This window comes from Schistocerca americana, chromosome 2 (genome assembly GCF_021461395.2).
Source record: "Schistocerca americana isolate TAMUIC-IGC-003095 chromosome 2, iqSchAmer2.1, whole genome shotgun sequence".
Taxonomy (NCBI): domain Eukaryota; kingdom Metazoa; phylum Arthropoda; class Insecta; order Orthoptera; family Acrididae; genus Schistocerca; species Schistocerca americana.
Window position 1 is genome coordinate 870,954,944 of NC_060120.1, and position 70,683 is coordinate 871,025,626.

General features: G+C 41.7%; 1 protein-coding gene and 1 non-coding gene across 2 annotated transcripts; one reads left to right on the plus strand and one right to left on the minus strand.

Moving 5' to 3' along the window:
- Window positions 1-10,998: 10,998 nt before the first annotated feature.
- LOC124595793 (hemolymph lipopolysaccharide-binding protein-like) lies at window positions 10,999-36,009 on the minus strand. Its single transcript, XM_047134681.1, has 4 exons — window positions 35,852-36,009; window positions 35,641-35,776; window positions 24,797-25,051; window positions 10,999-11,493 (listed from the first exon to the last, which is right to left on the minus strand). Exons 1-4 carry the CDS (start codon window positions 36,005-36,007, stop codon window positions 11,321-11,323), a joined length of 720 nt encoding a protein of 239 aa, XP_046990637.1. The 5' UTR covers window positions 36,008-36,009; the 3' UTR covers window positions 10,999-11,320.
- Window positions 36,010-66,441: 30,432 nt separating this feature from the next.
- On the plus strand, window positions 66,442-66,516 carry Trnap-cgg. The gene has a single exon. It is a non-coding gene; the product is annotated as a tRNA-Pro (tRNA).
- The last annotated feature ends 4,167 nt before the right edge of the window (window positions 66,517-70,683 follow it).

The following is a 70,683-nucleotide window of genomic DNA, read 5'->3' on the forward strand; positions in this document are numbered from 1 at the left end:
GCTTACGCCCAGCAGCAGATGCATGGGCGGGCACAGTTGCCGCCTTTGTATATCCGCCTCCGAACCGTAAGACTATGGTGCAACGCGCTGTGGCGTACCTAACACGCCAACGATAGGAACAAACAAAGCCGCACTAAAAATAGGTGCAACACTGCAACTGTGTGCCCATAACGCCAGTGACAAAGACCACGAAAACAAACAAATGGTGCGAAGCTGTAAGGCGTGCCCAGAACACTGTCTATGTGCAGCCAGTAGCTCTTCCTCAACAAAGACACAGTAATAGGTGTGGCGTAAAGACAAAACACACATGAAGATCGAGTCTGTGTTACCACTGACTCGAAAGAGTGGTGGCATCCCCATGTAACGGAAACATCTACATCTTCATCTACATGGATACTCTGCAAATCACATTAAAGTGCCTGGCAGAGGGTTCATCTAACCACCTTCACAATTCTCTATTATTCCAGTCTCGTATAGCACACTGAAAGAACGAACATCTACATCTTTCCGTACGAGCTCTGATCTCCCTTATTTTGTCGTGCTGATCGCTCCTCCCTATGTAGGTCGGTGTCAACAAAATATTTCGCATTCGGAGGAGAAAGCTGGTGGTTGGAATTTCGTGAGAAGATTCCGTCACAAGGAAAGACACCTTTCTTTTAATGATGTCCAGCCCAAATCCTGTACCATTTCTGTGACACTCTCTCCCATATTTCACGATAATACAAAACGTGGTGCCTCTCTTTGAGCTTTTTCGATGCACTCCGTCAGTCCTATTTGGTAAGGATCCCACACCGCGCAGCAGTATTCTAAAAGAGGACGGACAAGCGTAGTGTAGTCTCCTTGGTAGGTCTGTTACATTTTATAAGTGTCCTGCCAATAAAACGCAGTCTTTAGTTAGTCTTCCCCACAACATTCCCCATGTGTTCCTTCCAACTTAAGTTGTTCGTAACTGTAATACCTAGATATTTAATTGATTTTACGGATTTAGATTAGACACATTTATCGTGTAAACGGAGTTTAACGAGTTCCTTTTAGCACTCATGTGGATGACCTCACACTTTTCGTTATTTAGGGTCAACTGCCACTTTTCGCATCATTCAGATATTTTTTCTAAATCGTTTTGCAGTTTGTTTTGATCTTCTGACGACTTTATTAGTCGATAAACGACAGCGTCATCTGAAAACAACCGAAGACGGCTGCTCAGATTGTCTCCCAAATCGTTTATATAGATAAGTAACAGCAAAGGGCCTATAACACTACCTTGGGGAATGCCAGAAATAACTTCTGTTTTACTCGATGACTTTCCGTCAGTTACTACCAACTGTGACCTCTCTGACAGGAAATCAGAATTCCAGTCACATCACTGAGACGATATTCCGTAAGCACGCAGTTTCACTACGAGCCGCTTGTGTGGTACAGTGTCAAAAGCCTTCTTGAAATCCAGAAATACGGAATCGATCCGAAATCCCTTGTCAATAGCACTCAACACTTGACAAGAATAAACAGCTAGTTGTGTTTCACAGGAACGATGTTTTCTAAACCCATGTTGACTGTGTGTCAATAGACCGGTTTCTTCGAGGCAATTCATAATGTCCTAACACAATAAGTGTTCCAAAACCCTGCTGCATATCGACGTTAACGATATGGGCCTGTAATATAATGGATTACTCCTACTACCTATCTTGAATATTAGTGTGACCTGTGTAACTTTCCAGTCTTTGGGTACGGATCTTTCGTCAAGCGAACGGTTGTATGTGATTGTTAAGTATGGAGCTAATGCATCAGCATACTCCGAAAGGAACCTAATTGGTAGACAATCTGGACCATAACACTTGCTTTTATTAAGTGATTTAAGTTGCACAACTACTCTGAGGATATTTGCTTCTACGTTACTCATGTTGGCAGCTGTTCTCGATTCGAATTCTGGAATATTTACTTCGTCTCCTTTTGTGAAGGCATTTCGGAAGGCTGTGTTTAGTATGCTTTGGAGCTCTGTCTTCGACAGTATCTCCATTGCTATCGCGCAGAGATGGCATTGATTGTTTCTTGCCGCTAACATACTTCACATAAGACCAGAATCTCTTTGCATTTTCTGATACGTTTCCAGACAAAGTTTCGTTGTGGAACTTGTTATAAGCATTTCGCATTGAAGTCCGTGATAAATTTACAGCTTCTGTAAAAGATAATCATTCTTGGGGATTTTGTGTCTGTTTAAATTTGGCATGTTTGTTTCATTGTTTCTGCAACAGTGTTCTAACCTGTTTTGTGTACCAAGGAGGATCAGCTTTGTCGTTAATTTATTTGGTATAAAACTCTTAATTGCTACCGATACTATTTCTTTGAATTTAAGCCACAGCTGGTCTACACTTCTATTATTAATTTGGAATGAGAGGAGATTGTCTCTCAGGAAGGCGTCAACTAAATTTTTATCTGATTTTTTGAATAGGTACATTTTTCGCTTATTTTTCAAGGATTTAGGGATTACGATATTCAATCTCACTACGACAATCCTTTGTTCTCTGATACCTGAATCGGTTTTGATGCTTGTTATTAACTCAGGATTATTTGTTGCTAATAGGCCAAGTGTGTTTTCGCAAACCTTTACTATTCGCGTGGGCTCATGAACTAACTGGTCGAAATAATTTTCAGAGAATGTTTTTAGCACAATTTCGGGTGATATTTTATGCGTACCTCCGGAATTCAACATGTATTTTCGCCAACACATCAAGGGTAAATTAAAGTCACCATCAACTATTATCGTATGAGTCGGGTACGTGTTTGAAGTCATACTCAAATTTCCTTTGAACCTTTCAGCAACTGTATCATCTGAATTGGGACGTCGGTAAAAGGATCCAAGTATTATTTGATTCTGGATGTCAACAATGACCTCTGAGCATACTAATTCACAGGAAGTATCTACTTCAATGTCGCTACAAGTTAAACTACTTCTAACAGCAACAAACATGCCACCGCCAACCGTGTTCAGCCTATCCTTTCGGAACACCGTTAGGTTCTTCACAAATATTTCGACTGAGCTTATATCCGGCTTTAGCCAGCTATCAGTGCCTATAACGATTTGAGCATCAGTGCTTTCTATTAGCGCTTGGAGCTCTGGTACTTTCCCAACACAGCTACGACAATTTACAACTGTTATATCAATGGTTCCTGCATCTACGTTCTTCCTGTGTTTAGCCTGCTCCCTTTGTGACTGAAGCCCTTTTTGTGTTTTCCCGAGACCCTCCAACCTAAAAAACCGCCCAGTCCACGCCACATAGCGCCTGCTACCAGTGTAGACACCTCCTGCGTATAGTGGGCACCTGACCCATTCAGCGGAACCCGAAACCCAACCACCCTTCGGTGCAGTCGAGGAATCTGCAGCGTACACGGTCGCAGAACCGTCTAGCCTCTGATTCAGACCCTCCCCTCAGCTATGTACCAGAGGTCTGAATCGGTCCTGTTGACTATGCTGCAAATGGTCAGCTCTGCTTTCATCCTGCAAGCAAGACTGGCAGCCTTTACTACTTCTGTTAACCGCTCGAAACCTGATGGAATCCCTTCTGATCCAAAGTGACACACATCATTGGTACCGATGTGGGCAACCCCCCTATGCTCTTCATGGCATCCGGGAGGACCCTCTCCATATCTGGAATGACTCCACCTGGTATACACACGGAGTGCACATTGGTTATCTTACCCTTCTTGTCAGCCAAGTACCCAAGGGGCCCCAGAACGCGCCTAACGTTGAAGCTCCCAGCTACCAATAAACACACCCTCTGTGACTGTCCGGATCTTGCAGGCTGAGTGGTTCCCTCTGAAGCACAACAGGCGACAGCATCTGGGTCAGCGACAGTGTCAGCCACAGACAGCACCTGAAACCTGTTTGTCAGACAGACCGGGGAGGCCTTATGTGCCGCCGCCTGGGAAGTCTTTCGCCGCCTGCTTTGCCCCGGGGCGACCTCCCACTAGACCACAGGTGAGGGGTCAGCCTCTGTGCGAGCAGTAACTGGGTTGACCACCGGTGAGGACCGATCGGAGAACTCGGACGTGCTGGACGTCTGTTGGATCCCCACGGCCGATAGACAACAGTGGTGCCCATCCACTGCAGCCTCAAGCTGTGTAACCGAAGCCATCACAGCCTGGAGCTGAGAGCAATATGTCACCAACTTGGCTCACATCCGCACACATCAATCGCAGTCCCAGTCCATACTAAAGACCATGGAAAACTAAAGTATGCAGATAAACAGACTATTGGCACGTGCTGCGCAACACTACTGTAGACCCTGACGAAAACGCAGGATCTGTGTCAAATAATACGCAGATATTGAAAAACGTAACTACCGAAGCACTCAGGTGAAACTAAATAATTCGCCCCTGATTAGGAACCTGTAATATGTCACAAAATCGGTTTACTTTCTGACGCGAACGAGGACGCAAAAACTGCTTTATTAGATATTAAATGTACACGCAGAAACTCGAGAATGTAAACTATTAAAGCACACACATGATATAATAAAATTCGCTCCTGTTTAGGAACTCGTAAATGTCATAAAAGCCATTACTTCCCTGTTACTGCGTCTGTCTCGGTCGGCTACTATTGCCTGACTGAAAGTCTGGAAAAGTGAGTTACACCGGCACTTCGACTTCAGAGTTAACCAGTATCGTGCAAGATCATATGTCGCTTCGTAGCCCCTTCAAGTTCAACATGTACATGTTAAAGAATATAAATAAAAACAAATTATCACATTTAATGTCTAATATGTACCCAACAGAAAGATGTTTTCTAGCACAGCTTTTTTCCTTTTGTTTCACATACAAGACTTATTCCACTAACGGCTTGATGTGGGACATGTGGTGAGTATCCATGGATTTCTTGCCCTTCAGTGTCTGCAGTTCATACGTGTTATGGTGGGCGATTCTTTTAATCCTCATACGGCCCTTTGTACACTAAGGAAAACGTTTGGTATTTCTGGTTTTGTTTATTCGAAAGCCGAAAAGATTTCACCGACACTTTTTTCTCTATAGGAAAACTGCATTCTCGCGCTCCTTACATTTCAACATATGTACAAGGCTCTGTTCGAGTATTTGTGAGGATTTTCCGTGAGCCGAATCCGCACGGTCCTAGCTTCAATCTCGCTCTCCATTTATGTTTCGGTGATTGGAACTCGGTATAGGACCGCCGTTCGTCTGAATCTCTGCACCTCCAGTTCGTGTCGCTCTGAATTTTGTTTCCCATAGTCCTGCCTCCCAGATGTTCCATAACGTTCATTCCTCCTGTCGTTGTTGATGCTATTGCGCGGTGCTCCACGAAAGTCACCGTTGTAATGGTTATATTGCCCTTTCCTTCGATCATGCGCTGCTTCTTTTTCAAAAATTAATCCAACTCTCGTTGTAGGCTTCTGAAGGTTTCAATATTCGATCCGTACTTTCCTACAACCGCTTGCTGGTAGCTGCTTGGCAGTTTCGCGAAACAGAACTTAATAATTTCATCATCACTAAGTGGCACATCAAGAAAATGATTCTTTTTAATTAAAGCCTCAAAGAGCTGCGTGGGACTCTTGTATCCTGACGCCTCCAGATTTGGACACAAAATGATTTCTTGTTTTATTCGGTCTTGTATTTCGCGCGATCAATACGTACCGAGAAACGCGTCGGTGAATTCTTGGTACTTTCGGCATGTACCCGCAACACCGCGCACTTTCTCAGCTGCCGTGTCCTCGATGTGCCCGCAGATAAATTTTTATTTTGCTCTCAATGGCCAAGATACTGGTAGCGTGTTAGAAAATTGTGACAGACAAACTTTTGGCTTAAGTGAGCCTCCATTTTCCCGGAAATTTTGGAATTTGAAGACCGATAAAGAGTGTTTGTAATCAAACTCTGATCCCTCTTGAACTTTTGTATTGGTTCTAGTATCTCACGCGCCCGTCTGTTCGACGCGAGTTGACATCAGCCGGTGCATGCGGTGACCACAGAGTCCTGCCTCATAATGATACTGGAACTGAGCGTTAGTTGTTCCGATCGGGCTGTCACTTTGCGTCGGTTTGTTCCCTGGGCTGCAGTGCGCGCATGGTAGTCCACTATCTTGCGCTGAGCCGGTGCACGGTGGACCGCCGTCCGGCACCACACTTCCATGTCCAGTCGTCGCTTTTGGACGCGATGTGCCAATTTGTACTTGGCGTTCCAGGCGTGCTACACGTTTTTCTACGCTTTCGCATCTTTGCGTGGTATCCGCAATGCGTTCTTCAACGCTTTCAATTCTTTGCGTCGTACTCTCAAGTACTTCGTTCCCCTGGGCTTTTATCACATCAGTTCCTACCACACTGACGTGTCCAATTCGTCCATCGATTCTTCCCCGGTTATTTGCAATTTTTGCCAATTTTTTGGCGCCAGCTGCTTCTACCATTGCTAACTCTGCATCCTTCTTGGCTTCGACGGCCCTTTTCTTCGCCTCGACAATCGTCTTACCGACCACTGCTATTTCACTCTTGACTTCCTTCACAACCGCAAGTACCTTACTCTCTACTTCATCCATTCTCCTTTCTAGGTTATGCTTTATGTCCTTTGCCACCTGCAAAATCCCTGATAATAAATCCTTCGGCTGACTATGCCCATATTCAAGAATTGATGGTGGTGGTGGTGGTTAGTGTTTAACGTCCCGTCGACAACGAGGTCATTAGAGACGGAGCGCAAGCTCGGGTTAGGGAAGGATTGGGAAGGAAATCGGCCGTGCCCTTTCAAAGGAACCATCCCGGCATTTGCCGGAAACGATTTAGGGAAATCACGGGAAACCTAAATCAGGATGGCTGGAGACGGGATTGAACCGTCGTCCTCCCGAATGCGAGTCCAGTGTGCTAACCACTGTGCCACCTCGCTCCGTCAAGAATTGGTGATTTTACTGTAGACACTTTAGCACTGTTACATTGGCGTGGCCGAATTTTCCTCAGTGTGTTCTCATCTGTGGTCTTATTTATATAAACAAGATCCTCCACATGTCTGTTCACTTCTACCTCCCTTTATTTATCACTCATTTCACCGCTAATATCCTCCTGCTCTCGGTCTGCCTCCGATTCGCGTCTATTGTCTGTGTACCACACCTCACGTTGTAAGGCGTATGCTTCGCCGGCGATGGGCGAAGCATGACAGAATCTCTGGCCAGAGAGTAGTTTATCGTTAGCTGTTGCTAGTCTGCGCTTGACCGCGCGAGTCGACAGTTGGATAGTTGCACTCTGTCTGTAGTAGTAGTCAGTCGACAGTAGTAGCGAGTGGACGGTTGTACTGAGCGGGCGTCGGCATGCGTCGACGGCGTGTTCTTCTTGCGACTCTGGTCAGGATTGTGGTGGACGATGAGTATTGTTGTAGAAGGTAATGAAGCAGCATTGCGCACATATAGTAATGTATGTTAATTGTAATTAATTTGTTCAAAAAATGTCCCAATAATAATTTTTTATAAAGTAACTCTTTTAAAGAAAAACATTCATTTCAATTTAAAGAATATTTGCTATGCATTTCCTCCAAGAATCAAAATTAAATATACGCCAGCATTGCACGAAGCTGTGTCGATAAATAAGAGCAGATATAGATGCAGTTTTTATTGAGGTAAGAGTTTTTGCTTTTTTATTCAGAATACAGGGCCGAAGGTCAGCGCTGCTGTCCTTATAAAATTTATCAGACATTATTATTTCTGTTAGGAAGTTACATTTCCTACAGGGTTCATTATTTAATTAATGTTATTCTGGGTTTTATGCTCAATCTTCATTCTTTAAATTTTGTGGCGAGGTTACGCATGGTTCCATTTACATTTTCATTTAACAAAATTTCCTGTGGGGAGGTTACAACGTCCCGTAGGAAAACTCAACATTTCTTCATCTGGCAACTACCCTGATCCTGTTCAAACGTGTGCAGTCTATTTATTTGAGATGCGTTCAACAACAGTCGCGCCCTGCTAAAAGTGAACATTCATTCATGGAACATCAACAACAACAAAAAATGTAACAGCGAAAACCCCATACAACACTTGACACAAAAATTGCTATAGTCCGCTCCTAGTACTAAAAAAAATGAATTTAACCCACAAATGTCGATAAGACAACCCCTCCAAAATAATTTCATCGCTCAAGCAATGCTGTCAATTTCAACGGAATGTGATGTGGTACAGAACCCAGAAACATCAACCACTTCACACAAAACGAAACAACATGAGACTACAAAATAAATGAACAAAATCAATGGCTATTACATGCCCACCGCAAAATGTTTCTAACGCGAACTCTAATTACAGCAAAGAAAATTAATTATGATGTTTCTCTTTAATCAGAAAAGTTATCGTTCTAGTTCTGACAGCGTCTCAGCAATTACAGGAAATAACCGAGGCAAGGGTCGCCGTATTAAGCGAGGTGCCGGGGAGGAGAAGAGTTTGTACCTCTTCAATTCTGACGAATTTGACATGAGAACGAGACATGACCTCGACCCGCTCCTTACCTACCACCTAATTAATTATGCGTACAATGGTAACGAAGGGAAATGATGGTGGACCCTGCTAGTTGGTAAAATAAGGAGTGTACACTCACGATAATTTAATAAAAATCGTAATCTACTCAGAATAAAAGAGAAATTTATCATAATAAACATCAGGAAATGGAATTTTGCATATATCTACAAAGTGATATGTAGCTTAAATATTGCAATGAGATTTATTATAAATCAGAACATAAAGGCACATGATTATCGACACAGACAGTAGGTTAAATGATAGGGTATTCTGTACTACTATGCGAATAAGAGTTGGCTCGAGAACAAGGGCTCCTACTCTCTGTGATGCAATAGCTTGACGATAATGACTGGAGATCCTAATCAAACAAATATTACTCTCTCGACTATATTGCAGTATCGCGATTAGTAGTGAGAGCTCACGTGAAACAAGCAAGGTGGACTTGTGGCAAAGCGAGCCCGCGTGCTACTGAGGACTTCAGTATAAAATTAATAGGATCTACAATGCCGGAGCCGCAAAATACTTTATCAATCCTGAAATTTGTAGCAGGTCATCGGTAGGCAGCTTTCTGATGATGTAGGCCCCGACTTCAAGTGTGCAGCAACTCTGTTTCAACCCCTAGCGTCGAAGGTTGTCCGAGAATTTTAAGTTCTGCCGAAAAAAGGTGCGACTAAGATCGGATCCCGAATACCTGCGTCCGAACAATGCAAGAGTGAAGCCAACATTGAACTCCCTACTATCCTCGAAAACCGAGAATCAGCATTCAGTTCTGATTCCAAAATTCACCCACACTGTCTCACAATACACGCGCCAATAGCGACCGTTGCCTCTAATTTCGAGCAGGGCTTTATGACGTGAACTAGCCCGAGTTTAAGTTGACCAATCACGCCTCTGCTATTCAGCTGAAGGCACTGAACTTGCCGTTTGACCGGTTATGAAAACAACATGCCTGGACCACCGGTCATCCGGCGCCAGACAGTCTCACCCAGCAGCGCAGGGTCCACAAGTATTCTGAGAATCAAGAGGACAATGCAGTCAGTCAGTGCCAGGAGTCTTCGTTTCAGACGCGCCAGAATGTTAAACACATAAACTGCAGCGACACTCACACGTCTCGCGAGTCGTTACGCCCTGTATAAAATGGGTGAAACTCGATTACGTCAGTCGTTCCGCCAGGCGCTTAAGCCCATTGTACGACCCTCTCAGTATTCAGATAAATGCAGATCCCAACCAGAAACGCAGTGTGCTGCATCCTCCGATGCTCTCCTCGCACTGACCACCCAGGGAAGTAACCCATCATGCATAGGAATCAAGTGAAAAGTATTTTGAGCTCTCAGCACTAATACTCTCATTACAATAACCTTATTCGGTCTGATACCACCGTGCAATGACGTAGAACATCAATAAAATTGTTGAAATTGAGAGGTGACATGCAAAAGAGGGCATGGAACCTCTTACCCTGTTCTAACCCACACTTAGATATCCAGTTTGACCCAACAGTGACTTGTTGACTTGAAAATGGCATCTCTAGGTTATGTATTGCTGCAGGAGTATGAAAAGAACGTCGAAATATGCAGTTAAATTTACTTAATCAAGATATACACTTACCTCTATCTTTAGACAATGTTATACTGCTTCAGACTCATTAAACAAACAGAACAAAATTGAAAAATTTACAGCTTAATACTTTAAAAATTCATAGAAATAAGAAAACGTGCTTCTCTGCTGCTGTTGTTCCCTGCAACTGCATGAATTGGCTGCCGCTATTAGTACCAGTGTTCAACAGCTAGACAGAAGCACCCGTAACAAAATTTGCGAGGTACCCGGTTTGACCCTCCTACCCAGTTTTGTTCGATTCTCTGCTACACGAGCTCATGTGATTACATCTGCAAGCACCGAGATGGACGAAGTAGCTCAGATCGCGACCGCCTCTCGTGCGCGATTGCTTTATTGTGTTAGCATTTGTAGAATTTTTACCATGTGTAAACAAATAGCTTTCTATCGCTATCTATACTTAGGTGAAAAAGATAAATATTTTGTTCCTGTGTGTGACAGACTGCATTAAACAAAATATTGCCGCTACATTCCACTTTAGAGACATTCAGTACCAAATTCAGAATTATTCTGACTGTAGAAATCTAATTTTTCTAATATTAGGCAAAGGGTATGATGAGTTGGAATAGACGCCATCTTCTTTACTATTTTCACACCGCAGATACTAATGATACTTGCTAGGAATCCAGTCTAACATCAATTCCCGTACGCATCTTTCAAACTGTGAGTGTTTGTAGTTATTGGCACACAGAATTATTACCAATGTATAAAAACAAAAATTCATGACAATGCATATTTCTATGGGTTATTGGAGGATTAATTATACTGGCTGCTAGCAAGAATGTGAGTTAAAGTACTTCCTGCCAACTCATCCACGGAACCGAACGCTTTAATAACATAAATTTGCCTTGTTTTGAAATTCTAAGTAGAGTTTGAATACGTAGATAATGAAAGAATAAACATGGGAATAAGACTTTTAATCTAACATAGGAGGTAAATACACCCAAATGTCAATTTAAACATGAGAGTTTTGATACAAATTATAGTGATAATGAATGCAAGTTCCACACACATTCTCATTGGCTCCTTACAGGAATAATTAATACCAACAGAAATACAAACCATTTTTATTTTATATTTTGCGTTGTAACGTCTTCCTATTGGTGACAAAAGAAGTCTGACTCGCTGTTTGTTTCCTCCATAATTTGCAGCCGGCCACAGTTGTCGAAGTTTCACCATTTCGCAGCTGACGGCAGAACACGAAAGAGTGAGTCTCTAGAAGCACTAGAGACTCTGCTCGCACAGAAATAGCCTCTTTATGTTGCACCTGACGTCGCTGATGGTTCCGTCGTTGAAAATAGCCCCACAGTCCTGGCCTTCTGGAGAATCGGGTAACTTTAAGTTATCAGGCTCACCTTTCTTCCAGTTTACGTGGCCACTCGATATCAAAGGTTGACCTGGAGCACAGGAAATAATAATTTCATTCATGTAAAATGTATTATGTGGTTAAATGTTAAAATTGAGCAGTCAGGAAAAAACTCTTATGTCTGGTTATTACAACACAACTCTGTGGATGATCATACAGTCTGTTTGAAAAAGAACTACCTAGTTTTAATGTGTCCTAGAATCTGTACAAAGTGACATACTAGTCTGTGGTGTTTGACTCATCATCTCGCTAAGTTTGGCACCACTGCAGTTGGCAGGTCTGATTGACCTTGAGACAGCACCAATGCTGTTTCTTTCTTCTGTTCCTTCAGTTCAGTCCAGGTTTTCATGCAGTGCAGTGCAAAGCAACTCAGCAACAATGTGTACGTTGAGTCTCCAATTCATCTCAGTGGAACAGTTAATCGTCATAACTGCAGAATTTGGGGGGGGGGGGGGGGGGGGGGAGGGGCAGAGCATCCACATGAAGTTATTCAGCATCAACGTGACTCTCCCAAAGTTAATATCTGGTGCGGTTTGATGGAAGATCATGTGATTGGTCCTTTCTTTTTTGTAGAAAAAACAGTGAACGGGGACGTTTACTGCGACATGTTGACAGAGAACGTCTTTCCCTAAATGGACGATATTGAGGTGGAAAAGGGGCTTGTGTTTTCCTAACAAGATGGCACCCCACCACATTACAGTAACCATGTGTGTGCAGATATTGACACTCGCTTTCCACGACAGAGCCCAGACTTAACCCCTCTGAACTTTTTCTTTTGCGTCCATACAAAAAATGTTGTGTACAGTGATAAGATGAGAGACATCAATCATTTACAGGAAAGAAACGTCGCGGCGTTTGGGACAGTTACACATGAAATTGGGTAAATACGTGGCGAGAAAAGGAATATCTTCTCAACGTGTGCAGGGCAACATATGGATCGCCCGTTGAAGTCTACTAACATTAAAAAAAAAACTTCAAGGAACTCTCTTTCATGATACGTACTCTCTGACGTCATTTTTCATTAACTTTCCCGTTAAATTTATACTTAAAACATGAGAGTTCGTTTTCAAACATCCTGTAATGTTCTACGTGTTTTACGAAGTTTGTTCATTAGTTCTGCTTAATATTATCCTTGTAAATATGTTGTCAAGCTAAAAATTCCATTTGTTAGTAAAGAAAGAGAATACGCAGGGAATGCTATCATTTTGTAAGTAGACACGCTGGTCCAGTCAGAGAAAAGCTATTGTCAAAGAGTACAATAAAGTGTAAATACATTATCGCTGGGCGTGCGAGTACGCCAAGAAAGTAGCAGTTCTGAGTCACAAGGAGACCGTTGTTGTCGTTGGTTGTGTGTATTCGCCCGTGTGGCTATGCAAAAGTGCTGAGATAAAAAGTCTGTTTCCGAAGTGCAGAGCAGTGAAAACTGAATTGGTTGTTTTGGCGGATGTTTAATATGAGCAAGCTGCGTGTATGGCATTTATTGGGCCCAGTACAAATGGAGCAAGAGTAATTCACATAACTTCAAGAGTACAGTGGGTACTTGTTATTGGCTATAGCAGCGCAAGAAAATCAACTTGTGCACTATTTTACAGCTAAATGAAGCCACTTGACAAACCAACACCATCATAAAGTGAAGTAAGACCTAGAAATTTTATAATTAGAAGTGTAATAGGCTGGCCAGCGTAGTTGGAAATTTATTGTTTAAATAACATTGTTTTCGTGCATATTGTCATGTAAATAATTTTCCTAAGTCGTTAGCCAAGAAGTAACCATCGCATTCTTTTGTACGAACCGAGATAATCAGAAAATGAACTGAAAATGAAGTGAACATTAATTTATTAGAGTATCGAAACATAGTTTTCCACAGTTACGTAATAATGAAATCTTTGGCTGCAGTAAAGCCAGTATAAGCTGATTTGCTAAAAATAGAGTAATTTTCAAAACAGAAAATTGGTTTTAAAACTTTACGTAGCTTGGACACTGAATTTCACTGTCAAAGCTCAGTCTCTAATTTAGAGGTTGTGACATAATTTATCGCTTTTATTACATAGGAATATCAGAGTAACTTCTAGATAAATGACAGTCCTTACCAAAGAGTAAATTCAAACAATCTTTCTGCTTGCTACAATTGTGACAGTCAGTATTATGGTGAGTAACGTAACAAAAAGTTTCTGTCCACAACCAGTAAACAATCTTACTTTAACTGATCTTTGGAAATTAATATAATATGTGGTATGTGTTTGCTATTTGATTATTATTTGACTACTGTGACATGTGTGGTGTGAAGTACTCGAAATATTGCAGTAGGTACTGTTCCTACGCCATGACGCCAATTACTGTTGTTATGTAACATTTCTTACGGGTAGAAAGTTCAGTTTAGGTTTAATTATTATCGTTCCGGTGTGGATCTGGCGACCATTGGTTATTTTCATTAATTACATACTTTGAAAACATTTTCCACTAACTGCTGTCAATTTAAAATTAGTGTACGTAATAAAAATATATAAAGTTAACCGAACTTTGTTTCTAATCGTAATTGCCAAGGTACTGAGCAGTGGCGATTCGGTTATAACTTCATCTACTTCAGTCGGTTTTGCATTATTCTTCGGAGTAGATGCCTTTTCCCCACAGATAAGGGACTCTAGGTACATGGTCATATAGAAAAGCCTAATTAACCGGAGAAGTAAGAGGGTTATATGGTCTAAATCCGTTTTGCAGGCTCGGGAAAATGGTACTCACTTACGTCTTTTCCAATTTTCTCTTATCATCTCACAGGCATTTTTCAAAAGCATAGTCGAACTTCCCAGTTTTTATTGAGATGTTACGGCTGAATATCTAATGTCAAGTGATCGAAACTGCTTCCTACTGAACCACACATTGTCGTGGTAGTGCAGCCATAAAGAGACGTGTAACGCCCCAACAGAGCACATGGGAATCAGATTCCAACAGGCATGTCAAGTTATCCCAGTGGACTCGCTAGTGTGGCTCAGGTTCAGGACATGACGCAAGTGTCAGAAATTTATAGGACCTGGAAGGCCAGCATATCAGAGGCTTTTACTGGAACTGTCTCCTGTTGTAGACCTACACATGGTGATCACATCCAGAATCTACACCTGCTTATGGGCAACGTGGCCACGCACATACTTTGATGGGGCTGGAGAGTTGGGTGGGTGTGGGGGGGGGGGGGAGGGAGAGTGCAAAACTTATTGAACAGTAGCCCACCGATTCTGTACGTAATGTACTGAAATGCCTCCTACATACCGTAAACTGATGCTGTGAAGTAAGTATGATGTTAATGTAAAATACTGAAAATGTAATCCGTATGTTGAATGTTCAGAAAAGATGTAATGGTAGTAGTAACTGAAATTCTAACCTACATTTTATAGATGTGTTATGATAACAAGATATGATATGCAGGTTATACATTGAAAAACCAAGAAACTGGTACACCTGCCTAATATCGTGTAGGACACCCTCAAGAATGCAGAAGTGCTGCAACACGATGTGGCATGGACTCGACTAATATCTGAAGTAGTGCTGAAGGGAAATGACACCATGAATCCTGCAGGCCGGTTCATAAATCCGTAAGAGTACTAGGGGGTGGAGATCTCTTGTGAACAGCACGTTGCAACACATCACAGATATGCTCAATAATGTTCATATTTGATGAGTTTGGTGGTCAGCGAAAGTGTTTAAACTCAAAAGAGTGTTCCTGGAGCCACTCTGTAGTAATTCTGTACATGTAGGGCGCCGAACTGTCCTGCTGGAATTGTCCAAGTCCGTAGGAATGCACAGCGGACATGAATGGATGCAGGTTATTAGAGAGGATGCTTACATACGTGTCACATGTCAGAATCATATCCAGATGTATCAGGGACCCCTTTTCAGTCCAACTGCACATGCGCTACACCATTACGGAGCCTCCACCAGCTTGAACAGCCCCTGCTGACACGCAGTGTCCATGGAATCATGAGGTTGTCTCCAAACCCGAACAAATCCATCCACTCGATAAAATTTTGAACGAGACTCGTCCGAACGGGCAACATGTTCCCAGTCAACAACAGTCCAATGTCGGCTGTTGACAGGCCCAGGCGAGGCGTAAAGCTTTGTGTCATGTAGTCATCAAGGGGATATGAGTGGGCCTTCGGCTCCAAAAGCCCATATCGATGTGTTTCGTTGAATGGTTCGCACGCTGACACTTGTTGATGACGCGGCATTGAAATCTGCAGAAATTTGCGGAAGGGTTGCACTTGTGTCACGTTGAAAGATTCTCTCCAGCAGTCGTTCGTCCTGTTCTTGCAGGATCCTCTTCCGGCCGCAGAGATTTCGGAGATTTTATGTTTCACCGGATTCGTGATATTCACGATACACTCGTGAAATGGTCGTATGGGAACATCCCCACTTCATCGGCACCTCGGCGATGCTGTGTCCCATCACTTGTGCGCCGACTATAACACTACGTTCGGACTCACTCAGATCTTCATAACCTTCATTGTAGCAACAGTAGCCGATCTACTACTGCGAAAGAAACTTCTTGTCTTATTTATACGTTGCTGACCACAGCACCATATTCTGCCTGTTTACATATAGCTGTATTTGAATACGCACGCCTATACCAGTTTCTATGGTGCTTCAGTGTAGATGTACTTCTAAAGTGTATTAGCAGTTGTGAGCCATGTGGGTGCTATTCTGTCATTCTGCGCAACGGATTAATCTGAGATGCATCTTTTACCCTGTGGCTGCTGCAAGATTCAGTTTCCACCCCCACACTACTACAGAAGTCAGACAGACCCTCCTAACGTTCTAAAGAGAAATGCCTGAAAATCTTTCAGCAATAAATACCTTCTGGAGTCGTCTGCTGTAAGGAAATGACACAAAAATTCGCAAAATTTCTTACGTAACTAGTGGGATACTTGGGTACTGGAGTAGTGCTAGTTAGTGTAAGAAAAACATGAAACTAACGAAAATTATTATTTATTTTGGTAAAATTCTGAGAAATCAAAATGGCACTTTTAGTTATGAACTTAACAAGGTATTTCATTTCCGGGGTCTTTTCGAAATGTGAAGTTACCTCTTAAGGATAGGATTCGCTAATGTAATTTCTATACAAAGTTTAAGATTATTATTGACTTGGCAGAATGGCTGAGAGCCACCCCTACTCAACTTGAATAGTTATCCATTAGAATGTTGCAAGTTACGGTCGAGGCTGTCGTGTGTGAAATGCAGTGAAGTGTACTGTTGTGGAGGAAACATGGGGCTCACAAGAGCTGTAGTGCACAATACCGTAAGCTGCGATGACTGCTGTCTGCGCCGCTCGCTGCTGGCGAATATGATAACTCTCGTTCTATCTGGATTGACCTTTGCCAATCAAACTCTCCCTACGCCTTGATGAAGTCAAGAACTCCTATTCGCCCCTTGTCTAACTATTGGCGTGGTACACTGGTCAGATAACCAGTCCACCGCGATGCCAAGCAAAAATTCGCTCGCAGGCGTTTAACTATAACTCTGTCCATTCACACCGCACAATAAGTGTGGCGGCCAACACATTGAACAATGCTTAATCAGAAGGACTCAATATAGATTCGCACTCCAATTCGCTCTCGACAGAGGTGCTCTCCCAGTGAAATACTGAGGAGAGACTTGTTCCTCGCTCTTTGAGTACAAGAACGAGCGCGCACGCTCTCGTTACGTATTCTCGCTCCAAGAGCAACAACAGAACGACCCCTCTCCACGCCAGACGTGAAGGGATATATCTTTCGGTCTCTTCCATTACTCCTTCAGCTCAAGGCGTCAGGAATATCGTCTGTCAATCAGCATTGCTCTTCTAAAATGGGAGAAAGACGTTTCGTTTAAGGCGACCAATCCGGAAATCTGTAGCACCAGCGTTTGGCGTTTGCTGTCTCCCTGTGAAAATCTCTGAAATTGCGTGCTATATTTGTAAAGAATGCGTAGGTTGGGCACTCCCACACAATGTAGCGGAGTTTGTTTTTAAGCCGAACACGGGGTCGTCCTTTCACCCGGGCAAACGCTGTCTGCTCTACGGGCGGTCACCGGCCGACGTAGATAGGTTGGGACCGGCCTCCTGGTGTGCGGTTGCTCTCCCGAACTAAAAGCTCCTGTGACTGTCGTGTCTAGAGTGTGTGTGTATGCGCCAGCCTCGAGTATTTCAATCTCGGTGCCCTTGCTTGTTATTTGCATATCGTTTACATGAATTCATACAACATTGACTTTATCTTATCGACTTTGGGTTCGAATGAAGCGTCTTGATGTGTGGAATATGATCGTGAGGGCGGAATATGTAAGCAATGAAGGTCAGGAGACCACGACATCTTACACAGTAGCACACTTGTTGTAGACATATTACGAAAAATGTAACGAAATAGTATCTTAATATACACTGATGGTAAAAATCGCAACACGAAAAATAAACAAATAAATAAATATAGAGTAATGAAATGTCGGTAATATATTTGTGTAGCTAATATATCTACATGATTAACGTTTCAAGATCACAGGTTTATGTAAGCGCGAGATAGCTATTGCATATGTGAAATGCTAGTACATTAATAACTGGTATAAGGACCAGAATGTAAAATTCAAGGACACGAACGTGCTTGCATCGTGTTGTGGAGGTGGCAGATGTGTGTTTGTGGGATGGAGTTCCATGCCTGTTGCACTTGGTCAGCCAGTGCTGTTTGTGGATGACACTGGAGTTGTCGTCTGGTGACGTGCCATGTGTGCTCGATTGGAGACAGATCTTAAGATCGAGCAGGCCAAGGAAAGATGTCAACACTGTGTAGAGCCTGTTCGGTTACAACAGCTGTATGTGGGCGAACGTTATCCTGTTACAGATCTCCACCTGAGATGCTGTTCATGAATGGCAGCACAACAGGTATCACCAGATTACTGTGCAGTCAGGGTGCATGGGATAACTATGAGAGTACTCCGGTGTCACACAACATTTAATTTTTGCAACATCGCACCGTACACCATAACTCCAGGTGAAGGTCCAGTATGTCTAGCACACAGACGACCTCAGTGACTTCCTCCTAATCAACACACGGCCATCACTGGCACCAAGGCAGAATCGACATCCACCAGAAAAAGCAACAGATGTCCACCATACCCTCCAATGAACGCTCGCTTGACACCAATGTAGTCAAAAATGGCGGTGGTTTGGCGTCAATGGAATGTACGCTACAGGGCGTCTGGTTCGTAGACGTCCTTGACATAACCGATTTGTAAGAGTTAGTTGCGTCACCACGGTGCCAACTGCTGGTCAAGTTGTTGCTGCAGATGTAGTACGGTGCCCAAGAACCACGATGGTCTTCCCTCTGGCAGTGCGACGTGGCTATCCTGATGCCTGTCTTCTTGCGACCGTACATCCTCGTGACCAACACCGCCGGCAATCATTTACAATGGCAACGCTACAGATAAGTCTTTCTGCAATATCGCGGAAGAAACATCCAGATACTCGTAGCCTGTTGTGCGACCTCCTCCAAACTCAGTGAGTTGTTGATTATGGCGTCTTAAAGACATTCTTGATTAACGTCAACTCGCCACTTGTGATCTCTTTCGTTTACGTCACAAAACTCCGTTTTGTTGTTGTGATTTTTGTTCCCCCAGTGCACTTTTGCATAAAATCATAAATATTGGGAATATAATCCATAGCAAGCTCAAATCATTTGACTGTGGAAGTTAATCCTACACAAAATACATTTTAAAAGCACTCACGTTCAAAATATAAAAATGAGTAAAATTACTCCGTAATGTCACGTTCATCCGCCCAAGTCAACAAGTCAAAGTCAGCGTGCAGAAGCATTTAGACTGGCCAAGTACGGCAAACGGTAGTTGCCATGCAGTGACTCTAGCTACCTCCAGAAAGACATAGACTCAGCAGTGACACATACTGATAAGAAAGGGGAGAAACGCCACCTGCTTGAGGAACTTAAAATACCTATCCACTGGCTGTTGTTGTTTTGGTCTTCAGTCCAGAGACTGGTTTGATGTAGCTCTCCATGCTACTCTATCCTGTGCAAGGTTCTTCATCTCCCAGTACCTACAGCAACCTACATCCTTCTGAATATGTTTAGTGTATTCAGCTCTTGGTCTCCCTCTACGATTTTTTACTCTCCGTGCTGGCCTCCAATACTAAATTGGTGATCCCTTGATGCTTCAGAACATGTCCTACCAACCGATCCCTTCTTCTAGTCAAGTTGTGCCACAAATTTCTCTTCTCCCCTATTCTATTCAGTCCCTCCTCATTAGTATTGTGATCTACCCATCTAATCTTCAGCATTCTTCTGTAGCACCACATTTCGAAAGCTTCTGTTCTCTTTTTGTCTAAACTATTTATCGTCCACGTTTCACTTTCATACATGGCTACACTCCATACAAATAAAAAGAAATGACTTCCTGACACTTATACTGTTGTCCAATGATATTTTAGATCTTCTTTTTTTTAACGTTGGCATCAGTACGATAAATGTGAACGATATGGCACAGATAAAAATTAGTATCGTTTCTCTCTATACCTTTGGAATATTTTGGAAATGCTGATGGATAAGTGCAGTCTGTCAGACCGCTACATTTATTTAGGTACTACTGGTGCAAGGTGAGGCAGCTTAAGTGACTGGAGATATCGACTTATGGAAGGACCATCTTGGATGATGTATGGTAACATTGACTTTTTGTTTTTTGAGCACATTTTATTTGGGATTAATTTAGACAGCTAGGTGATGCAAGCTTGGCTGACGAAAAGCACTACTATTTATTATGTTCTTGATAGCGGTTGTAAGCTGAAATATTTAGAACGATTTATAACGAGAATCTTCTTCGTGCATACATACACTTGCTTGCTGAGGAGACGAAAGTCGTAAGATACCTCCTGATATCGTGTCGGACCTTCTTTTGCCCTGTGTATTACCGCATCTCGACGCCGCACTGACTCAACAAGTCGTTGGAAGTCCTCTGCAGAAATACTGAGTCATGCTGCTTACACAACCATCCATTGCGAAAGTGTTGCCTGATCAGGAATTTGTGCACGAACTGATCTCTCGATTACAGCCCATAAATGTCCGATGGGAATCACATCGGTCGATCTGGGTAGCTGATACTGTAGCTTGAACTATCCAGAATGTTCTTCAAACCAATCGCTAGTAATTATGGGCCTGTGATATGACGCATTGTCATCTGTAAAAATTCTATCAGTGTTCGGAAACATGAAGTCAGTGAAGCTTTCGGACGTGATTATGGCCGCACGACGGGCATTAACAGGCTTTGGACACGGAATTATAGTTGGAACCAGACGCATGGGACATTCCAGTTCGGAAAACGTTAGGAAATTCAATATTCCAAGACCCACAGTGTCGAGGGTGAGTTAGGAACAAAGAATTTCAGCCATTACTCCTCACGAAGGACAGTTCAGTGGTCTTCACTTAACGACCGAGAGCAGTGGCTTTTGTATTAAGTTGTCGTTGCTACAAGACAATCAACACGGTGTTAAATAACCACAGAGAACAATGTGGGATGTACGGAAATAGTATCCGCTTGGACAGTGAGGCGATATTCGGCACTAATGGGCTGTGACAGCAGACAATCGACGCGAGAGCCTTTTCTAACAGCACAACACTGCGTACAGCATCTCTGCTGGGCTCATGAAAATATCGCCCGTATCCTAGATGATCAGAAAATCGTAAGAGCTGATGGTCGGGTTCGAGTGTGGCACGGACCCCACGAAGCCATGGGCCCAAGTTGTCAACAAGGCACTGTGCAAACTGGTGGTGGTTCCAAATTGATGTGGGTTGGGTTTACATGGAGTGCGCTGAGTCCTCTGGTCCAACTGAACCGATAATTGACTGGAAATGATTATGTTCGGCTAGTTGGAGACCAGTTGCAACCACTCACGGATTTCATGTTTTTTGCATAGCAATGCGCCATTTCATTTAATGACAAGTGTTTGAAATTGGACTGAAGAGCGTTCTGGACAAATCGAACTAATCATGTGGCTACTGATATCACTCGAAATGAATCTCATCGAATATTTATTGTACATAATCAAGAAGTCAGTTCGTGCACCAAATACTAGAACGGCAACACTTATGAATTTATGTAGGTCTATAGAGGCAGCATGGCTCAATATTTCTACAGGGGACTTCCAACGAGATGTTAAGTCCATGCCACGTGGAGTTGCTGCACTACGCCAGGCAAAAAGAGGTCCAACACGATATTTACTGGTATCGTATGTTTTTGTCATTCAGTGTATTTGATACTGGCAAGCAATGGTAATTCTCGCAGCTAGATGACAGTGTGGTGAAATGAAATGAAATGCCATGTAGACGATAACAGTACACTCCACGGAGAAAATCTCCGACCCAGCCGGGAATTGAAACCGGGCCCCCCTGCTTATCATCCCGTCGCACTGACCACTCAGCTACCGGGGCGGACACAGTGTGGCAATGCGCAGCCCCTGCTTATCATCCCATCGCACTGACCACTCAGCTACCGGGGCGGACACAGTGTGGCAATGCGCAGCCGGATAGGGAAATCCTCTGGATTCACTAACTCCGACCCAGCCGGGAATTGAACCCGGGCCCCCTTGCTTATCATCCCGTCGCACTGACCACTCAGCTACCGGGGCGGACACAGTGTGGCAATGCGCAGCCGGATAGGGAAATCCTCTGGATTCACTATGTTGTCGCATGATAGCACAGCGTACGTGTGAGAATTCTTATTGTACCAAAACTACTGTCAAGTGCCTTTCGTGGTGTACCAAGTGGATTTGACATTTTGATTCTGAACCTAAAAATACAGCCAGGACATTGTTGGATGACGGTGTCCTCGAAATAAGTTATTGGGTCTTATGCTTGTCTGCGTTTTCATAGCCATTCTCCAACACCAACCTCATTATGGCCGGGGGACATCGGCTGGAATGTATTTCTCGATCCAAAAAACTTCACCAACAACGGTATATTTCTGTTTATTTTATTTTGTACCTCAAATGCTACCAGTTTCGGCAGCTCAATTTGCCATCTTCTGGCCCCTGCATAACAAGGGTATACATGCAGTGATATTAAGGTGTACAGTTCAAGTTTACAAGTGACAGGTATTCATAATAGCTCTTAAACTTCAAAATAATGGAAATATTAACTTCAAGTCCAATCTATGTGTACATCCAGCACAAATATGCTAGAACATATGTATATATTGTTAATAGCATTAAACTGAACCTCTCTGTATATCTAGGACAATAGATTAAAACATGTGTACACATTTGTTATTCATAAAACTATTTTACATGACAGATTTACTAAGGAGCATGTAAAATCATTAAAAAGATCAGCACTAGACAGCGTACATTCTAGAGCTTCATCCAAATGAAGCACGTCATTTATTTTTAAATAATGAAATCCTATAAAATTCCATTAGATGAAGGACCTCCTAGTGTATATGGGTCCCAATAATTCATTTAAAGCAAAATGTGACATAATAAGGTATGAATTATAACAGTTCGCATATTTACAGCCTAGGCAATATCACGGATGGTAACACAAGTAGTTGTTACACTATCAAAAATAACTTGACACAAAACCCAATGGCAATCAATATATTAAGGGAAAATAGCATGCATAGCGAACTCTACGAATATTGACAACTATTTATTCTTTTCTTTTATTTACCTTCTAATCTTTTCCATATCCACCTACCTTATCGCTGCAAATCTTGTTAGTCTCAGTATTTAGATGGTTTGGCATCTATAGATAGGTTGTGTTAGGAGTGCTTTATCCTCCCAATGACATCTTTACGGACTCGCCCTCCTTAAACAGGATTTGACTTTTTTAGTTATTAAGTTCACTGTGATAATGCCAACCTGTTCAGGGATACAAATGAAACTAATGATATCTTTTATTGCGAGTTACTGTAAAACTTAGGCCACTAGTTAGTTGTCAACATTCGTAGTGTTCGCTATGCATGCTATTTTCACATTTAGTAATCAGATTTCTTCTGAATCACCTGAATTAAGTCGACTACACTCAGTTACTATTGTTTGTTAATATTCACCTTATACTCTCTTTTCAAAAATCTATCAATTTCACCCTACTGCTCCTTCACGTCCTTTGCTGTGTCTGAGATAGTGACAATATCATTGGCAAAGGTCAGAACTGTAATTCCCTCTCCAAATATTTCCTTAGTTACCCTTATTACTTGCTCAAAGTGCATGTTGTATATCATTAGGGAAAGACTATAACCCAGACTCACTCCTTTTCCACCGTGGATGAGGTTGATGACCTTCGACTCTTATAACTGCAGTCTGATTTGTGTGCAAGTTGCAAAAAATCTTTTATCATTGTTGCCTTCAGAATTTCAAAGAATGTATTTCTATCAACATTGTCAAAAGCTGACTCTAAATCTACAAACGCTGTAATCATGATTTCCCCGACGAGGGTTAAATCCAGTATTTTTTTCATTTTTCTGTAAATAATTCGTGTCAATATGTTGCAAGTGTTAAACAGCAGAAATGTATTACGGACAAATGTAGCGTTATCTCAAAGTCCTCTCCAGCCAGTGATAAGCCAAGGCAAAGCAGGCCAGCATCCCCTGTCGCAATCAAAACGATAAAGAGGCAGAAAGCCGACATTGTGGAAAGCAGAACTAATAGATAAAATATTGCCTCACTTTGCGCGAGTGAGACGCCGAAGTTGTAAACTCAGCAGTATGTCCTCAGCAAGGAGAAGACGTCATTCATTCTAACAGCACAATTTGATTTAGCAAGAAAAAGTATTGTCACAAGAACGCTGATTCTTGTGAAATAGAGCGATGGTCAAGACTAGTGGTGAACCCAGAAAAGTAGTCCACATTCGCTGATCGCCAGATAGGCATATTACCATTTTGTGAAATAGAGGAATGGTCAAGACTAGTGGTGAACCCAGAAAAGTAGTCCACATTCGCTCATCGCGAGATAGGCATATTGCCATTGACTCAGACCAGCAGTAACACATAGTCAGGCTTCCGAGCTTTCTGTACTGTTTCTGACCCTCCTGTCTGATGAAAGAGAAAATCAGAAGGCCTGATGTTTGGATGTTTCCTCATGCTGTAAGAACCACACCTGAAGCCATCAACAGGACGTCAACTCCTAATATTCACTCCTGCTGTGTTCGCCATACGCTTAGCTACTCCAAGTATTATTAGCAGAAGAAATAATGCCGTGGAAACAGAGAGTAGAAATTTGCTCAAATATTGGCCCTACTTTGGAAATTACGTACGAAAAACTTTCATGTACGTACGAATCTTTCCAGCCAGCCTCAATTTGTCACTTACATAGGAGTGGTACTCACCCAAGACCGTGAGGTACTCTCCTTCCTTGAACATGTCGTGGAAACCGATGAAAGCAACGAATTTTCCCGTCGAGTGAGCTCTCATGACTTTCCGTATAGCATTTTCTTCCGCTTCAGAGTTCACGATGGCGAGGTGCGCTCCTTCCTTTGCGCACTTTCTCCGAGCATTTTCCCAGTTCATTTTGTCAGTGTGCAGCTTGTAGTATCCAACATTTGGAAAGAATTTGTAGTCGGCACCAACACGGGCAGGTGGTTCTGTCCGTGATATACCAAATGATACATCAGGTTCATGAAACAACAACAAAAATAAAGCTAAACATACAAATATATGTCAACAACAGGCTAGAACAATAATAGTGTGCACTCTTTCAGGTAGACCAGAGAATGTTGCTATCGAATAACTCTAGGATGTGGCTAAATAAATTAATATACAGTGTGGTCAGAAGCTGTCTGAAAATCTTGTAATGATGTTTCAGGGTAGGTTTCACTAAGAAATAACTGTTAATCAAAAATTTCTATACGTTTTGCTGATAATGAGTCAGCACTGAATTTGTTGAATCAGGCCATTGTGCGCACAAATTCATGCAACCCTCCAGAGTACAGTTGTAAAACTGTGGTAGGCCTACCGTATATTATCATAAGTAAGCGTAGACCTCTACGGTTTTCATATTACCTTTGGTCAGTTAATGTGGCATGTTAGAGGTGTTGCATACCTATTGGGCGTTACCTCTTAAGGATCGTTTTCCGTATGCATGCGATCAGTGCCTTAGCAGAGTCCCCAAGAAAACGGAAGCGGTGAACCGTCTAAACATTGAATGAGGATATATAAATAGCCGCTTAACCTATGGGAAATCTGTGCTACATAGTTATCCCGTTTGTTACTTAAAAATAAGCAGTATTTACAGTAAAACTGAATCTGGCAATGTTTAATTCAGATTTATTTCTAAATTTATTGACCTTTACCGTCAAGCAGAGAGAAATTGTGGCAAAAATTAAAAAAAATGCAGATATATCATATCGCACTAGGATACGCACTTTCCTAAAAAAAGGTAGTACAATGAAAAAAGCGCAAAAGAAAACTGTATCAAACATCGCTCCAGTACTTCGTCGATCTTACATAAACCATGTTTCTGTTATTGATAAAAAAATTTCACTTTTATCAGTAACAACAGCAAAGTCTAGCCTTCGATAATGATGGAGAACATTCTATTTAGTACAAAATAACAATAATTATTTATATATAGTTCATATTTCTGCATGTAAACTGTTCTTGTATCAAAAGTAATATGTTTAGTTACGTAAAAACACATAAGTTACACGATCAACCAATTTATATTGCTTATAAAATAATTTTTTTGTTCTGTAAGGATTTGAAATACAAAATGTACTAACACTAAACAATGTGCGGTTCTAATTACGTGCAAAATTAACAACCAAACGAACAAGAAAAAAAAAGAGAAATTGTCGCTCCTGGTTTCTCTCTTACACACTTATTTTTCTTTTCCTACCTTTGCTGCCAATACTATCGCCACTCCTACCATTTACTACTCCATTTATGCACTTCACCAAAAGCATCATACCTTAGATTTCCTATAGCGCAACTCTATGCCAGGTACAATGAGGAACAATTGCTCCCATTGCGTAGATGATAGCGCACGAGAGTCCTCAGCTTTTAGCTCGGGTTCGTTCCATACTACCGTCCTATGACCAGTTTCTGCGTCCCTCACTTGTTCGGTTTTAGGAACCTGAATGAAGAACATGTTTGGCGACACTGTCTGTGGTGGGCCGTTTAAATCTGCTCATCTAACGGCCTAACTGACTGACTACAATGGAATTAAGTACGGAACGGCGCAACATATCGATATTCTTTTCTTAATAATTATTTGTCAGTAGAGAATACACTGCAGCGCTGTCACAAGTTCTTCAGATTGCTTCAGACCAGCCTGTAAAAGATGGTATGGTTGGAAAAATCATAAAACTGAATATTGAGCGGAAGATATAAATTCTCATCATATAACAAAAAAAGAGTTAATAAGTTCGTGTAAAAGTTTATAGTATTCGATATATCTTCATTAATATAACAGTAGGCATGTAAGTGATTTCTTAGCGTGAGAATATTACCTGCGAGGTACACTCATTCCATAAGACTCCACCCAGGTGTAGAGGCATACAAACAGTACAAACATCATGTCTCAGCGAGACGGTGTGTGTAGATTTTATTGGTTTTGCCGGACTCAAAGAGAACCAAGAGCTTGTTTAAATACATGGAGATCGGCATGGAGATCGGCATGGAGATGGTCATAGAAGAAGCCTTCAGTCCTTCTTCCTGTTGTTTTGAATTTGACTACAATGCAATATTTTCAGACAGAGCACTGTGATATTTGTTAAAACACTGAATGTGTTAATTAAACTTTCCCAAAACAACATATAATTGCTTCATTATTACAACCCAAAACGTAAGGTAAAAAGGATTATAGTCGTTCCTGAAGTTAATCATCAGTAGACAGAGAAGCGGAAGAGAATTGAATACTTGATGTTGCAGGCGAAGTACCTATGTATCATTTCTATCTCTAAGTCTCTTCTCACTGATCTCATAGAAGAAGACCGAAACACAACTAAAGTATGATCACCGTCTCCACACTATATAGTAATTCTCTGACACGTACTGCAGAAAGTACTATCATGTATAATGTGTCCCATTTGGTGCAGCACTGCTGTTCCCATGAAGACTTTTCTATTCATTTGGTGCAGAAAATTCATTCTCCCCTAGTTACGTTTTTATAATCGGAGAGATAATCAATAACTATAAACACCACTAGGAAATGCAGTTGGATTCACTTCGTTTTTTGCAATTTTGTTCCCCTGTTGTGTCTGCTGTTTGGCGTCTGGATTAAAATAGTGGAAATAGTAATAACCAGCTGAAAGTTTCTTGACACTGTGAAATTATTCTTAGAAACTCGTCTAGAATTTTCGTTTTGTCAACATGGAGGATGTCACCTATCTTATGTAAATCTTTCTCACTCGAGTATTTCCTCGTCCTTTTACAGGTACTGCCCTTTCCTTATTCCTATAGTGTCAGATACGTCATACACCTTTACACTTCAGTGGTCCAATGTGTAAGGTGTCAGGCAAATCCAACACCTTCCATGAAAACCCTGACATGATAAGCAAATCCAGTAGTATGTCACATAGCTCCGAATAAATCGTGACATTACATTAACCAAAGTAATACGAGTAACGAGTGAGGAAATGGAATACCACAGACTAACACAAGAATGCCTAAATGCATGTCATACCTCCCCATCGTGAGACAGAAGCAGTTCCAAGGGGAGAAACGAGAACAGAGGCCGAGAGCAGAACCGTGTTAAGTTAGAAGGCCGTACGATAAGGGACGGACACCCACGTCACCAGCTAACCGTTAGGACCACCTCCCAGCCCATGTTAAAAGCTAGAGCCTTAATGTGAGACTTTTTCGCGTCTCTGTTACGCTAGGACCACCCCCAGCCCATGTTAAAAGCTAGAGCCCTCCAGAAGAACAGTATAGATCTTACGATAACACAAAAAGGGCCACACCACCCGCAAGTTTTAGCGTGAGACTTTTTCGCGTCTCTGTTACGTTCCAAACTTTAAAAACATTGCCCCACCACGAAAAGTATAACGTTTCTCATTGGATAGACAGAATTTTTGAAGGTTAACATTGAGACCCTGATTGGTCAGATGAAAACACAGCCAGATAGTTTTTTTAACCAACTTTGGTAAATTGTAGTAAGGAGAAGTTAGGATGGAGTTGCTTCTGAGACGGCGAGGTGAGCGGAACTGTGCTGTCCGCCGCCCCCTGGCGAACATCGACAAGGTAATGAACGCACGTGATGTCGCATAACAGCGCATAAAGCTTCACTCAGAACTGCAGAAGTCTCATCTGTTACACCCCCTTTTTTTGCGTAATACTAGTGTCGATCGTCAATTAAAGCTCATGGTGTTCACATTTGCCACTTGAAGTAAAAATCTGAAACACGATGATTTTTCTGTTACATAGTTATTGAGAAGCCACATCAGCCACTGTAATTTACGACAAGTTAGATAAGTAATTAAAGATAATTGAGGGTCACTGTAGACCATTTTGATAGTTTTCTCTCTTGTGAAACTTAAGTTAAACCTAGATTATAGATGTGATATGGCATAGGTCATCCTTCGATCCATTGTAGAACTTGGAAACCCACTCAGGGAATATTCGTTCACATTTTTGTTGAACGCAGTTGGTTTTTACCATCCTATATTAAAACATTTCCTTTCATCAATAGTGCAATTTATAAACAATGTTTTGTGAGTAGAATAAAATTTCCAATGGTACACTTAACTGCTTCTTCGACGTTATTTTACCAGCTAACTAAAAATAGGAAAGCCTTGAACCCCTTCCACTAAATTTAGTTAGTATTAAGATTCTTTTACAGGGAGTGCAGTGGAGCTGACGCTGAAATCATTAAGTATTTGGTTATATCATCGCTAGTCTCACTGAACTCTTCTGAATTCTACATGTCATGTGTGGTCTGGCGTCTCCTTACCAGCAACGGGTCCCAGGTTCAAACTAGTCAGTTCCCTAAAAAAAACACGCTCAGAGCGTCGTTGCGCGAAAGTGGTAGGGAGACACGATATAGAACAAACAGACACCGCGCAGAATGTTAGAAATGTTAATTTGTGCACCCACCAGCTCGACGTAATCAGCTGTCATGTAAGCTTTGGAATCCCATTCATATTGTCCCTCTTACACAAAACTGTAGCACGTTGGCATTCTGAAGTAGAAGATAACACACAAATCTTCACCAACTAGAGATAAATATCATTTGCCGATAAATTATAAAAAACAGAAGTATACGAAGACACGGTTTTACAGTTTACTCATTAAACAAAATTACTAGAACACTACTACTTAAGTAAAAGCCAATTCGTCGCAGAAAAGTTGACACTCGCCTCACATACTTTCTCTATATGTACAACATAACATACCTCGTAATAATTTATAATGTGAATATCATTTTTGTGTCAACTAGAGAAATTTTCACTCTTTTCTTTCATGAGAGCTATTTTGGAAGTATATTTACCTTTTTTATGAGCTACACTACTTCACTATTGGCTAAAAAGAAACCGGCAACCCAAACAGTAGTTTTTTAAAAAAAAAAAAAAAAAAAAGGCATAAGAATATGTAGATGTTGTTGGACCGCTGACTTTCGACGTTGATATCCTTTAAAAAATCCTCAGTACTGAGAAACGTTTAAGACATCAATTAGCATATTTGCATTTGTTTATTTGTTTATTTAATGGATTACATTTCACTCTGCGTGAAGAACTATTATGGTTAGTCAATGAGAGGCACCGCACAGATTTAAGTGCAGCCGTGGAAGAAAAGTGTGAAATAGCAATGGCGTGTAAAAGTTACGGACGAAAGTAACCTGCGCTATGTAACACTGCCAAGGAACATAGCTCGGTGAAAGTTGGACTATAGATAGAATGAACTGCGCAACATAGAACAAAGGCACTGAAAGAAATTCGAAATGAGACGAACAAAAATGACACTTCCATTCCAATACAATAATTACAATGAAGCCACTACGATCTATAATGGGTGCCTGTACATTACAAAAAGTGGGACATGGTTCTGTAAAGCGTTTGTAATCACCACGCACGACAATACAAGCTCTGCATCGTGTCTCCATTCTGGGAACATGGTTGGTAAGGAGTTCTTACGGTATGACGTTGCATTCCACCACCAGTGCGGTTGACAACTGCGGTTTGACAACTGCGGGATGCTCGTTGGTGCAAGTTTACGTGCTTCAGCAGTACATCACCCATCGCATTTGCTCCATCAGGTTAGAGTCGGGGGAATGGGCAGATCAGTCTACCCGCCAAATATCATTTCTATATCTACATCTACGTAAATATTCTTCAATCCACCATACGGTGCGTGGCGGAGGGCACCTCGTACCACAACTAGCATCTTCTCTGCCCGTTCCACTCCCAAACAGAACGAGGGAAAAATGATTGCCTATATGACTCGGTACGAGCCCGAATCTCTCTTATCTTATCTTTGTGGTGTTTCCGCGAAATATAAGTTGGCGGCAGTAAAATTGTACTGCAGTCAGCCTCAAATGCTGGTTCTCTAAATTTCCTCAGTAGTGATTCACGAAAAGAACGCCTCCTTTCCTTTAGAGACTCCCACCCGAGTTCCTGAAGCATTTCCGTAACACTCGCGTGATGATCCAACCTACCAGTAACAAATCTAGCAGCCCACCTCTGAATTGCTTCTATGTCCTCCCTCAATCCGACCTGATAGGGATCCCAAACGCTCGAGCAGTACTTAAGAATAGGTCGTATTAGTGTTTTATAAACGGTCTCCTTTACAGATGAACCACATATTCCCAAAATTCTACCAATGAACCGAAGACGACTATCCGCCTCCCCCACAACTGCCATTACAAGCTTGTCCCACTTCATATCGCTCTGCAATCTTACGCCCAAATATTTAATCGACGTGACTATGTCAAGCGCTACACTACTTATGGAGTATCCAAATATTACAGGATTCTTTTTCCTATTCATCTGCATTAATTTACATTTATCTATATTTAGAGTTAGCTGCCATTCTTTAAACCAATCACAAATCCTCTCCAAGTCATCTTGTATCCTCCTACAGTCACTCAACGACGACACTTTCCCGCACACCACAGCATCATCAGCAATCAGCCGCACATTGCTATCCACCCTATCCAAAAGATCATTTATGTAGATAGTAAACAACAGCGGACATACCACACTTCCCTGGGGCACTCCAGACGATACCCTCATCTCCGATGAACACTCACCATCGAGGACAACGTACTGGTTTCTGTTACTTAAGAAGTCTTCGAGCCACTCACATATTTGGGAACCAATACCATATGCTCGTACCTCAGTTAGGCGTCTGCAGTTGGGCACCGAGTCAAACGCTTTCCGGAAGTCAAGGAATATGGCATCCGTCTGATATCCTTCATCCATGGTTCGCAAGATATCATGTAAATAAAGGGCGAGTTGCTTTTCGCAGGAGCGATGCTTTCTAAAGCTGTGCTGATGCATGGACAGCAACTTCTCCGTCTCAAGGAAATTCATTATATTCAAACTGAGAATATGTTCGAGAATCCTGCAACAAACTGATGTTAAGGATATTCGTCTGTAATTTTGAGGATCCGTAAGTCTACCCTTCTTATATACAGGCGTCAGCTGTGCTTTTTCCAGTCGCTCGGGACTTTACGTTGGGCAAGAGATTCGCGGTAAGTAAGGAGCCAACGCAGTAGAGTACTCTCTGTAAAACCGAATTGGAATCTCATCAGGACCTGGAGATTTATTTATTTTCAACCCTTTCAGCTGATTCACAACTCCAGGGATGTCTATCACTATGTCCTCCATACGGGAATCTGTACGAGACTCAAACGGCGGTATGTTGGCACGATCCCCCTGCGTGAAAGATTTCTCAAATGCTAAATTTAAAATTTCAGCTTTCGTTTTGCTGTCTTCCGTTGCCAGGCCAGACTGATCAGTGAGTGACTGGATGGAAGCCTTCGACCCGCTTACCGATTTTACCTAAGACCAGAATTTCCTTGGGTTTTCAGCAAGATCTTTTGCTAAGGTATGGCGGTGGTAGTGGATGAATGCTTCGCGCATCGCTCTTTTTACAGTAGCACGAATCTCCACTAACTTTTGCCTGTCCTCATTCTCCCGATCTTTTCTTGTACCGCGAGTGCAACTGTCTTTGCTTCCTGAGCATTCTCCGAATTGCGCTGTTAAACCACGGTGGGTCTTTTCCGTCCGTAACCCACTTTTTCGGCACATACTTGTACAATGCGTGATTTACAATGTGTTTAAAATTTGCCCCTAATTCTTCCACGTCCATCGTACCGGAAGTAAATGAAGTCGATTCATTTACTAAGTGGGATGCTAACAACTGCTTATCTGCCCTTTCTAATAAGAATACTCTCCTAGCCTTCTTGACCGACTTTTTAATTTTCGTAACCATAGTCGTAAAGACAATGCCATGATCACTAATCCCAGTCTCAACACTGACACCGTCGATGAGGTCTGGTCTGTTCGTTGCTACCAGATCTAAAATATTTCCATTACGCGTTGGCTGACGATTTAACTGCTCAAGACAGTTTTCGGATAATGCGTTCAAAAGTAATTCACACGACGGCTTGTCTGCACCACCTGTAATGAATCCATAGACATCCCAGTCTATACTAGGTAGGTTGAAGTCGCCTCAAACTAATATAGCGTGATCCGGGTACTTCTGCGATACAGAATGTAGAATCCCTTTGAATGATTCTAGAACTGTCACGGTGGAACCTGGTGGCCGGTAATAACACCCAACTATTTCTCCTAGCCCTGTTTAAACGTGTCCAGATAACTTCACAACCACACTCTACTTCGACCCCAGTAGACACAATATTTTTGCCAACTACAATTAAGACACCACCTCCTACGGTGTCTAATCTAACTTTCCGATATACGTTCCAACCCTCACTAAATATTTCAGAACTTCCTATCTCAGGGTTCAGTCAGGTCTCAGTCCCGAGAATAATTTGCGCGCCACACACTTCCTGAAGGGCAGTAAATTCAGGAAATTTATTCCGAACACTCTGAAAATTTGCTGCTAATATCTTGATAGAGCTCCTTCACCTGCGCTGTCTCTGCCGTCGCGCATTGTCATCCACAAACATGAAGTCAGGACCGAAGGCACCGGTGGAAAATTGCACACGGGGTAGGAATTCAGGGTCACAATAACGTTTACCGGTGAATGTACCGTGTTCAAAGATGTGGAAGTCAGCGCTCCCGTGAGATACTATGCCTCCCCACACAATAACACTCGAACCATCAAAAATATCGTGTTCGACAGCGCTCCTGGGTGCATTACATAGATTCATATGGCAAGAAGTGGGAACACGTAATGCAATCAGGAACTGTTTCACATGTATAACGATACCTGTTGATGGTAAGAGAACTGAGACTTGGCAGTGAACTGCAGACACGGAGAAAAAAGCAACACCAAGAAGGAGCTGTGCGGCATAAACGAAGGTTGGTGGATATCTTTCTACATATCAGAGATGATGTCCATTCCTGTTTCGTGCCAGTCATGCTAGTAGCGCCACTACGACGGTGAAAATATGTCTCTTTTGAACACGCACGGTAACCGTTGTGAGCGTCTATTATCTTTGACACTGGATGTGATGAGTTGTTAGTCAAGAACGCCTTGAAGAAGACGAAGAAGTCGTTATTGATTTGAAAGAGGCTGCGTAATAGGGCTACGAGAAGACGGGTGTTTCTTCTACGATACCGCAGAAAGACTTGGCAATTATGTAGCCACTGTACGCGACTGCCGGCACCGATTGTCACGAGAATGTACGGTCTCAAGAGACTGTGCTCCGGATGGCTACGTGGCACTACTTAGAGGGAAGATCGTCGTGTTCAGTGTATGCCACTGGAGCATCGTGCTACAATTGCAGCAGCAACTGGAGCAGCAAGTGGCACCACAGTGACACAACGAACTGTTACAAACTTGTTACTTAAAGGACAGCTCAGAGCCAGGCACCCAGTAGTATGTATTCCACTGAACCCATTAACATCAATGGCTTAAGCCAGAGCTCATTGGCAGGGTAAGATCCGCAGTGTTTTCCGATGAAAGCTGGTTCTTTCCCGACAGAGATGCTGTGTGCTGGTTAGAAGGAGGCTAGTTGATGGCCTGCAACCATGCTGTCTGCATCCTAGGCATATTGGACCTACATCTGGTAGTCTGGGATGCGATTTAGTACGGCATCAGGAACAGTCCCGTAGTTATCCCACACATCCTAACTGCAAATTTATACGTCAATCTATCGATTCGACGTGTTGTGTTGCCACTCATGAACGACATTCCTGGGACTATTTTCCAACAGGATAACGCTCGCCCACATACTGGCAGTGTAGCGCAACAAGCTCTACAGAGTGCCAACATCTTGGCTTGATCTGCTCGATCACGTAATGTGTCTGCAATCAAGCGCATATGGGACATAATCGGACGACAACTCCAGCTGTCACACACAAACAGCTTTAACCGTCCCTGTATTGGCCTAGCGACTTCAACAGACGTGGAACTCCATCCCATAAACTGACATCCAGCACCTGCTTGCATGCTAGAATTCAACATTCGACGGTTACACCGGTTATTAATGTTCCAGCATTTGACATTTGCAATGGCTTATCTCAAGTTTACGTTACTCTGTGATCTTCCAATGTTAATCACTTAAATATGTTACCTAGACAATTTCCAAAATTTCATTTCACTGGTTTAAATACCTTTTGGTCTTGCAATTATTTGCGTCAATGTATGAAGTTTTTAGAAGAAAGAAAGTTTCGTTTTTACCCGCATTCGAGGAAGAGATCGTCAGAGATGTTGCAGAAATTGTGATTCTGCAGTACAATGAAGGAAAGCGGCCGTGCCTTTTGGGCGGAGTTTTGAATCGCCGTCTCCACGAATACGTTTATCAAGAAGTGCGAATAACACTGTGATGAGCATGGAAGGAAATGAAAACCAACAACGTCAATGAGGAGCACAAGCATTATTCGCTACAGAGCCTAATTCGCAAGGAAAGAAGCAGAAATAGGAAACAGATACGTATGCATGAAAGGATTTAATGATTCTCTGGATAAGTCTTTGATTCTGATCGAAACAAAGTTTTCCTCCATTTATTGGTCTTCGTAGGCCCTCGGAGGTGAAGCTACACTTCACTAAAACAAAAATTTGCGGGAACTCGGAAGCCCCTTTGGTGATATTTAATACTGACCTACAACAGTGAAAACTGTCGTCAGCTTTTCGACGTCACCACAGTTTTGACTGGAAATGTCGATGCCGTAACGCGGCGGCCTTTGCACAAACCGCAGCTCGCTGATATCTCGTCTCCTTTTGCGGGTGAGAGCCGCCTGTAACAGACCACACAACTGATGAGTTTGTCTAGTGTGAAACGTAGTGTTAACGACAGAGGAGTCTACACCCACCTTGGTAATCCAGTGGCCCGTAAGGTTGCGGAAGCTGCTCGCCCAGAGGCTAACACCGCTTGCAGAGGAACACACACTGTTGTCTGCGAGAGGTACTCGAGGCGGTGCCATAATGAGAAATGCCGCTGGAAGCTGCCAAATGTATTCCCAGACCATAGTGCCCTCTACAAAACCAGACAGAACACACTTCGAAGTACCTTGGCACGATACAGAGGTCGATTCGAAAGTACAATGCCTGACAAAATACTTGAAACATGGTCGAATGTCAGTGTAACTGTATATGTACGCTCCATCGTTGGATGTGTAAAATGTTGTACTTCAATGCAACACATTGAATGGTCACAAGAATGCATAAATGTTGTTCGTGTTGAGTGTTGTCACCAGCCTTAGTAGGGTACACACTGAGCAGACAAAATTCATGGGATACATCATTTTTCCCGACATAGTGCAGCAACTTGACGTGGCATGGAGTCAACAAATCTCAGGAAGCCATTCTGCCCCTATAGCCGTCCATAATTTCCGGTGCAGGATTCTGTGCACGAACTGCGAACTGACGTTCCGATTGTGTTCCATAAATGATATATGGGATTCATGCTGGGCAATCGGTGACATGACGCATTGCCACCAGGAGAACTTCCATCACTGTTTGGGAACATCACTTCGATGAATAGCTGAAAATGGTCTCCAAGTATCCAGAGGACCCAGACCATTCCGTACACACACAGCCCTCACCATTATCGAGCCACCACCAAGCTTCACAGTGCCTTGTTGACAATTGGGGTCCATGGCTTCATTGAGCTGCGCGAGTTTCGAAACTTAAAACCAGCTCTCACCAACTGAAATCGGGACTCATTTGACCAACTCACGGCTTTCCAGTCGTCTAGGGTCAAATGATACGGCCACGAGCCCTGGACAGATGCTGCAGGTGATGCCGTGCTGTTAGAAAAGGCACTCACGTCGGTCGTTTGTTGCCATATCCCGTTAACGCCAAATTTCACCGCATTGTCCACACGGATATGTTTTTCGCACGTCCCACAATGAACTGTGCGGTTATTTCACGCAGTTTCGCTTGTCAAAAATGTTCAAATGTATGTGAAATATTATGGGACTTAACTGCTAAGGTCATCAGTCCCTAAGCTTATACACTGGTTAACCTAAATCATCCTAAGGACAAACACACACACCCATGCCCGAGGGAGGACTCAAACCGCCGCCGGGACCAGCCGCCCCCGACCGCTCGGCTAATCCCCATCGGCTTTTGCTTGTTATTTAGCACTGACAACTCTACGCAAACACCGGTGTTCTCGGTCATTAAGTGAAGGCCGTCGGCCACTGTGTCGTCCGTGGTGAGAGGTGACGCCTGAAATTTGGTATTCTCGGCACACTCTTGACTCCGTGGATCTCGGAATACTGAGTTCCGTAACGATTTCCGAAATTGGATGTACAATGTGTCTAGCTCCAAATGCCATTATGGATTCAGAGTCTGTTAACTCCCGTCGGGTGACCAATATCATAACTTTTTCACATGAATCATGTGGGTACAAACGACAGCTCCGCTAATGCACTGCCCTATTACACCTCGTGTACGCGGTAGCACCACCATCTCTACGTGTGATATCGCTGTCCTACGTCATTTGTCACCTTGGAGAATAAAGAGCGTGAGCAACGTCCGATGCTGCGTGAGCAGTTTGAAGGACTCGGAGATACTGCGTACTCCTGTGAGAAAGCGTTGTCGGCACCTGACTGAGTTTGAAAGCCGTGTCTTTGTGGGTCTCAACTCTATCGGCTGCTCGAATCGTGCGATATCCTGATTGCGGTGACACTCGCATGTGACAGTTTCCCGATACTGGACTGCATGACAATTTGAGGTCAAGCATAATAGTCGTCATAGTTCTTATCGAACACGTCTGACAACCCGAAGGGAGAATCACCGTATTCTGTACCAAGCACATCCGCACGTGCCTTCCGAGAACGAGTAATGGTCTCCCTGCAGTAAACTGTATCCTTCCCAAACGTTGGCTGGATACTGGCAACAGCCGAAACCGGGATTTATCGTCCCATGCGTAGACTGCCATTAACATCGCAACACATGTGGCTGCGTCTGGAGTGATGCCCTGGCGGAGAAACGCGGACTGCTGATGGATGGCGATGTAGTGTGTTACCAATGAATCGAGCTTCTGCGCGACCATCGCTGGCGAGTATTGCGGCGAGCTGAGGAGAAATTCCGTTCTTGCAGTGTTTTAGAGAGATGTCAGGGTGTGGAAACCATCGAGTTTGGCTGCAGGATACGGCTTGACTTCATGTTACGGTTGGCTATAGCCGTGGGAACTCTGATGGCACAACTGTACCTCATGGACATCTTGAGTCCTCGTGTATTGCCTCTCATGCTACGGTAATGTGGCGCCATTTATCAAAAGGGCAATATTGCGTGATCTTGCACTTCCATGTCTCCAATAGACCATGTGTGGGACCAGCTCAGACGTCCATTCCCCTCAGCTGATACGTCCATTCCGTCCCATGACCAGTATGCAGAATATTAAGGACCAGTTTCATCACTTGTGGGACACCTAGCCTTAGGAGACGACACAATGGCTTTACGAGACCCTTTCTAGACGAATAATAGCATGCATCTAAGCCAGAGAGGGTGTGAAATCATACTGGTAACAAAGCTCGTAATGCCAAGTTTTTTGCTCGACTTTGTATTGACTGAAATAATCGCCCAAGCCCTTTCACCCCTTCGGGGTGCTCCCCTTTTTCCACTAGACACTGTAGCAGTCAAGAAGTTCCTAAAGCAGGAAATGTCACATACACGAGTAAGCCGTATGTTTGTCAAAGTACATTTCTTCATGAATCTTTAACTTAATTTACAGTCAAAATGGCACATCTGAAAACATTTTGTAAGTAGAATCACTTTAGAACAGGACGGAGTATCGTCCCGTGATTGCCCCTATGTTGCTACGTTGACAAGCAGGAGTTAAAAAGAGTGAAGCAAATGGCAAATCTGTGTTGTGGTCGAGACGCATTTTGAATTCACGTCAATACTTTCCCGCTTCTTTTCTGGAATGTACCTATTGCGTCCATGTTGGTGACTGTCTGAGCATGCAGGAATTTATCCAAGAAGGGGGAGGAGGTGAGGAAGACTTTAAAATTACCATTCTCATAAAAATGAGTTTACTAGATACGAGGTGTAACATATCAAAATAATTAAAGTGTACAGTTGACTCAAAAAACTTTTCACATCCCAGACAAATTATCGTCAAGAATGGTGCAGAGACTTCCACAACGAATAAATCGCTAACTGTCACACTAATGAACAGAGACTTAAGTAATATTATTATGTGTCTGATGTACTATAAACTGATGAAGTACTACGAAAACGAATTACAATGTACGACGAATTCATGCAAAAAATGAAACTCTAAAAACTAAAAGTTAATGAAGCGATGTAAATTTTTAAAACTTCTTACAAAGACATGACAAATTTTTAAAAATTTAGGGGGATGTCTAATGTTTCCCCAAGTGTTAGCGGATTTCGTGACTGTGTGTTTTCGCGCAGTGCGCTGAGACGATTTTATCTTTGACAATAAACACTGCGATTACAAGGAAATTAATATCTCTGTAATTGGATTATCTATGTAATGCAAGCGAATAAGGGCTCGCAACTTTTTTGTTCGCTCTCTTCCTTTTCAGCCATTATCTGGTACGGTAGTAAAATATATTGCTTGGTCTATGTTACGTAGAGATTTTGTTATTCGTGCTCATTTGGCATAATAATAACTATTGAATTTCATTGTGTTTATTATTACGACTAATAATACCTTTTTTCCTCCGCTTTTTTTCATGAATTTGATAATTAAATATGGCTTACTTTGTGTGGGGATGTCTGTTAGTGAATGGTCGCATATTAACGGCACCAATCAGTGTAACACATTTGGTTTGCTTTCAGAATGGAACCTGTATTTAAAATTTCACTTTTCACAAAACGAAGTACGGTAACTTTTAGGCGTAAATCACGTCCCAAAATTATACTCGCCAACAGACAATCCCAGCAGAGGAACCTAGGTAGAAAATATGGTGGTAATATTTGGCGAATTGCATTCAAATTTCAATATTTAAAAATATTTATTACATAATTTTTCAGGTATGTAATTTTGTTGCTTTAATTGACGACTGATTTAGCCAAAGATGATTTAATCTGATTCACAGTTGTATTTGAGTTCAAAAATTTTAAAAGCCGGAATAATGAATACACCCAATAAACAATAAATAATAATAAAAAGCCACCATTAAAGAATGTGGATACGGTATGAGGAATGAGAGGGGAGAGGGCTAATTGAGTTTTGCTATAAATTTCAGCTAGTAATAGCCAATACTCCGCTCAGGAATCACAGAAGCATGAGGTGTACTTGGAAAATAGCGTGAGACACGGAAAGACTTCAGGTAGAGCTTCCGAAATCAGATACTAGATTGTAAGGAGTACCCAGGAGAAGATATAAACTCAGCAACTGAGTAATGATGAAGAGTAGGCTGCAGCTTAAGAGACTAGTCAGGAAAGAATCAACGCGCAAGGAAATGGAGTACGAAAGTACTAAGGAATGAAGAGGTACGCTTGAAGTTCTCTGAGGCTGTAGATACTGAGATAAGGAAATGTTCAGTAGGAAGTTCAGTTAAAGAGGAAGGAGCATCTCTTAAAAATTACAGTCACGGAATTTGAAAGGAAAAACATAGGTACATAGAAGGTAACCAGGGCTAACATGAGAAATACTTCAGTTGGTCGATGAAAGAAGAACAAAGATGTCAAGGGAAATTCAGGAATGCGCAAATACAAGTCACTTAGTAATGAAATGAGTGGGGAGTGCAGAGAAGCTAAGGAAATGGCTTTAGGAAAAAATGAGGAAATGGAAAAGGAAACGATTGTTAGGACAGCCTCAGTATATAGAAAAGTCAAAGCAACCTTCTGTGAATTAAAAGCAATGATCGTAACACTGAATCCATTAGCGGATTCAGTGTTGTATCACTTACTGCTCCTGAATATTTTTAGGACCTGTATGCACTTTATTGTTGACACTCGGAAGTAATGCGATTAGTATAACTGATATCTCGCGAAGAGACCATGAGGATAAAATCAGAGAGATTAGAGCCCACACAGAGGCATACCGACAATCCTTCTTTCCACGAACAATACGAGACTGGAATAGAAGGGAGAACCGATAGAGGTACTCAAGGTACCCTCCGTCACACGCCGTCAGGTGGCTTGCGGAGTATGGATGTAGATGTAGATGTAGATGTAGATGTAGAAGGGAACCAAGTTCCCGAAACCGCTAACAAAATTAAACTCCTTTTATGCAACTAGTTGGTTATTATTTCGTTATGGACACACAATCCTCGGTAGTAATGTGCCTTCCGGAGTAACCATAGGTCCCATGGAGTTCCACGATGTGGCTGATCAGATAATTACCGAATCCCCGCCATGTTTCACTCTTGGGACGCTGGATGGGAAGCTGAGAGAGTTAAAAAAGACTGATCCGTCCAAATGTCATTTTTGGTTTTAATGGTTTCAGCACTACGTTTTCGAGTTACGGGAATTTGGATCGGTGATACGTGGTTTTGAAATTCCACATCACTTTGCAATTCCCTCTTTTGGAGCCCTGTTCATTTCGTTTTAGTGCTGGCAAGGATCACGAGGCCGACATTCAGTTCTGTAACGACTTTTACTGCTGTCGTCCTCTTATTTTTCAACACTATTGCCAACGATGACCGTCTGTCACGATACTTATCACAAATTATCACCACCGTTTAGACTTAGCGGATGATGTTTTTCCGCTTTTCTATCAGTTTTTCCATTCGTCTGTAAAGAATTCACGTTAGTATTTTGCATCCTGGACTTATTAATCTGATTGTTCGGTAATTTTTAGATCTGTCAGCACCTGCTTTCTTTGGGATTGGAATTATTATTTTCTTCTTGAAGTCTGAGGGTATTTCGCCTGTCTCATACATCCTGCTCACCAGATGGTAGAGTTTTGTCAGGACTGGCTCTCCCAAGGCCGTCAGTAGTTCTAATGGAATGTTGTCTACCCCCGGGGCCTTGTTTCGACTCAGGTCCTTCAGTGCTCTGTCAAACTCTTCGCGCAGTATCGTATCTCCTATTTCATCTTCGTCTACATTCTATTCCATTTCTATAATATTGTCCTAAAGAACATCGCCCTTGTATAGACCCTCTATGTACTCCTTCCACCTTTCTGCCTTCCCTTCTTTGCTTAGAACTGGGTTTCCATCTGAGCTCTTGATATTCATACAAGTGATTCTCTTTTCTCCAAAGGTCTCTTTAATTTTCCTGTAGGGAGTATCTATCATACCCCTAGTGAGATAAGCCTCTACATCCTTACATTTGTCCTCTAGCCATCCCTGCTTAGCCATTTTGCACTTTCTGTCGATTTTTGAGACGTTTTTATTCCTTTTTGCTGCTTCATTTACTGCATTTTTATATTTTCTCCTTTCATCAATTAATTTCAATATTTTTTCTGTTACCCAAGGATTTCTACTAGCCCTCGTCTTTTTACCTACTAGATCCTCTGCTGCCTTCACTATTCCATCTCTCAAAGCTACCCATTCTTCTTCTACTGTATTTCTTTCCCCCATTCCTGTCAATTGTTCCTTTATGCTCTCCCTGAAACACTGTACAACCTCTGGTTTAGTCAGTTTATCCACGTCCCGTCTCCTTAAATTCCCACCTTTTTGTAGTTTCTTCAGTTTTTATTTATAGTTCATAACCAATAGATTGTAGTCAGAGTCCACATCTGCCCCTGGAAATGTCTTGCAATTTTAAACCTGGTTCCTAAATCTCAGTCTTACCATTATATATTCTATCTGAAACCTGTCAGTATCTCCAGGCTTCTTCCATGTATACAACCTTCTTTTATGATTCTTGAACCAAGTGTTAGCTATGAGTAAGTTGTGCTCTGTGCAAAATTCTGCCAGGCGGCTTCTCCTTTCATTTATTAGCCCCAATCCATATTCACCTACTACGTTTCCTTCTCTCCGTTTCCATACTACCGAATTCCAGTCACCCATGACAATTAAATTTTCGTCTCCCTTCACTATCTGAATAATTTCTTTTATTTAATTATACATTTCTTCAATTTCTTCGTCATGTGCAGAGCTAGTTGGCATATAAACTTGTACTACTGTAGTAGGCGTGGGCTTCATGTCTGTCTTGGCCACAAGATAGGTTGCTAATATGATTTTCGGTTGCCTTAGCAGATGGGGCTTTTGAATCCAGACAGCCTTTATGTCTGTCACTTCCATCTCACATCAAAGTTATCATTCTTGTTTCGGATGCTAAACTGATGTGGAACAGCCTTATGTGGTCATATGACTGTTAGTGACCCGAAAAGTACAGTAGCAAAGCGAAACCTGAAAATCTGTAATATGTAATCGAATATTTTTCACCCAGAAAAAGGTAAAAAACGTTGCTACAATTTAATTTCTAATATGAGAGATGTAAATGTATATACTAGGGATATAGAACTTGAATTCAAATCGCTCTAGTTCTAGAAGGCTCCAGTGACCAATGGGGCTCGTATAGTAATCCACAGCGAGTTTGCAGCACAATTAACGTGGCTGTTGATCATAATTTACAAAAGATCCCTTTAGCAAAGAAGGATGTCTCATCTATATAAAAGGCACAATATACGGCTCTCCGCAGAAGAAAATGGAATATACTGTTGAATTAAAAACAACATTACGTACCCAAAATTACTTGCACTATGTAAATGTACACAGACTCGGGAAAATAGTGATCATGTGAAGCAGAACAAACGAGGAAAATACAGCAAATGTCATCAGCCGATTTCGCAGAAACGCTACTCAGTGCAAGAGGGGTCAAGATAACCGTGACTCGGCTTATCCGTAGGTTCTCAAGCGTTTCTGAGAAAACGACGGTCAAAGTTGGCGACGTAATTTTTGTTTTTCATTTATCTAATCAAGTCAGTAGATGTGTACTACATAAATGTTTTCAAATCTACAGTGCAATTACGTTGCTCTTATGCATCTACTAATTGTATTTAAAAATGACCAATAAATGAATGAGAACATTATTTGAAATTGTTTTCGGTGAGATTCCTGTAGTGTATCTTGGCTCATAATTGTTTGCAAGCGCCGGTTCTCCTTAAGGCGATCCGTTATGTATGGTTTGTGACCATATTATTGACAATGTGCGAAATCTTCAGCAATATTAACGACGTTTCCTCCCCGACTGAGGTCCATACGGAGGAATATCGCTGCGGCAACCTGCCGTCGTACGATGGTCGACGTGTTAGAAATTTCTATGTCTCGAATGTTTCTACGAGTGGCATCATTCACGGGAATTAATCAATTATTCCTCAAATAAAGATAAAAACAGAATAGGACTGCTAGAATTAATATAAGAATTGGCATAAGAATGAAATATAAGAACGCGAAAATTTAAAAAGACTGTGACCCTGAAAATAACATACACACAAATAAGATATAATAAATGTATCTATGACACTTATCGTAAAACGATGTTGTAATTTTACAATTTATATAGCGCCCTTGTATCCCCCAATTCGATAAGAGACATCCGTCTAGTAAATTCTACACGTATACGTAGATTAATGAGAAAATAAATAAATAAAGGATACAAAATAAAACAAAAAAGTAATTGGTTTGCGAACACAGGGCGCAATACAGAGCGTCCGCGACCCTACCCACTGCACCAACATTCCAGCTGAAAACTTCGTGTCGTAGAAGTCGTCTGTATCACGTCAAAAACAATGACCGTCGTTTCCTCAAACACGTCGAGTATCTACGTCATGGCCAATATCGTTACGAAAAGGGTCCCAAGATCAATAAAACTACTACAACTACTCACAGCGTATTATGTTACAGCAAATCTCGTAGATTTCACGATTTACGTTCTTGTATATAGTTTTCAAAACATAAAGAAATGTGAAATCACGTCTTAGATCTTTCATTGAGACTAATGTGAAAATTCACAAGTACAGCTCTAAAAATAAAAGATATCTTAAAAATAATTGTAATAGGATATCAATAGACGGATAAATTTACGAAAATTGTTTAAGGTTTATGTCGTAACTGCGCTCGTGTTTGTTGGATAAACGTCACGTTGGATTAGCAGAGGTCGGTGGATATGCTCATAGGCTTGTTTGCTTAACAGGAGAGCTAGTGCACAGTGGCATATATTCCCATAGACTTCGACAAAAATCAGAGAAGCGCACTTTTTAATCTCATACGTGTTATTCTATAATTTGATAAAGGTGCCACCTCTGCATAACACTGTGGAATACTGTTATAGTAATTTTGTCCTGCAAGCATAAGCGAGAGAACGGGTCAAAGCAACTTATGGTAGTTGCGCGACGCTCTGGCCATATACCTGCAGCATAAATTAGAGCGCTATTGAAAATCCTTAATTTTGTGTCAGGAGATTTATTTTTCTATTCTTCGTGGTGTAAATTGTTAGTGAAGATATAATGCATTCCGTATGTTGGGCAATATCAATTATTTTCATAGTATAAACACCACCCATTGAGAATTTGATTATTGTACTGAGTTTGTGTAGTACAGGCATAACCATTTCTGTTCATGAAACTACAGATTTTGGCAAAGGGGCTACTTTTACTTTGTCAGAGAAGCGGTCAGTGTGCGTTAGACGATCTGGCTATGTACTTGCCTAGTGAAGAGTGAAGGCTGGACTGCCTTGTAGCGGAGTCAGCATTATTTGAAAAGCATTTTGTATTAATTTACTCTGAGGAAAAATCTCGTGGAACTGAGTTGATATTAATGTGAGAATGACAGAAGGGAAGTTTCCTAAAGTAATCTAGCTTTTTTATATATTCGTAACTGTGTAGTGTTTATTGTTAGAACGTTGTGTACGGATAAAATTTACGGTAAGAAGCTTTATAGTGCAGAACGTGGATTTGTCTTATAATCGAAATAAATGTCAAGGAAAGTAAGTTTACACAGGAAAATTATTGAGAAAAATTTTTGATAATTTGTCTAGTTGTGAGAAATTTATGAAAGAGTGTATTGTTGGTAAGAAAGCATAGTTATACTTGAAATCTTTGTTTTCATTTAAGAGTCGTTAAGTTTAGTTTCTCATTTTTCATCTTTAGCTTTATGAATGTGCTTTGGATACTCACATTGCACATCGAGAGTTTTGTGCTGAGGAAGTATTTTTATGAAAAGTGATAAGTTACTGTATTGTACTGCACTTCGCAAGCACTGCAAATGAAATTTGATTGTTGACAGTTTCTTCATTTTCCTAAAAGTGAGAGGTAGCAGAACAGATGAACGTACCGTGGGGACAGGTAGGCCAAGATATTTAATTTCAAAATTCGTGTCGACTGTATAGTACAGTGATTCTGGGAAAGTATTTGTGAAAGAACCAGTTCAGATATTTCATATGAGTAAAAGATATCAGAAAAGTGCTGACGTGTGAGTTATCAGGCTGTTTACCACAAAATCAGATGTCTTAATTTATACGTACATTTTTCTTTAATTAAAATAACAATTCTGGTATAGTAATTGTTTACAAGTGATTACCTATCTTGAAGTTCACAATTTTAATCTGAATCATTTTGTTTTGCAGTCAGACAGTGTACATAAATATTTTCGAAAACGGACTGCTCTCTCGCAGGCGAATCGTGTGATGTACTGGGTAGCCTGGATTTCACATCGTATAGCATGAGCTCCATACACTTCCGTTCAGAATTTAATTTTCACATAGTTCATTTGCCCTGCACTGAGATTTACGTATTTTAGAATCAAATGAAGTTTACCAATTTCTCAGACATCATCCAGACTCAAAAACGACTTTAGAAGTAGAAAGGTTTACACAATCGTTTTAAAGTTCGTCGCGTTTTCCTGTACAACTGGTCGAGCCTCGTTTGAATCGCATTTTCATCCGAAAAGGAAGATTGTTTCAAGTATTAATCATGCGCGTGAAAAAATCTGTAGTAAAGCCGTCAAGAACTTTTCGAGATTTTTGGTGAGAATGTTTACCCTTTATACGTTACATATTTACATTAAAAATAGGTGTACCACACGTATTCCATTGCAATATTGTGTCAAAATTTCAAATCAATCGATTGACTAATTTTCGAGTTTTACGAGCGCAAACATACGCGAGCTGAATTTTTGTATATGAAGATACCAGATTTCGTATAAATGTAAATAATATTAGGATCAAAATTGTACATGGTAGTAGATCACACTGTAATTAGAAAGTACTCTGAAAACTGGCATCATATTCTATTGAAACAAACACTTCAATTTCTTCTGTTTCAGGGCTTGATGAAGGTTTAGTGTGTAACAGTACTGCCATTTCACAAAGCTGACTTTTACTTACGATGACAAGGATCGGTGACGGTGTCTCCTACAGAACAGAGACGACTGGCCATCTCCGTATTTAAGTGTTGGACTAATCGCTATGACCTCACCATAGGTCAGTTCTATTTCCATTCGAGGAAGAGCTGCGTACACGGAAAAATACAAATAAACACAGATAAGGATAAGGGCGATAAACGAGATTCTTGATGGTCCAGAATTATTTTTTTTTTTTTTAGTGACTGAAAGAGTAATCTTACTATCAATAATCAGTCCGAAAGTCTGTCTGGTACACGCCTGGTGAACATAGTACTGTTACATCAAACATGAGAACAGAGTAGAGCTCCATCTGCAGAATCATCCGTCTACGTTCCTGTCACATAAGCGTTACTACCTCACGGTGTACATATTTATACTTAGGCGTCCGTGCCTTGGGGTCAGTTCTTTGACTTTTACTTCAAATGGTTGAAATGGCTCAAAGCACTATGGGACCTAACATCTGAGGTCATCAGTCCCCTAGGCCTAGAACTACTTAAACCGAACTAGCCTAAGGACATCACACACATCCATGCCCGAGGCAGGATTCGAACTTGCGGCCGTAGCAGCAGCGCGGTTCCAGACTGAAGCGTCTAGAACCGCTCGGCCACAGCGGACGGCTGACTTTTACTGGCATATTAGTTAGACGCAAAGTAGTTTACTTGACGTTAGGTTGTTCTGAAAGTGAAAAAGGGTTTCACGTTTCTCTATAAATGCTTTAGTTACGTTCTTCCTTTCGTGGACTCAAAGTGTTTCACTCGCAATTCTGGCCGGGCTCTGTGGCCGAGCGGTTCTAGGCCCTTCAGTCTGGAACCGAGCTGCTACTACGGTCGCAGGTTCGAATCCTGCCTCGGGCACGGATGTGTGTGATGTCCTTAGGTTAGTTAGGTTTAAGTAGCTCTAAGTTCTAGGGGACTGATGACCTCAGATGTTAAGTCCCATAGTGCTTAGAGCCATTTGAACCAATTTGAACCAATTATTTTCTCAATCTGTCACTCACGGATGTTGAAGTAGCCAATAGAAAACAAAGAAGTATGAACAATTTGCCAGAAAAGAGACGTTGCGTCTGTTAGCTCACATTATCAAACAGTGTATTTGTACGTGAAACGTAGCAATGTAATTTGACCTCACAGCCGCTCAAAATATGACGAGAATATGTTTATGCACTGTTGGTCGATATTCATATTCTGTAAGTTTTTAATTCTCGTCATGTTTTAAGGGATTACGAGGCCAAGATAGACAGCACGGAATAATAGTAACAAATTCCACAGTGTTGGATTCTGAAGCGCTACATTGTTTCAACCAGTGTGCGAGTAGATACCTATTGCAATTAACAGACTGAACATTAATGGGTGCCTGATTAATTGTCTTCTTTTTTTGAAGAATAGAAAGATTAAGAAACAACTGATGATTGGTTTAAATGGTTTTAACAAAAAACTCTGCAAACTAATTTGATCTCACTAAATAGCAACATAATTTCGAGACACATATTCTCTCCACAGGTCCACACTAATACACTCTAACCACTAGATTAAAGTGAGTTCATTTATATGATATATTGCAAGCTGCAGCATGGCAATCCCGTAACGTTAACTTATTTGAAATACTGATATGCAAATGTAGTGAAGAAAAATCATGATGTAGCTCCATAAGATAACGTTTTTGGTGAAAATGTGAACGGATTCCATTCCTGCACTACTGCTTTGGATGGTCTGCAAAATAATCTTCGGTACCCATACCTTTCTCCCTCGTTTACATGTGGAAAGGTGCAACTGGTTTTGCTGTAAGAAATAGCTGTTCCAATATCTATACCTCAAATTTATCATACTCTGCACAACAAAATCACTCTTTCGGAACGACATAATTATTTTCCATTCCATCTCATAAGTTTAAAATTATTCTCGAAGGTGCCTACAACCTCCCTCTGTGTCCGCCCAAAAGCGTGACGGCCTGCGACGTCAACTTTTGGCTTGGCAGTGTTTCAAACAGGAGAGTATCGACACAAGCGAAGAAAGTTCACAGCTCAGATGTTCATGTGGGCAGTAAGGTGAATTAATGGTCTCACATTGGCACCAGATTTCACCACAATTCTGTCCAATGTCACTGTGGCCATGTCACATGATGAGAAAGTTGTGATCGAACCAAGTCACCTAGCGCTGAAATCACGTGGTTGCTTATGGGTGGCCGAGGTAAACATTTCAGACACGAAAATGCCGCTAGGGCTGGCATAAAGGGCGCCAATAAAACCAACCCTTTCTCAGGGGAATTGATTCCCGCATACTTCGAGGCTGGAAACGGCAGTCTGCAGTGCGATTAGCACCAGGAACATGTTATCGACGATTTTTAACGCTGCTGACATTTTAATCTTTCTCTAACATCATCGTGGGTCTACGCCCCTGTGTAATGTAATCGCATCTCTTTGGAGGCCAGGACTCAACCACAAGAGGAGTCTAACCGCATCACCAGGTGGAAGAGCAAGCTACCACCTGATATCCCTATAAAGAAAGAGCTAGCTCCAGGAAATGACTTTGCCTACCCTATTTGGAGATCACTCAATCGTCTTAGGATGGACGTTCCTTTTTCAAACAAGCGAAAATGGGGCATTCTTCCAGCTGATGGAGATACCTCCTGCAATCCCCGGCCCACCTGCTAATTTGTCCTCAACTTGAACAAACCTACACAACACAGGACCTGATTGAGGGTAACAAGGCCATCTGAGTTACTACCTTCTGAAAATTCTGACAGGACACGGAAATATATGAATGAATTTTCTCTTTGGAGTGCAGCGCGTCCGCAATTTTTTCCTCTCGGTTACAGGTTAGAACCACTACGGACCGTTTAAAACCATATGCTGAAATTTGAGCGTGATCCGAAGCAGCAAAGGGTACTTAAAATTTTTGCCTTCCTGCTTTCCGCCCTCCTATGTCGCTGGATCACGCTGGAGTGCAACATTAATTTGTGTGTGAATAAAATGGGAAACGGTCCCTTTGGGACGCCCCAGTTCGGCAACAACCCTGGTACCATGCTTGCAACTTCGTCTAGCACGTTAGAAATGTGCCCGTCAGAAACTCTTGACACCAATTCAGCTGGCGGCTTTTTCCAGCGCTTAAGGGTAGACAAATTACACGCAAGAGGTGTCGAATGCGTTGCCTAACCCTCAGGTGCTAGGGCAATAACCAGGCTGACTTGTTAAAAAAAAAATATCTTAAGATACATTTCTAAAGCGCTGCCCAAAGTTGCGTGGGTGGCACCGAAGAAGTTTCCGAATTGTGGTATAGGGGAGTTTGAACTTAGGGGGACATTTTTGCCGTTTTATTGAGGCACGTTTAATGTTGCACTCGCATGTGATCATGCCACAGGGAGACGGAAAGCAGAAGGGTTGAAAAAGCCAAAGTATCCTTTCCTACTTTGGATCACGCTCTAATTTATTCGAATCGTTTTCAGTGGTCCCTAGTGGTTATAACTTCTACATGAGAACAAAAATTGCTGTCGCGCTGCCCGCAAAGGGAAGCAATCACGTTCAATAGAAATACAAGCCCGCAATCTCCTTAGAGCGGTCTTATTGGCGCCATTTATGCCACCCCGTATGGCTTTTCGTGTCGATTCTGAGCTGCGGTGTGTCTGAAATGGGGGCTGTGATGAGCTTTCCGTCATGTGACACGCTCATGGTGGCGATGGGCAGAATTGTGGTTAGATTTGGCGACAGTGCGACTATATTAAACCGTCTTACAGCTCGCATGAACTTTCGATTGGTGGCCTTGTTTTCACTTGTCTGGACACCTTGCGATCCGAGGTGTCGCATGGCCCAAGGGTGATATCGCTGGGCGCCATGCTTTGCAACATTCCAGAGGAAGGTTGGAGGCACCTTTGAGCCAAATTTCAGAAATATGTGTCGCGCAGTGTGGCGTTGTTGTTGTTGTTGTTGTTGTGGTCTTCAGTCCAGAGACTGGTTTGATGCAGCTCTCCATGCTACTCTATCCTGTGCAAGCTTTTTCGTCTCCCAGTACCTACTGGAACCTACATCCTTCTGAATCGGTTAAGTATATTCATCTCTTGGTCTCCCTCTGCGATTTTTACCCTCCACGCTGCCCTGCAATACTAAATTGGTGATCCTGTGATGCCTCATAATATGCCCTACCAACCGATCCCTTCTTCTAGTCAAGTTCTGCCACAAATTTCTTTTCTCTCCAACTCTATTCACAACCTCCTCATTAGTTATGTGATCTACCCATCTAATCTTCAGCATTCTTCTGTAACACCACATTTCGAAAGCTTCTATTCTCTTCTTGTCTAAACAATTTATAGTCCACGTTTCACTTCCATACATGGCTACACTCCATACAAATGCTTTCAGAAACGACATCCTGACACTTAAATCTATACTCGATGTTAACAAATTTCTCTTCTTCAGAAACGCTTTCCTTGCCATTGCCAGTCTACATTTTATATCTTCCCGCAGCATCACCTGATTCAATTCGACTACATTCCATTATCCTCGTTTTGCTTTTGTTTATTTTCATCTTATATCCTCCTTTCAAGACACTGTCCATTCCTTTCTGCTGCTGTTGCAGGTCCTTTGCTGTCTCTGACAGAATTACAATGTCTTCTTCATGGATTTTATTTCCTACTCCGAATTTTACTTTTGTTTCCTTTACTGCTTCCTCAATACACAGATTGAATAACATCGGATATAGGCTGCAACCCCGTCTCACTCTCTTCCCAATCACTGCTTCCCTTTCATGCCCCTTGACTCTTAAAACTGCCATTTGGTTTCTGTACAAATTGTAAATAGCCTTTCGCTCCCTGTATTATACCCCTGCCACCTTCAGAATTTGAAAGAGAGTATACGTAGGTTTGACTTTCCTTAATCTTATTTCTAAGATAAGTCATAGGGTCAGTATGCCTCACGTGTTCCAATATTTCTACGGAATCCAAACTGATCTTCCCCGGGGTCGGCTTCTATTAGTTTTTCCATTCGTCTGTAAAGAATTCGCGTTAGTATTTTGCAGCCGTGACTTATTAAACTCACAGTTCTGTAATTTTCACATCTTTCAACACCTGCTTTGTTTGGGATTGGAATTACTACATTCTTCTTGAAGTCTGAGGGTATTTCGCCTGTCTCATATATCTTGCTCACCAGATGGTAGAGTTTTGTCAGCACTGGCTCTCCCAAGGCTGTCAGTGGTTCTAATGGAATTTTGCCTACTCCCGGGGCCTTGTTTCGACTCAGGTCTTTCAGTGCTCTGTCAAACTCTTCACGCAGTATCTTATCTCCTATATCATCTTCGTCTACATTCTATTCCATTTCCATAATATTGTCCTGAAGAACATCGCCCTTGTATAGACCCTCTATGTACTCCTTCCACCTTTCTGCTTTCCCTTCTTTGCTTAGAACTGGGTTTCCATCTGAGCTCTTGATATTCATGCAAGTGGTTCTCTTCTCTCCAAAGGTCTCTTTAATTTTCCTGTAGGCAGTATCTATCTTATCCCTAGTGATATGCGCCTCTACATCCTTATACACTTCTGGAAATGGAAAAAAGAACACATTGACACCGGTGTGTCAGACCCACCATACTTGCTCCGGACACTGCGAGAGGGCTGTACAAGCAATGATCACACGCACGGCACAGCGGACACACCAGGAACCGCGGTGTTGGCCGTCGAATGGCGCTAGCTGCGCAGCATTTGTGCACCGTCGCCGTCAGTGTCAGCCAGTTTGTCGTGGCATACGGAGCTCCATCGCAGTCTTTAACACTGGTAGCATGCCGCGACAGCGTGGACGTGAACCATATGTGCAGTTGACGGACTTTGAGCGAGGGCGTATAGTGGGCATGCGAGAGGCCGGGTGGACGTACCGCCGAATTGCTCAACACGTGGGGCGTGAGGTCTCCACAGTACATCGATGTTGTCGCCAGTGGTCGGCGGAAGGTGCACGTGCCCGTCGACCTGGGACCGGACCGCAGCGACGCACGGATGCACGCCAAGACCGTAGGATCCTACGCAGTGCCGTAGGGGACCGCACCGCCACTTCCCAGCAAATTAGGGACACTGTTGCTCCTGGGGTATCGGCGAGGAGCATTCGCAACCGTCTCCATGAAGCTGGGCTACGGTCCCGCACACCGTTAGGCCGTCTTCCGCTCACGCCCCAACATCGTGCAGCCCGCCTCCAGTGGTGTCGCGACAGGCGTGAATGGAGGGACGAATGGAGACATGTCGTCTTCAGCGATGAGAGTCGCTTCTGCCTTGGTGCCAATGATGGTCGTATGCGTGTTTGGCGCCGTGCAGGTGAGCGCCACAATCAGGACTGCATACGATCGAGGCACACAGGGCCAACACCCGGCATCATGGTGTGGGGAGCGATCTCCTACACTGGACGTACACCACTGGTGATCGTCGAGGGGACACTGAATAGTGCACAGTACATCCAAACCGTCATCGAACCCATCGTTCTACCATTCCTAGACCGGCAAGGGAACTTGCTGTTCCAACAGGACAATGCACGTCCGCATGTATCCCGTGCCACCCAACGTGCTCTAGAAGGTGTAAGTCAACTACCCTGGCCAGCAAGATCTCCGGATCTGTCCCCCATTGAGCATGTTTGGGACTGGATGAAGCGTCGTCTCACGCGGTCTGCACGTCCAGCACGAACGCTGGTCCAACTGAGGCGCCAGGTGGAAATGGCATGGCAAGCCGTTCCACAGGACTACATCCAGCATCTCTACGATCGTCTCCATGGGAGAATAGCAGCCTGCATTGCTGCGAAAGGTGGATATACACTGTACTAGTGCCGACATTGTGCATGCTGTATTGCCTGTGTCTATGTGCCTGTGGTTCTGTCAGTGTGATCATGTGATGTATCTGACCCCAGGAATGTGTCAATAAAGTTTCCCCTTCCTGCGACAATGAATTCACGGTGTTCTTATTTCAATTTCCAGGAGTGTATTTGTCCTCTAGCCATCCCTGCGTAGCCATTTTCCACTTTCTGTCGATCTCATTTTTGAGACGTTTGTATTCCTTTTTGCCTGCTTCATTTACTGCATTTTTATATTTTCTCCTTTCATCAATTAAATTCAATATCTCTTCTGTTACCCAAGGATTTCTATTAGCCCTCGTCTTTTTACCTACTTAAATGTCTGCTACCTTCACTATTTCATCTCTCAAAGCTATCCATTCTTCTTCTACTGTATTTCTTTCCCCCACTCTTGTCAATCGTTCCCTAATGCTCTCCCTGATGCTTTCTACAACCTCAGGTTCTTTCAGTTTATCCAGGTCCCATCTCCTCAAACTCCCATCTTTATGCAGTCTTTCCAGTTTTAATCTACAGTTCATAACCAATAGATTGTGGTCGGACACCACAGCTGCCCTTGGAAATGTCTTACAGTTTAAAACCTGGTTCCTGGATCTCTGTCTTACCATTACATAATCTATCTAAGACCTTCTAGAATCTCCAGGCTTCTTCCATGTATACAACATTCTTTTATGATTCTTGAACCAAGTGTTATCTGTGATTAAGTTATGCTCTGTGCAAAATTCTACCAGGCGGCTTTCTCTTTCATTCCTTAACCCTATTCCATATTCGCCTACTACGTTTCCTTCTCTTCCTTTTCCTACTATCGAGTTACGGTCACCCATGACTATTAAATTTTCGTCTCCCTTCACTATCTGAAATATTTCTTTTATCTTATCATACATTTCATCAATCTCTTCGTCATGTGCGGAGCTAGTTGGCACATAAACTTGTACTACTGTGGTAGGCGTGGGTTCGTATCTATTTTGGCCACAATAATGCGTTAACTATGCTGTTTGTAGTAGCTTACCCGCACTCCTATTTTTTTATTCATATTGAACCTACTCCTGCATTACCCCTATTTGATTTTGTATTTATAATCCTGTATTCACCTGACCAGAAGTCTTGTTTCTCCTGCCACCGAACTTCACTAATTCCCACAATATCTAACTTTAACCTATCCATTTCCCTTTTTAAATTTTCTAACCTAACTGCGCGATTAGGGGAACTGACATTCCACGCTCCGATCCGTAGAACGCCAGTTTTCTTTCACCTGATAACAACGTCCTCCTGAGTAGTCCTCGCCCGGAGATCCGAATGGGTGACTATTTTACCTCCAGAATATTTTACCCAAGAGGACGCCATCATCATTGAACCATACGGAAAGCCGCATGGCCTCGGGAAAAATTACGGCTGTAGTTTCCCCTTGTTTTCAGCCGTTTGCAGTCGCAGCACAGCAAGGCCGTTTTGATTAGTGTTACAAGGCCAGATCAGTCAGTCATCCAGACTGTTGCCTCTGCAACTACTGAAAAGGCTATAGCGTTATCCTGATGGGAAACTTTTCTGTTTGATTTACAACCCAGAATATACGGTAATGCAGGAAAACAACAGCAAAACATCATTTCGGATAATTTCAGGTCTACAACATTACTTCCGCTGTTTTGCAATATGTGGCAGTAACGGCATCTCGTTTTATAGGTGGTAGGTCGTAAGTATCAAACAATAATGTTCGGCGTTTGTAAAGATAACGGCGTCATATTATTAGTCGATTTGTGATTACATCATTAAGTTATTCTCGACTGCACATCTCAACTTAGGAGCCCTGTAGTCGCATCAGCGGGAAGTTTAAAATTTCTGCTTTACCAAGAAGACATCTGGAGCTGAGGCTCATAAAATGCTGGGTAAGACCAATGGTGAGGCACCAATTAGTATAAGACGTATAGAGAATGGTTTCAGCCCTTCAAAAACGGTGATTTTGACGTCGAATGCCGGTGGAAGAGAGAAGGTTTTCGAAGCTACTGAAACCGAAGTAAATCACAGGAGATCGTTATCGAAAGCAACTGAAATGGGGGGAATTTAGTGCAATCACTCACGATCCACACAGTTGGAAAAAGGGTACCATGTAATATTTTAAGACAAAAAATGTTGTTGATAAAAAAATACTAAATGTCAAGAAAGGGATAATTAAACGGTCGCCAGCCAGTCGGGGCAACGAATATCCAGAATCTTAAGAACGGTAATGGCAAAGAAAATTAAGCAAATAATCACTGGCGTAGCAACAGAAGATTTGCCGCCTTTTTCAATAACACAAGAGTTCACGAGGAAATAAATGAATCAGAAAGCACAGGGTTGCAATTACTCATCTGAAATATTAAATTTTGAAAGAGAAGAAAACGGAGTTGCTGGTTAAATAAATGACTGACTGTAACTGAAACCTTTTTTCGTAAAAAGTGACTTTCAGTAACCTCAGGATAACGTAATGCAAAATTTGGAAAAAGTCAAGCAAATTACTTTTAATTATTGAAGGATTAAATGGAATTTACTATAAGCAAAAGAGCTACTGATTTAGTTTTAACATAAAAATAAGATACGTACCAAGCCAGCAGAATTTATTCGCTAAGCTAAATACAGAATAAATTAAATTGTGCACTCTTAATTTGTGCTGTATCATTAGTTATTAGTTCTGCCAGTGAAATTTTACGTTACTTTAATTGAATGAAATTAATACTCAAAATTGGAAATTAGTTAAGCCTCTGTTTTGCAGTACGAGACTGAACAGTTAGTGAGGTAGCAGAATTTAGATTGAAGCTTGGCATTAGCAAACAAACAATACTAGCAGTAAGTACGAGTAGTAAATCAACTTTCGTGTTTTTGCTACACTCTGTGATTACATGGAACTGTGTTTGGTAACAATGTCTAAGGTCAATGAAACACAGGTGTCCTACACGTTTTAACTACTGCAAGTTGTTATTGACGAAAATTATTGAAGTTTCTGAAAGAAATGTCAATGAACTTTTAATAGCCTTACTTATGTCTTCACAACACCTTTATTTTTAATCAACCTTATACGTTTCGACTTTCTGTCGTTCTCAAAGGCATTGCTATGTCAGTCATATAAAAACATTAGATACATTGTATCATATGACTGACATAGCCCTGATTTTCGAAAATGAGGAAAAGTCGAAACACGTAAGGTTGTTGAAAAATTAAAGTGTGGACAAGACATAAGTAGAATTATTCAGAGTGCATCCAGATAGCTACGTCGTCTCCGGCATTTTCATTCAAATTGCAAATGCCACTGGGTAATGACTATACAGTATTAGTTAACAGTTTTACGATGTTGTAGCTGCGCGGACAACGAAGGAAGTAACCGACGACAATGCTGTGCTGCCGCTATTGCTGCTGCTGCTGCTGGTGGTGGTGGTGGTCTCCAGCGCCACGGATAACTATGGGGCAGGCAAAAGCTAGAATTGTAGCTTCCTGCGCCTGTTCACTCCTCCCGTGCTCTCAATATTCGCGGGTTAACGAATTTGGAGCGCCTACACTGGCGCGATAATAGCTGCACACCGCCTCTGCAGGAGCGCGCAACAAACAGTTCCCCACTCTTTCATGACTCGGATGCTGTGCTTCCTCTATGCTCAAGCACGACAGAGATTCTCCATACGTAAAGATAAACAGCGGCACACCTACTGCCACTTCGTCGTTGCTAACGATACATTAAAATAAAGTTCCCTTGGCTATTACCCAGGAAGTTACAATATTTCCATTGTAATTACCATCAATTGTACACAGTAAGAAATAAATACATTATTACATCCGTTACATATTAGCTGTAGTTTCTGTAATAAAGCTTCCACATTCAGAATCAGAAGCAGAGTACAAGTTATCAACGGATATCAAATACCGAAAAATTTTGCATGGTGCGGAACGTATTTTATCTACATTTTCAATGTTACATGCTGAAGCTGAAAAGAAGGCTATCAACAGGTCACTCAGAATGTGGAGGAAGACAAAAATCTTAAAATCACTGGGGATTGGAACAACATAGTAAGTTCAAAAAATGGTTCAAATGGCTCTGAGCACTATAGGACTTAACATCTGAGGTCATCAGTCCCCTAGAACTCAGAACTACTTAAACCTAACTAACCTAAGGACATCACACGCATCCATGCCCGAGACAGGATTCGAACCTGCGACCGTAGCGGTCGCGCGGTTCCAGACGGAAGCGACTAGGACCGCTCGGCCACACTGGCCGGCCAACATAGTAGGTGAAGGAATGAAACACAGAGTGGATAATGAGGGACTGGAATCATACACGAGATAGGAGAATGACTCGTTTATGTGTTCATTAACTTCAGCAAGCATTATCAACACACTGCTCAAGAATCTCGAGACGAGAAGGTATACTTCGAAGAGACTGGACGACACAGGAACGTACCAGCTGGATTACATCACTATGAGGTAGGGGTTTCGAAATCATGTGTTGGATTGTATGACATTCCCAGAACCAAATTCAGACTCTGATTACAGATTAGCGATTATGAAGAGTGCATGTCAAGAAACCTTGTATAACAGAAGATATAAATTAATTAAACAATGGAAGAACGAAATCCTAAAATTTTTATCAAAGAAGAGCTATACAGAGTTGCGGAGTCGCAACTGCCCATCACCGGCATCCTCGAAGCACCTGGTGCTCTATGCATCATGTTGCACCCGCGAATGTCCTTCCTCTGCCAGTCATCTCGTTAAGTTCAGTCATATACTTCAGGACACATACATTCATGTAACAGTTCTGTCGTAGCTCTGGCTCAAGAAATCGAAGAGAAAATGCTGATTAGAAGTACAGATATAAATTTCAAGTAAAGCCTTCAACTTTAAGAATGCGTTAAGGTTGAGGTTAGTACCACGCGACAAGCACAGGATCCGGTCGGGCTTGTTGTCCAGACCATCACTGAGGCTGTCACTGATAATCGTTAAAGCAAACTCCGGATAGGCCACGATTATTCTAACAGAAACCTACAGAGAAGTCTGGCGGGCGTGAACAATTTCAGAGACGCAATTCTGAAGCTTAGCAGAAAGAATACTGACCAATTCGTGATGAATTTTGTCAGCAAAAAGCTTCGCCTGAAGGTGACATTGAATGACGTTAACAGAACTCATAGAGTGGGACACAGGACGCCATGATCAGCAAAACCTAGACCAATAATAGTGAAGTTTGTGTCGTACAGGAAAAGATTTGAAATCTTCACAGCGAAGAAGAATCTCGTGGAGTCTGACAATACGAGAGGATCTCACGTCTGAAAATTTAAAAATTATGAAGAATGCGGTTTTGAGACCTGGCCTATAAAACGTATGGACAAATGAATATAGGATAATGGTGAAGACTGAAACTCGAAAGAGATCAGTTTGCAATGCAAAGGGACTCAAAAATCTTTGCTTTAGGAGCTAAGCGCATGTCAACTCTTCCTGACGCTAGTCTGTGTGTTTTTACTGAAGATTATACTCAGCAATAACTTAACTAACTGTTTCTTTTACTTCAGTACTACTTTCTGTTATTAATTATTTCTTATCTGCTTTGTTAATTATCGTACCAACTTAGTCTTACTTCCACTTCCATTTAGCAATTTATGATCATATTATTATTGATATTCATAATTAGCGCCATTAATTGTACACTCTATTTTTATTCTATTTATCCTGCCTACATTACTGTTATGCACAGATTATTCTAGCTCTGTTTGGCGATTTTCTTCCGCTGTCACCACTTGGCTGTTTAAGAATTGCTGCAAACCCCGCACTCCTTGGCTACAAAACCTCCCTCTTTCCTGATATTACCGGTCACTTTCACTTCTTGGAACATGCGCTCACCCACTTCAGCGTTTTCGTACGTTTTTTTCCCACGGAAGCGCGAACCCAGAGTCGCAACTGCCCATCACCGGCATCCTCGAAGCACCTGGTGCTCTATGCATCATGTTGCACCCGCGAATGGCCTTTCTCTGCCAGTCTTCTCGTTAAGTTCAGTCATATATTTCAGGACGCAGACATTCATGTAACAGTTCTGTCGTAGCTCTGGCTCAAACCAAGTACTGAAATAAGGCCATTAAATCTAGATGGCGACATCCTTCAAAGTCATGACAGATGTGACAGACGAAGGGTGTAGCAGGAGTGTCTATACGGTCTAATTTATCACCTGCTGTGCTACACACATCCAGCAATAATAATGAAGAGAAAGAAGTGGAATACATGTATACAGAAATGAAATTCCCTAACATAAAGTGGTTGATATGTGGCCTTTTCCTTCATGGAAGCTGTTCTTTCTTTTCTCGAATCCACTTATGAGTACATAATTATAGCTAGTGACTCTAACATAAATTTGCTATACAGCAGTCCTTACAACGAGAAATTGAAGCGGATGTTTTCCTCCTGAAATGTGTCGCTACTTCAGCTTGCTACAGCCCATCATATGAACAGCAGTCACACTCTCATACATATATTTTTAACGAAATCCACAAACAGGGCAATTTATACCTCTCAATTATCTGCACCTGGCATCCCTTTGACTTAACTTTCATGACATACCAGAATGTTGTAGAATGTAACTACAGCTGACACATAACGAGAATTCAAGCACACTAATTTATCTTCACTTGCAACTTAAGTGCAGTAATTAGTTTGGGGGACGTCTTCTATTCCATTCTCAGACATAAAGGAAAAGGTTTTTGAATTTACAAACAAACTTACTCAGATTTATGACAAATATTCTCTCCTAAAAACCGTAAATGTGAGAATGAAACCTGCTATGCTCTCCTAAAGATCGTAAAAAGTCAAAGGAAGCTTGCGCCTTGGATAACTGAAGAATTAAAACAGCTCATGAATAACAGAGACAGTGCAAAGCGGACAAACAAACTACGCTCTAAGCCTGAAAATCATTGTGTTTCCAAGCAGAAGTGGAACAGTCAGTCAAGCTTTGAGAAATGATAAACTCGGGCGTGTCCATACATTAACCGACAACAAAAAGTGACCATCTGTTCTATGCAAAACCTGTTTTGGTGTTGGTACAGCCAAACTAAAAGGTACACCTTGAAATGAAACTGCTATGCAAAAATAAGCATTATTAATTAATTAACTTGCTCTTTGACTTTTTGTCTTTGACAAAGATAAGACAGGTACTGCATTAAACAATTCTCTTTTGAATTTTTTTGTCTAGCTGCATACATTATAAAAATTTCTACCTGTCTAATGTAAGCAATCTGTGAAAAAAATTTGGCTATAGATGATTGTGTTTTCCTTCGTGGCTGCTGTAAGGAGAGAACGGGTTAGGTACAGGATGAATTGGCGGTCGGAGGCTTCTGCATCTCCGGTTCTCAGAGAACGCCAGGCAAAGTCGGAGAAAACTGCTACAACTCGCGGTGAAGACGCCGTATCCATTAGCAGCTACAATATTCACAGTCGCCGTAGGATTTTCTTTTCTGAAAACACTAACAGAATGATAAGGTTGAACAACAGTGGCAGTATGCTATCTTCTGACTAACAAACTGGTCGCTTACGGAAGCTCTTGTACATACAAGCTGACGGCGAAATATTGCCCGTCGTTCGGACCGTGACAGTAGCAGATTCACCCACTATTGTTAATTCGCGTAGAAATCACTATACATTGTATTGCTAAAAAGGCTAATGGTTTTTATGAAGGTCCGAGGATCCAACATCGAATAAAGGTTCACAAAAATATTTACCTTCTTTTTGCCCACAAATTCAACTTTTATTCTTGATAATCGCGATTACATGTTGACCTCTTCACTTCAGATTACTTTTATATGCAAACTTATCTGACCTCAAAAAGGCACAATGTCCAATCGGCATTTCTTATCCCCAACAATTAAAAGAAAACATAGATGCTCCTCTTTTTTTCCAGCAAAGAGCATTGTCGTCAGAGCAAAAGCGTAGTTGTATCAAATTACGATAGGAGGTATATAAACTACGTAGAGTGGCTATCTGTGAGGTAACAGCGCTCCCAGCGGCAGCAAAAAGCAACACCGGGCGCCATTTTTTGGAACGTCTACGTGTCAGTATATTTACATTTGGTGTATAGTACTGGTGTTAGAAAATCACTGTTTTCCGGTTGTCATTTGTTTTAAAAGTCTTATTGAGCGATCGCGAATCATGCCCAGTGTATGTGCAGCGTACAATTGCGCTAGTAGAAGTGATAAGACAACTGGAATATCATATTTCGGGTGAGTACCTAAATGCGTGTTGTACTTAGCGTCTTGTCCATCATTTTCGTTTTTAAGCTGTATACAAAATGTAAATAAGCTACTGTATAGGCTACACGTCTATTTATTTTTAGATTTCCTCTGAAAAAGAAAGAGCTGTTAAGTCGGTGGGTAGCCAATATGAGGCGAGACAAATGCCAGCCAACTCAGTATAGCTACATATGCTCGTTTCACTTTGAAGATGGGTACATGTTTACTATAAACGAGAAAAGGCGACTTCTGACAAACGCAGTACCGACAATATTTACGTTTCCTGGCCATCTGCAGAAAACAACTGTTGTAGAGAGACAACCAAGGAAGCGGCCTGTCAGTGAAGAATGAGCTTCCTTATCAAATGAACTAGATAAAATAGTTTTCCTGTTATTTATTTGCTATATGGGTTATGTGTGAATTTTACTATTAATCAATGTATAGAAAAATAAAGCTTGATGATAATACTTCACTTTTGTAGATGAAAGAGTGAATCAGAATGATCATAAAGATCATTCTTACTGTTTGCCAAGCCCCAAAAAATTGAAACAGAATTATGAGGCACTACAGGAAAGGACCGAGAAGCTGAGGAAGCAAGCGAAACATCCAAGGCAAAGTGTTTCAAGAAAGAAGAAACAAATTGTAACATATAAAACAGTGATTGCAGGCCTAAATAAGAGACTTCGAGACTGTGCTTCTGAAGTGATAGGATGTGACAAAAATAGTGATATTCTGAAGCAACTTTTTGCAATGCAAAACAAGTGTTCAATTCCTGAATATCCTAAAGAAATAAGACAGTTTGCCCTTACACTCAATTTTTCCTCCTCCAAAGCTTATAATTATTTGAGGAAGTTTGTTAAATTACCCCATCCTTGAACACTCTGCAGGTGGGCAACTACAGTAAATGGCAGTCCTGGATTCACAGAAGAAAGCTTTAAAAAATTAGCAGATGAGGTTCAACGTAGTTCAGGACCTATTTTTAGCTACACTTATGTTCGATGAGATGGCTATTAAAAAAGACTTAATATGGGATGGTAATAAGGTCTGGGGTTATGTTGACTTAGGGCAAGGATGTGAGGAAAGTGATGATAGCCAAGTAGCAAAAGAGGCTCTAGTGTTTATGGTCACTGGGATTAATAGGAGTTGGAAAATTCCTGTTCGCTATTGTTTTCTTAATGGTTTAACAGCAAGTATGAAACTTAATTTACTGCAGCAGTACTTCCGTAAATTGGAGGAAACATGAGTGCATATACTTGGTGTTGTTTGTGATGGTGCTGCAGCTAACAGATGTGTTATGGACAAATTAGGAATTAAGGTAGGTGTAATTAACTCCCAATGCTGGTTTCCTCATCCCTCAAATAATGACAAAAAAGTGTTTTGTTCTTTTGATGCTGATCACATGTTGAAATTAATGAGGAATATTTTATGTGAAAAAAAAGGAATTACTAGATGGGGATGGTCAAGTAATTAAGTGGCAATATTTTAATAAGCTAGTTGAATTGCAAAAACAGGAAGGGTTGCATGTTGCAAATAAAATGAGGAGGACACACATTCAATTTGAATATCAGAAAATGAAGGCAGCATTGGCTGCCCAGATTCTGAGTAATTCTGTTGCTGATGCAATGATTTTTTGCAGAGACTTACAGTTACCAGAGTTTGTCAATTGTGAGGGCACTGTTGAGTTCATAAAAATGGTGGATACTGCTTTTGATTTACTTAATTAGTGCAACCTTATGAACAAAGGCTCCAAAACACCACTGTTTAAAGGTAATAAAACAACAGTCTGTAAAATTATTGAAAAATCCATTCAGTATTTTATGAAATTGAAACTTTGTAATGGTGATCTGCTATATTTGTCAGGTAGAAAAATGGATGTCTCTGGAATGGTGTTAGATTCTTAAGCTTAAAACAAGTGGCTGAAATGTATGTGTGGACTGAATCTCCAGTGCTTAAGTTTATTTTTACAAGGAGGGTGAGCCAAGATCACTTACAACAATTCTTCTCTAGCATTCGCAGAAGTGGGGGCAATAGGAATAATCCCAATGCCTTGCAGTTTAGATCAGCAAACATAAAGTGCTTAACAACACAAATAGAGCCCTCAAAAAATTCTAATAGCATAGAGGAGATTTGGAGACACTTTTGGTACCAATATCATATCCTGTAGAGAATTCACATGGTGTTGAGGAATTTGACCATTATTACTACATTCCAGAGTACGAAAGGTTAACTCTATATTCGCAAAGGGTGGTAGAGTACATTTCTGGAAGTGTTGTCAGGCAAGTTTGTAAAAAGGTTAAATGTGTAGGTTGCTTACAAGTTCTCCTTTCTGCCCAAACCGAAGGAAGAACGGGTTTAATTGCAGTAAAAGATATCAAAAATAGTTTGTATACTGCTCCTAAGGGTGTAATCAAATTGTTGACACTGACAAAAAGGGTCTTCAGGAACTGTCAAAAGTTAATATGGAAGAAGAACTTTCTTTTGCAATTGTATGTGGAAGTGTTCAGAATGTTGGGTGACAGGCCAAATTTATTTGCTGACTTTGACCATCTAATGGTGTCAACTGAATTTGGAGAAGAGTCACATTTCTCTTTTCTAGTCAAGATGCTATTAAAACAGTATTTTACCTGTTGGTTACACCATTTGTGCAAAATCAAATCATTGGAAGAAAGGGGGAAACACATCAGACAAATGTATACAAAACTGATATTGTTTAAGGTGCAATGAAAGGTCTTGTGGTGTCAATTGCTCTCTTTTGAACTTATGAACTGTTTAAAATATATGGCATTACAGTGAAATTAAGTGTAACATTTTGTAATAATTTTTTAATTTATGTCACAAATGTGTTTCATTTCTGTTATCCTTCATTACCATTTGTTTTACAGTAAAGACATCAGTGTGTTAGGGAAGTTTGTAAAATACTTAAATGTGTAGATTGTTTAAAAGTTCTCCTTTCTGCTCAAACTTACAGAAAAAAGCATTTCATTGCAATAAAAGAAACTGGCAAACCTCCATATCGAAGAACTATACTGTGCAATTTGATGTTGAAGTTTTCGGGAAGTTGGGTGACAGGCCGAATTTATTTACTCGATTTTGACTATCTAATGGTGCCAACTGAATTTAGAGAAGAGTCACATTACTCTTTTCTAGTCAGGATGCCGTTAAAATAGTATTTTAATTGTAGGTCACACCAATTGTGCAAAAACCAGGCCAATGGAAAAAAGAGCGACAAATATATACAAACTTATATTGTTCAAGGGACAATGAAACGTCCTACGCTGTCAATTGATTGTTTTTGGACCCACTGAACTATTTAAAATTGTTTTTGACCTAATCTATATGGCATTACAGCGAAATGAACTGCAACATTTCGTAATAAGCTTTTCAATTAATCCATGTCAGAAGTGTGTTTCATTTCTTTTAGCCTTCATCACTATATATTTTACAATTGAGAAATCAGAATGTCAGTGCAGATTGCTTTTTTTTACGCCATGTATAGTAAACAATAACAACATTTGGTGAAACTTCCTGGCAGATTAAAACTGTGAGCCCAACCGAGACTCGAACTCGGGACCTTCGCCTTTCACGGGCAAGTGCTCTACCAACTGAGCTACCGAAGCACGACTCACGCCCGCTACTCACAGCTGTACTTCTGCCAGCACCTCGTCTCCTACCTTCCAAACTTTACAGAAGCTCTCCTGCGAACCTTGCAGAACTAGCACTCCTGAAAGAAAGGATATTGCGGAGACATGGCTTTCAGGAGTGCTAGTTCTGCAAGGTTCGCAGGAGAGCTTCTGTGAAGTTTGGAAGGTACGAGACGAGGTACTGGCAGAAGTAAAGCTGTGAGTACCGGCCGTGAGTCGTGCTTCGGTAGCTCAGTTGGTAGAGCACTTGCCCGCGAGAGGCAAAGGTCCCGAGTTCGAGTCTCGGTCGGGCACACAGTTTTAATCTGCCAGGAAGTTTCATGTCAGCGCAAACTCCGCTGCAGAGTGAAAATCTCATTCTGGAAACATCCCCCAGGCGTGGCTAAGCCATGTCTCCGCAATATCCTTTCTTTCAGGAGTGCTAGTTCTGCAAGGTTCGCAGGAGAGCTTCTGTAAAGTTTGGAAGGTACGAGACGAGGTACTGGAAGAAGTAAAGCTGTGAGTACCGGGCGTGAGTCGTGCTTCGGTAGCTCAGTTGGTAGAGCGCTTGCCCGCGGAAGGCAAAGGTCCCGAGTTCGAGTCTCGGTCGGGCACACAGTTTTAATCTGCCAGGAAGTTTCACATCAGCGCACACTCCGCTGCAGAGTGAAAATCTCATTCTGGCAACAACATTTGGTATTAGCAGACGACGAGTAGGCTGCACCTTGACGTTACAAAAGATGGCGGTTCCATAGCCAGTCTATGTTGTTTATATAGGTCCTTGAAATTACGGTATCGCATCATCACTGGTACTCGCAGCCGGAAAATCACAATCATATTACATTAGGTAGGCTGGTGCTGTTCATGTATATTATCCGCAGTTACAACTTATCTGCTAATGGAACAGTTTCAATGATTATCACATGGTGTAAATGTCTGCAGCCAGAAAAGATGCTGTTTACAGCATTCGCAATTACGTCAAATGGCTCTGAGCACTATGGGACTTAACATCTATGGTCATCAGTTCCCTAGATCTTAGAACTACTTAAACCTAACTAACTTGAGGACATCACACAACACCCAGTCATCACGAGGCAGAGAAAATATCTGACCCCGCCGGGAATCGAACCCGGGCGTGGGAAGCGAGAACGCTACCGCACGACCACGAGCTGCGGACGATTATGTCAAAGCTATCATTCGCATCACGTTATGACATCACAGTCCAAATGGTAAAGCTTAATGTTGACGTACTAGCGGACACTGTAACAGATATTCTGAAGCGCGAGATTTTCCTGAGACCTGGAATGTCAAACGTGGTGACAGTGGGAGCAGTAGATGGAGATGTATAATAGACATGGGATGAACCACACTGACGTACAGTGATGTGTGGCTTTGATTGATGTGGACGGCCACTGAAGTGATGCCAGGACGACGGTGGCGTGCTGCGGTGGAGACGAGAACGATGAGAATGTCTCCAGTGTCACAGGGATGACAGCAGCAATGTCCGGGTGATGCAATGATGTCGGAAAACAGATGGAGGTGGTGGCGAAAGCTGCAAAAACGGATGCAGCGGTTGCGGTGGCGGCGGTGTGTGGGGCGGTTGATGGATGGTTGGCGGCGGCGAGATAGAAGTGGCAGCAGTGACGATGATCCATAAAATAAGCTGACGAGGAACGTACATCCACACAAATAGAAGTGGTTTTGAAGTGGCAAGTAAACTGCAGGTACACGAACAGGAACTGATATCAAACTCCTTCCAGTTTAAGCAGGAAAGTAAACGAACACATACATAGAAGAAGTCTCGAAGACGCTAATAAACTGCACATATGAACACATATTGATGCGAAGCGTAGAGGAGTAGCCCCACCAGTCTACATGGGATAGTGAAGTAGGTGACGACAAATGGGGTATAGCGCTGAAGAGTACCCGAACCGGTCTGTCTCAACAGCTGCCGGGAGATGCAGGGCTATTTCTTTTTCCCTTATTTTCATTTCATTCCCTCACCCCTCATGGGTGGGTGATGTGCTGTCAGCAGTACAGTAATACGTTCTTCAACCAAGACCACTCTTCAAAAATGCAACGAAATGAGTATGTTACTAAACGAGAAACGTTACACGTGGTTCTGAAAACAACGAGTAGGATGAATTCTGTTGGCATCTGCATAAACACATTAGGACCGATTTCATTTTTAAATTAAACGAAAGGAAAGACAATTAAAAAACCAAAACAGATACATATTGAAAACACACTGCAGAAAAGTGAAAGTCTTCTCAGAAAAAGCATTGCCTTTTCACACAAAATCTGAAGGACCTGCACTGGAAGGGAAGCATTTTGGGAGTAGAGGATATGTTCCATTGGTTTGAGGGGCGTGGGTAGGAAATAATAAGGAGATGCGTTAGGTAGAAAATCATAGGTATGAAGGTAGGTGTTAGGGTACACAGTGGGACGATGAAAAGTGGGGAGAAGGAAGTTGCTACGTTGGTAGCGTAGCATTAAGAGAAAGTGGATATGGCTGGATGGAGAGAGAAAAGGAGAAAGGAACCCTAATGTGAAGTGGGCTAGTTGAGGAAGAGTTAAAGTTGGTGAGAGGGCTAAATATCTGGGCGGATATATATGTTATGAAAACATTTGGCAATTTACCATGTGAGAACCAAATTTATTGCGGGTGTTATTGGTCTTCTAATTTATGCTAATGCCTTGCTTTTTAATATTTTTAGCGTCAGTTGTACACAATATATTTTGAATTTTTTTGTCATTAGTTAAAATATGAGGCAATATGAGTACATCCTTTCTTCTCTGCATCTAAGGCACTGCACTCCAAATCATGCTTTTATGTCAATTGTGGTGGATGTTTTAACAGATAATACTGTAACAAATTTCAGTGTGTACAACAGGCCACTACAGGCGTTCACCAAAATATGATTTTCATTAAAATGTTTTACAGTATTTTAAAGTGTTTTTGACTTTGTTGCGTAGATTAATTTCATAGTTATTCAATGTCCTGTAGTTTTCTGGAATGGAATTTGCTTTATGCCAAATTGTTAATATTAATAAATATTACTTAGTTTTCAATTCTTTAATTTTAAAACGATTTTATATAAAAACTGTACGGGTAAGTTTGGATTGGCGTTAGTGATATAAAAGGTGTACTACCCACATGACTTAATCTGTCGCTGCTTGTATTACTCTGTAAACAACTACCTCAGTTAGAATGTCGCCACGTACGTCTTAAAGTAGTTGTCAGTTTAAATTGTACGTTATTTAATATTTCGTCACTACGTTGTACAATGCGGTTTAACTTACATCATTTATATGCTGATTCTTGTACGTTTTCTCGTATTTTTATAACACTGAATATAGCTATTCGATTGCTGAAATCAAGGTCTGCAATGAAAATACTGATTGGATTTGGGACTGGAAAAGGTGTGCAATATAAATACTGACTGGATTTGCGACTGGTTGCAGAATTCTTTTCCATATTTGGCGTGGATAAACAGTTGCAATTTGCATGCAAGGTATATGAAACAGGAAAATTACACTAATGTTTCAAGAAAAATTGGGAAACCCCTGTTCCAAAACAGGCTGATGCTGACAGGAGTGAATATTAACGAACTACCAGTTTATTATGTCACAGTTACAGAATCATGTGAAATTAGTCTTTCTCGCTGCTCACTGGTACTGCAAAGCCTGGAAACTCCCGTAACCATTTCTTCTACTCCTTCCCCTACAACCGCGTTCCAATCCCCCTAGTTATTAGCTTTTCATCACCCTTTACGTATTTAATTACCGTTAAATATAGTTGTACAAGTTCTCTGACTGTTCATGTTCTGCTTGTGCTGTTGTACTGTACAATATCTATACCCCTTTCTGCGGAATCGTTGTTAAACAGGGAAATTTTTATTGTGCTTTGACACCCACGAGGGTATCTTACGAGGGCTTGACAACAGTACCCAGATTCAAATGGATGTAGGTTGTAATAATTCTGTAACATGAAGGCGCCTGAACAAGTTAGACTAACGTGGAAGCTTTATCGAACAGTCTTCATACTGGAGACCACAACAACATAGCTCCCGTAGAGAAGTTTTGTTAACGAAAATGGAACACAGCATGGCTCCTGCTGCGTTTACTTACGTCACACGTTCACAATAAATGATACGTAACATAACGGAAGCATCGTTGTCTTGTCATACACAATGATCGGTGGGAATATACACTCTAAGATAAAAAGAACCACTCACCTTGAAAAAATTATCCGAATGGGAGATAGATCGGTATATGTGATTTAAATGCACAGACAAACAAATGATGACAGTTTCAGAAAAATATTGATTTATTCAAGAGAAATTGCTCAAAAAATGTGCAAGTCAATAACGCGTTGATCCACCATTGGCCCTTATGCAAGCAAATATTTTCTTTGCATTGACTGACAGAGTAGTTGGATGAACTCCTGAGTTATATCATTCGAAATTCCATCCAACTGGTACATTAGGTCGTCAAATTAGCGAACTGATTCTGGGGTGCTGTCCATAATGCTATAAACGTTCCCTGTTTATGAGAGATTCGGCGACATTTCTGGCCAAGGTAGGGTTTCGAAAGCACAAAGACTAGCAATAGGGACTCTCAGTGTGATCTGGCAAGCAATATGTTGCTGAAACATGAGCCCAGGATGGCTTCATCTCAAGAGCAACAAACGGGTCCTAGAATACGCCTGCTCCGTAAGAGTGCCATGGATTACAACCACAGGGGCCCCGCTATGAACTGATGTCACATCCGGGACTATGA

Excerpts from the sequence above, each read along its gene's own strand:
- LOC124595793 (XM_047134681.1), bottom strand. The coding sequence starts at position 36,007 with ATGGTCTGGGAATACATTTGGCAGCTTCCAGCGGCATTTCTCATTATG. Across the intron at positions 25,052-35,640 it reads GACAGTTTTCACTGTTGTAG|AACCACCTGCCCGTGTTGGT; the intron begins GTCAGTATTAAA and ends TATCACGGACAG. Across the intron at positions 11,494-24,796 it reads AGAGTACCTCACGGTCTTGG|GTCAACCTTTGATATCGAGT; the intron begins GTGAGTACCACT and ends CCTGTGCTCCAG.